The sequence below is a fragment of the Megascapheus bottae genome, chromosome 4 (genome assembly GCF_031878675.1).
Source record: "Megascapheus bottae isolate mThoBot1 chromosome 4, mThoBot2.hap1, whole genome shotgun sequence".
In the NCBI taxonomy this organism is placed as follows: domain Eukaryota; kingdom Metazoa; phylum Chordata; class Mammalia; order Rodentia; family Geomyidae; genus Megascapheus; species Megascapheus bottae.
This window is the reverse complement of record NC_143512.1, coordinates 76,019,530-76,091,618: the sequence shown is the minus strand read 5'-3', so window position 1 is coordinate 76,091,618 and position 72,089 is coordinate 76,019,530. Positions and strand designations below refer to the sequence as shown.

At 42.2% G+C, this 72,089-nt stretch overlaps 1 protein-coding gene across 1 annotated transcript; it reads left to right on the top strand.

Annotated features, from left to right (window-relative positions):
* The first annotated feature begins 21,603 nt into the window (after window positions 1–21,603).
* On the top strand, window positions 21,604–70,015 carry Basp1 (brain abundant membrane attached signal protein 1). Its single transcript, XM_090332104.1, has 2 exons — window positions 21,604–21,806; window positions 68,260–70,015. Exon 2 carries the CDS (start codon window positions 68,269–68,271, stop codon window positions 68,974–68,976), a length of 708 nt encoding a protein of 235 aa, XP_090188230.1. The 5' UTR covers window positions 21,604–21,806; window positions 68,260–68,268; the 3' UTR covers window positions 68,977–70,015.
* Window positions 70,016–72,089: the final 2,074 nt, after the last annotated feature.

The window sequence follows — 72,089 nt, the reverse complement described above, 5'->3', positions numbered from 1 at the left end:
TTCATAATGGGAGGTTTCAAGTGACCCTGAGAGCAAATGACATGGCAGGATCTGGAGCTAAAATTAGACTGGTGCTCGCTGTTTCTGCTTTGTTTTTTGTTTTTTTGGTTGCTTTCACCTGCTAACAGAAAACAAGGCTTGTGCAAAGAAGTGTTAATAAATAATATAAATGGACTTGAGGGAGGGAGAGAGAAAAAAAGAGGAGGAGGAGGATCATTTGAGAAGTTCATAATAATATTCTGTCTCTAACCAAGAATAAGTGGCCTGTTCTGAATACTGGAGTGTGGTCTTCACTGGGTCATCCTAAAATGATCTCTTCTGGGGACTTTCTCTACAAGCAATCAGTGATGTAAAATTCTATTCCTTGGCTGGAGTTTTCCAAAATCAATGTTTTTTTTGTACCTTGCTACGCTCTGCCCCCATCATTCCCACTAACACCAGAATTGCCTTAGCTGGGAACATTTTAAGCTTCTTACCGGAATTTGCTACATGAGGTTAAAACCCCAAGGAGAAAAATGTGAGCTTGGCACAAGCCATCAGTTTTGTTGTTGTAGAGACAAGGTCAAAACTATAAGTTGCCGTAAGATAGACTCCTTTTTAATGAGGAGTCTAAAATCTTCATGGAAATTTAGAACCTAGGAAAATTTTTGCTGAGCCAAATGTAGGTAATTTGTATTGAACTTTTATTGTGGTTGACAGGTAAGATGACAAATGAAGGGAGTGCTAGACTGTCTTTTAATTTCTCTCCCTTTCTATTTTCCTTCCTCCTCTTCTTCTCTTCCTTTCCTTCTTTCCTCTTTCCTTCTCTCTCTCCCTTCCACGTCTCCTTCCTTTATTTCCTCTCTTCCCTTCCCTGCTTTCCTCTCCCTCTCTCCCTCAGTCTCTTCTCATCTACTCTCCCTCCCTTTTTTCTTCCTTCACTTTCTGCTCCCCTCTCTCCCTCTCTTTCCATCAAGTACTATGTAGTCTCCATAATGGGTTGGTTATTGCCGGTTGAATGTGAGCCATGGGGACAGAGTGTCTTTGTGCTTTCTTCCATCCTGCTGTGGAGACAAGTTTGAGACTTTCCATAATAAGAAGAAAATGGAAACAGCAGCCAATGATCAGGACCCTGGCTGCGAGACTGTTCTCAGCTTCCAGGAGCCACCGTGGAGACCCACACAGAGGCAGGAATGACATCACATTCAAGATCAATTTTGTAGAATTAAAAAAAAATGTTTTCCTAGAATCTTGAAAACACCCTGGCAAATGGTGTTAACATTATCCAGCCCTGCAGGAGCCGGAGAATTCAGGAGTACAGACAGCTGAACAAGTTTATGACATACAGTTAGTGGCCGGTTGCAACAGTTCTTAAAATAGAAAACTGACCAAGTAGATCATCAGAAGATTAGAAAATTAGACCCAAAGCAGTGTGACCTTAAGATTTACTTACCAGGCCACCTCAGATTTCCTACTTTACCTAGGGGGGCCATGAATATAGTTTGGGGTTTTTAAACATCGTAATTACTCCAAGCAGCCTTGCTCTTGGGGAAAACTCCTGATCAGGCAGAGAAAAAGCCATGCAGCGAGCAAATTGCTCTCCATTTTAGATTTTCCAGGGAAGAGAGGAATGTCCGTTAGGCAGATTACTTCCTGAGACAGATTATTACCTCGTGGTACCAGGAGCAGTCTCTGAGACCGCCTAATTCTCTTATGAAGACTGGCAGCTCCCAATCCTCAGTAGTGGGGGTCGGGGGCATACTCCTTCCTCCTCCTCCCTTTCTTCCTCCTCCCTCCTCCACCCCATTCATGCATGGCTTGCAAGTTGGCCACAGGCTGAGAATCCCAGTACCCTGGAAGCCCAGGAGACCAGGAAATAAGGTTGCTCTATCCCCCACGACACCTGGTGAGTCCCATCTTACCCTCTTCAAGGGTCTCCCAAACTCTGGTAATTTCTACTGCACCTGCTCTGTGGGTCTTCCCAGGGAGTCCTGACACTCTTGATTTTGTGCCATTCATTCTTCGTGGCTGCTGGGGGTCCTTGTTCCTTGGTGGATAATCGCTTCTCTAGCCTCACCTCATGGAACTCTGTCCACTCGGAATCTTCCCAGTTCTCCCATTTCAAATTGTGTCCATTGGGTTTGGGGCCTAGGCATTTGACGGTGAGTTCATGATCACTGGGCCTGTGTATTACTCTTGCTTCTTTGGGGACCCTGTCTCTGCTCTGTTGAGTTCCTGAGCATTTTCGTTTGTCCTCCTTGTGGTCCTGAATGTGATATTTTGATGACTCTGTCGCACTCTCCAATTAAGATCTCTGGCTCTGTCTGTCTTGTTCAGTAATCCTAGCCCTGGCCCCTGCCCCACATGTATGCACACAGCGTTAAGTATTCTTCATGCCATCTTGGTAAGTTGGAGTCTAATCCGGCTTTGTGCTCACTAGTTGGTGGAACTTTGATGTTACTTGAAATGTGCTCAATAGTCTTCCATAGCATAAAGCACATTTCGGGCCTGAGGGTGTCAAAGTTAACTATCATCCCATTTGGACTGCTTGCCTTTCTTCTCCTTACTCACTATTCTCTGGGGAAACTTCCATAATATTTAGATACTTGGCAGCCCATTTCTGGGGTGAGTAAGTTCCTAACGTCTGATCTTCTGGGACATGTTCCTCACCTCTGGCCTATCCCACTTTCTAACAACCACTTCCTGATCCTGCTTCCCGCCCAACTTCCTTCCCATGTAGCAAGTTCTTTCTGTAGCTTCATCCAGGCACCGCTACATTGGCCAGGTGGTTAGCTTTCCCTGGGATCAACAGAGTCTGAGTCATTTTGTGGGAGGGTCATGTCTGTTCTGTGGTTATATTTGCCATAATTCTTTCATTCTAAGGGGCTGGATGAGGCTAAACCACTCCCTACCACTCTAGTGATGAGGTTGGAGTATTATGCTCCACCACCACTCATGTCTGTGGCCAGAGATCAATAATGCTCTTGATCTCAGGGGGTGACTTGTCTGTGATGGGGTGGGGAAGGGAAGATGAGGAGACAATGGCAATGACTCAATGGCTGAGGAACCAGAAGCCGGAAGTGGGTCTCCAGTGCAGGAGCTGAGTGTTGAACTTGGATGAGTCAGGGCAGAGGATCTGTGAGTTGTTGGACAGTCAGCAGTTCCATACTTTGAATTACTTTCTTCGGTTTCCTTTTAATTTTATTTAGGACGTTTAGAAATTCTGATCAGTTTGAAGCTTAGCAAGGAACAGGGTTCTGTTATCAAGGAGGTCATTGTTAAGGGTGTTTCCTGGCTTTGGTTCAATCTCTAAGATGACCTTTGTCTTTTAAAATTCTTCTGTTTTACACTTTGAAAAGTATTTGAGGCCTGGGATGTACCTCAGTGACAAAGTGCTTGCCTAGAAAGAGCAACATCCTGGGTTCGATCCCCAGTACCAAAAAGAAAAGATAAAAAAAAAAATACAGTTTTAAAAAAAGGACTAGAAGGCTCAGTGGCTCATTCTTGTAATTCTAGCTTCTCAGGAGGCTGAGATCTGAGGGTTACGGTTCAAAGCCAGCTGGGGCACAAAAGGACTTGAGACTCTTATCTCCATTTATCTCCAATTAACCTCTAGAAAATGGGAAGTGGGGCTTGGATCAAGGGTAGGGCAGTAGCCTTGAGCTGAAGAGCTCAGGGACAGTGTCCAGCCCCAGAGTTCAAGCCCCATAACCTCCCCTCACCCCCACACAAAGTATTTGAGCCCATACCGGGGTCGTGGTGCTATCTCATAGCGGTTTCTGTATAAAGCTGACAGACACCCTGCCATTTGAGCCATTCTTCCACCTCTGACTTTTTGGTAATCAAATGGAGTTAAAAGTCTCACAAATTTTTTTCTGTCCAGGCTGGTTTTGAACTGGGATCCTCAGATTCCAGTCTCCTGAGTAGGTAGGATGACAGGTGTGGACCCCAGGATCTGGCTGGCCTTGTCTTTGAGAGACAAGTGGCAGCATGTTCCAACTGAAGGAGTTCTGAATGACCAAGTACACGGATGCCCCAGCAAGGAGCTCATGACCTTCCTGTCTCATAGATATGTAGAGCCAGGAAATGGGGAGAGAAGATTTAGCTCGACTAGTACTTGATGTTTCTTTTAATCCTGCAAGGTAGAGGCATTCTTTTGCAGAATGAAGTGGAAGAAAGGAGAAATGCCTGTAGGTACTGTAAAAATCAGAATGTAACAGTGTAACTGCATTATTTTGTTGGAGGTTTTATGAACATCAAACTGATTTCCATCAGAATGCATATCTGGGTACATTCTGGGAAATGCCTGGTTAGGTACATGAATTTGTCCTTGGTGAACACTGAAGAGTCACTTCGATCCAGCAGGATGATAAAGCATTTTCTGACTACAGTGGTAGTTGCAATTCAATGATATTTGTTTGTATCCACATTGCAACACACACACACACACACACACACACACACACAAACACACACACACACACACACACACACACAAGGTATAGTAAAAATACCAGGCAATGGAAATTTTTTTTCAGTTCCAGTGTAATATTATTGGAATACCATTAGGCATGTCACCTACCTGTGACCAAAATGCTTTTAGGAAGTAATGTGCTTGGTCCCCCAAGAAAACCACCCATCGGCCATGGCTTTGGATGATTTGTTCATTCTTCCTTTATAGGCAGGTAATCAAATAGAGCATATACTCATGTGACACTTAAATGATTATGTAAAGAATTTAATTAACAATTTGTGTCCCAAGCTTTTCTCACTCACTGAAGGGCTGAATGTCTTTATATTCCCCGAGATATTAATAATTTCCTTTCTTAACTTTCCTCCAAGCTATCATAAAGAGTCTGGGAATCTTTACCTGGAATACTGTGAGAGGCCTCTGTGATGCTGTTGGATGGTGATATTTTTAGCTATTTGAAGGGACCTCAAAATGCTCTGGAAAAAGCAATATGATATGTCTCCATATCATGTTGCTCATCATATGTCATTCCAAGAGTTGTACATTTAGAAAGAAATCTAAAAAACCCAATGAATTATCTTAAAAGCAGAAACGCTGAGGATGACTAGAAAGGCAAAAAGTAGAAGGGTACAAGAAAGAAAATAGAGAAAGAAAGTCTAAATCATTGATACCTTGTCATTTAAGTTTCTCATTTCTTGCCAGTCCTGCAATTCTTTTACTTTTTCTTAATTGAGCTGCAAATTTTCTCAGACTGTAGTGAAGTACCACAGATGGGGGTTTGTTTTCTTACCATTTCAGAGGCTGAGAATAAGAAATTAAGAGGTGAGCAGGTTTGGTTCTTTCTGGAAGCTTCTAGAGGGTATGGGGGGGGGTGTCCATGCTTCTCTCCTATTCTCCAGTGTCTGTCACCTGTCCTTGATGTCCCTTGGCTTGTAGATGCATCAACCCAATCTCCACCCCCGGCTTTCTATGGGCTTCTCTCTGCATCTTTCTCTCTCCTTCCAGACGACTCACACATGACGCCCTCTGACAAAATCTCTCCTCCCCAGTGAGGAAGGCTGGTGGTGAAGATTTCAGCGTGTGTAGGAGTGTTGAGTCAATCTTCAGTACTGGTTGAGTGGAAAGAAATGTGATTGGCCCAAAGCCCCAGGCTCTGGCAAGTTCTCCTGTTGGTAGGGTCTCTATGGCTGCTTCAGTGGGATGGTCTCTGAAAATGAGGGGCACCATAATTCTGGTTAGGCTGGGGCCTCTTGCACACATCCCACAGGCCGTTTCCAAGTCCCTGTGTGTTCATCAGCACACAGTCTAAGACATTTACAATTAATTGAATAGAAAAAAATCAAATACATTAAAAAGTGACGAGTTTAATGGGATAGAGGAGGAACTACTTCTCAGCTGATCAGAACATGTCTCTGACCTTTTTTCCCCCTTGGTCATGGGGCTTGAACTCAGGGCCTGGGAGCTGTCCCTGAGCTTGAGCCCAGGACTGGCAAAAAAAAAAAAGGAGTTGTCTGAATTCCTTCTATGGGAACCTGAGCAGGGGTGTGGGCTGAGAAAAACTGGGGAAGGAGACGAATGTGTTATGTGTTCAGCCCAGCCACTGCTGACATTTAGGATCCCTTGTGTTGTCTTGCACTGATGTCTTGTTCACGTTCTTGTGGTGGCCAGCTTTCCTGTGCACATGCTTATTGACCTTAGTTTGGGGTCAATGCTCAATGCTTCAGGCAGCAACTTTTAGTCACTGCTGCCAGAAAATGTTTTTTTAAAGCAAAAAGTGCCTGTGCATGTTTTTGCTGCATCAGATCTGAGAAATAATAGCGCTCCATTTTGAAGAAACACTTTTGGCAATATATATATATAATGTCCTGAGTTTACACAAATTGATGAAGGGTTTTGAGGCCATTCTGGAGTGCTTGGACCACAGTGTCCCCTAGTGGCGATGTAATGATATACCACATCCCATCAATTACTTTTCACAGAAATGGTTATTATTTGTTAGACCACATTCCAACAAACTTAAATGTTTTTCTCTAGTGAATCCTTAACTTATTGTACTTTTTTTCCATTTAAGGTTTAGCTTAACATAGAACAAAATGGTGTAAATTCTCTAGTTGTTTACAGGCAACTTTCTAGATATTTTCTCTACCTCAACTCAGGAGAGAAGAGATTGAAATGAAAGGAGTTGTGATAAGATGAACACATGAGGAAATCACCTTAAGGATATTTGATAGAGATTAACATGATATATCTAAATTTATATCACACTTATGTTTATATGCTTATACTCTATCAACTCCATCATCTATGTTAATGTATATCTAAGTATATATTATTTAGATATTATATCTATTACATATACATTTATTTGTATATTTGTGTGCTTATCTCCAGGAACAAAATGGGGAAACTATAATTCTAAACTATAAAACTAAGACTATTATAATTAATAAAAGTAAGAGCACGTAAGGACATGAATTAATTTGAGTTTGACATCTATTTTGACAAGTAGCTTGACCAGGAGCAATAGGTGGCCTGGTGAAAGCCATTTATTTCCTTATTGCTTGGCATAAAGCAGCTCTGCCTCTGACTTCAGCCCTGCTGGGCTGGCTAAAAGCAGGGTCTCTCTCTACTTGTCCAGTGTGAACTCTCCTTCTGGTCCACCACTGAGCTAGAGGTGAAGGTCAAGGCCATCGCTGTGCCCTGTAGTTTTCAGGTCAGCATAGGCAACAGAGTCTAGGGATGTGAGGAAGAGTGTCTTGTGTGGAAAACAGTTTTGGAAGGCTCCCCAAGCTTCTGGAACATCATTGTAACGGTATTACAGAACTTAGGCATGGCAATTCACCAACAAGGCAAACAGCCGGGAATGTTTTAATGAAATAACCATCACTGACCTGTCCCAAGCCTTGATATAGAAGCAAATGAATGAATGATTAAAGCACCACCACCATCGATCACTGTTAGTTTCTAAAATGAAGAACAACTTGATTTATAAAAGGTAGGATCTAATTGTGGAGAAGGGTTGTTTCTTCTCAGGGAGAACATGTTTTGTACATATGTCACATATATGAAGGTAGAAATGTACAGTACATATGCACATGCATTCTATTCATCACGTTTCTTTCCTTTGCCACGGAATAAGGGAGCATTCGTCACGCTGTCTGTGGAGGTACATTAGGATGGTGGTGAGAACTGAGTCCCCCAAATGTCACGTGCTATGGGTTGATGTGGGAACACCTCCATAAGGAACTCCTTTGAAAGCAGAACTGCGGGGGCTCTGTCATGGGAGGGAGAGAGACCTCCCTGCGTGAGCTTGCTGAGGAGGGTGAGGGAGTACAGGCCCCCGGGTCAACACTGAATTTCTGTGAGTCAATCTGGACAGAAGGAAATATGTCTCCACTCCAGACCTCAGAAAAGATTCTGCAGCCTCTCACTAAGGAACCCTCCAGATCCTTAGAAACGTGATGGAGGTGTGGTTCAAGCGGTAGAGCGCCAACCTTGGGTGCCCTCTTAGAACCAGTGGTTTATAACTGGAAAAGACTTAACGCCACTTGGACAGATTTTCTCATGGTCCAGAGTTGCCAACTAATCTCCAATAGGCAAAGGAGGCAGAGGAAAGCATGGTCAGCACTGCATATGAGCCACACACGCTGCACCTGAACCAGGACATACGCCTCAGAGAGTGAGTGTGCCTGGCTGCCAGTCCTGGTTCTTGTCACACCTAACCCACTCTCTGAGCTACAAGTAACACACAGACATCACTCCCGCTCCCTCCCCCAGTGGAGTTATATTAGTACCCTTGACCTAAAACAAAAGACAGCATTTCTTTTCTTAAGAGCCTCTGCCGGATTTAGAGTAACTATTTTATTTTCTGAGCTTTTCTTTACTCTCAACTCTACCTTTTATTTGAAGGTACATTTTTTGCCATTCCTGGGGCTTGAACTTCAAGCCTGGGCACTGTCCTTGAACACTTTTTGCTCAAGGCTAGTGCTGTGCTACTTGAGCCATACTGCCATTTCTGTGTGTATGTGGTATTGAGGACTTGAACCCAGGGCTTCGTGCATGCTAGGCAAGTATTCTACCACTAGGCCATACTCCTAGTCTAGGCCATAATATTCTAATGCCCAAAAGACACCTTGACAGACGAATCTGACTCTTATCTCCAATAAGCCAGCAAGAAACCAGAAGTAGAAACGTGGCTCAAGTAGTATAACATCAGCCTTGAGTGCTAAAGCTAGTCCAGGTCCTGTGTTCAAACCTCAATACTGGTCCAACCACCCTCCCCAAAACCTCAAAACACTAGTTATTACAATTTAAGAACAACATGTTTATTTGATTTTTTCATATATTTTTATTGTCATTAATAGAGGGGTTACATTATGTTCACCAGATAGAAGGTGCATTACCTCACAAACATTGATACCCTTTCTCATGTCTTGGTCCCCATTTCCCTCCACCAACCCCTACCCCTCAGAATGTTTTCTCCCCTTCCCTGTCCGATTTCAAATAACCAAATAAGCATATATAAAATATATCAGATAACAAGGTAAAATACTGTAACAATATTAGATAACCAAGGGACAGCAAAAGAGATGAGAGATAACAGTACATTGAGGACAACAATCACTCATTATATGGCTTTTGTTCTATATCCTGGAGGTCCTTTCATTTAGCATCATCCTATATGGCCTTATGTATCCAGGTTTTGCTCTATTGTAAATCTCTGCTAGGAGAGCCCAAGGTTTCTACTGATTATGACAAATGAGGGAAACCATTGAGCCTAAGTTCCTTTGAGTCTGGCTTACTTCACTTAATATAATTTTTTCTAAGTCTACATTTCCTTACAAATGGGGAGACATCATTCTTTCTGACAGCAGCATAGAATTCCATCAACATGTTTATTTGTAAAGGCAGAGAAACACAACTCTAGTTGGAAGTCTTAATCAGGCAAATCTTCTGTCATTTCTTTAAAAAAAGAGAAAAGAAAAAAACATTTCATATGTATGGTATTGTTATAATTAGGAAAGAAAAATTAAAAAATGACAATACAAAGATTTGTTTTCAAAAAGTGCAATTCCTTTCCTCTTCCTTCTTTCTCTTTCTCTTTCTTCTCCTCAGTAATTTTATTTCAGATCCTTTTCAAATTCTTATAAATTCTTAGTAATTACAATTCAAGCCTTTTTGTTGTTATTTTAGTGGGAACAAACCTGGATCCTGGCATACAATAGATTTAGATTTTACCACAAATTTCCTAGGTTATAATCTTTTTAAAAATATAAATGAAATTCAGTTAAAACAATCTGAATTTCAGGGAACTTAGGTTGTTTCAGAAAGACTGCGGTTTGCTCTGGCGAATCTCTAGTGGTTTATGCTAGTCTTGTGACTTTGAAATTTGTCATATAGAAGCCATAGCTGAGCTTAAGCAGTAAGCATTGTTCGCTTAAAAATATTATTTTTAAGTACTTGTACAAAGGAGTTGTAGTGTATGAATGCATTGTGTCTTGATCGATGAAAGCATTGTTCTTTTAAGGGGAGAAAATGTTCACATCATCAGAAGTTTAGTTCTTGTGTTCCTACTCTTTTTTTTAATGTTATTTTTTGTTTGTGGTTTCCTAGTTTTATCTGTCATGAGACAAACAAGGGCATGCACATCCTAATATGATGATTTGCTTTCTAATTTATTAGTATGGTCATAGAAAAGACAATCCTCTTCTAGCAATTATACCAGGAATATTAACCAAATAAACGACCTGCTGATATTTTGAGTGAGTCTGCCATCTTGTGGTTATTTGGAAAATCAAAATGGAAAAACTGAAATGCTTGCCTTCAATAGATGCTTATGCCCCTCCTAGCGTATGCCAGACCTGCTGTAGGCACTGAGCTTACAACAGTGTTTGAAACAGAGAAGAATTTGTAGATATAAGTTGATGCTGGCAATGGGGTGCACTTTTCCTTCTGTAAGGTGCCTCTGTGCCTGGGTGCCTTAAGGGCTCTTGAGGTGGTTAATTGAAGACAAGGGTCTCACTGACTTTGCCAGGGATGGCTTCAAATCTGAGGCCTCAGATCTCAACCTCCTGAGAAGGTAGCATTACAGACAAGAGGCACTGGTTCCCAGCTAGGTTTGTTTTGCTTTGTTTTGTTGTTAATGAAGGTTCACGGGGCATGGGTGTTTGTTAAGAAGGACATGCAAAGCAGAGAGAGCGGGTGGGATAGAGAAAGAAGCAAGGATTACAGTGAAGCCCTGGAAAAGGTCAGAGAATAGGAAAGGGGAGGCTGGTCTTCTAGAAACCGTTGCCTCCTCCCACATAGACACGAAGAATGGGGGTCCTCAAGAGCCCCATGTGTGGGCAGGCATACACACACACACACACACACACACACACACACACACACACACGACACCACCAACAAAAGTAAAACCAGAAAGTTGGAGCAGGAGCAGTGACTCAAGAACCACTTGAGAAGACCTAGTTTCAATGCCTGGGACTGAAAAAAAAAAGCAAATCAAAAACCTTCCTTCATCTCAACATGTCTAATAATGTTTCATATTTCTGCTTCTTGCTGCAGGGCAAAACTTTTCAAAGTTTTGTCTGTATTCACTGTCCACAGTCCTCCTGCCTCCACTGCACTGGAATCTTTGCAAAATGTCCCTCTCTGTCCATGTCTCAAGCTGCTGGTCAGCGCGGGGTTGGACTGACCTCACTGCGCCTGACCCTCTGGGCTGGGCGGGGACAGAATGCTTATTCCCTGCCTGAAAAGCACCTGCCACTCAACTCTCAGGGGCCTTTTCCCCCAAAGCTCTTGGGACTATTTGCCCGAGCCATCCGCTCCTCAGACAGCACTTACTGTCTGAAAATGGCCTCACCCCTCACAGAGCCTCACCGACCTGTCAGTTGCTGGCTCCCCCAACCTCTAGAAGTTACTGGCCCAGCCTGTCCTGATGGAGGGGGAATTCCGTCCACAGAAAACAGGAGCAGAAAGGGCACTGAATGGACGGCACTATCCCACTCACTCGCAGGCTGATTCTTGAACCATGGTGTACTTTGATTCCCAGTTTGTAAAATGAAGGAGTTGGGCTATTCTAGAGAGGACAATGACCTCTATGCTTCAGGGATCCATTGAAGTAGCAGTGGCCTTTGGAATATAATGTTCTAATTAGTTGCTTTAGCCACAGAAAGAACAAGGTGATTGGTCGGCATTAAATAATTCTCATTATCAAACGAGGTGGACCATCAACCCAGATATCTTGGTGTTCAGTGTTGAACAGTGAGTTTTTTCATTATTGGTAAGGTGCTGATATATTTTTTATTAAAGAATTTATTAGCTGATTCTTACACCATATTTCAAATGACATATTTAACAAACAAGTATTCAAGAAGGGACTCTCTATATACAATCACTGGCACTTATTAGAACATAATTAAAATTAAGCTGAGGGTTTGTATGTCATAGATACATATTAATCTATTTAATAAAAACATTATGTGTCTAGAGTCATAGATTTTTATGTCTATGGAATTGTGTTTATATTTCCATTACCATGTCCATAGCATTGGGTATGCAAATATTGAGTCCTCGCTCTTGTACTGTTTGGATCTAATAGCCACATAGTAAGGATACCATGAACCTTTTGTTCCTTTGGTCTTGACTTGTCTCCTTCAACATGATTGGCTGTAGATTCATCCACTTCCCTACAAATGCCATTATTTTATCTTGTCTGCTGGCTATGTAGAATTCCATTGTGTGTGTATATATATGTATATCTATATATATGTATATATATTTTTTTTCTGTATCCATTCATCTGTAGTAGTGCATCTGGATTACTTCCATCGCCTGGCTATTGTGAATAGTGCAGAGATGAACATAGCTGAGCAGGTGTCCTTATCATGTCCTGGTTATGATGTTCAGGATAGATGCCCAGGAGTGGTATGGCGGGATCGAAGGGAAGGTCCATTTTCAGTTCTTTAAGACACCTCCACACTGCTTTCCAGAGTGGCTGAACTAGCTTACAATCCCACCAGCAGTGCAGTAGGATTCCTTTCATTCCATAATGAACAGTGACTTTTAAAAGCCCGTCACTTGTTGTTTCAACTGAATGTTAAGCCTGAATGTTCCAGGGGTTCTCAACATTTATTGGACAGTAAGATTTAATCCCAGACACAAAAATCATATACTGCCATCAGGAATTAATTGAAGGCAAAGGGGAATGAGGTGACATCTCTTTATTTAGCCAGGATTCACTTGATGTCCTTATCATGAGGGGAGAGCATTTGAATATGTAATATTTTAAAATGTTTCTTTCAGACCAATTTCCTGTGCCAAGTCTGGTATTGGTTATACTCACTTTCTCTTAAACTGTGTTATAGTTCTGTCTCATTTGGTTGGGGGATTTGACTTTTCTTTCTTTCTTTCCTTTTCTTTCATTCTTTCCTTTTCTTTCTCTCTCTCTCTCTCTCTCCCTTCCTTTCTTTCTTTCTTTCTTTCTTTCTTTCTTTCTTTCTTTCTTTCTTTCTTTCTTTCTTTCTTTCTTTCTTTCTTTCTTTCTTTCTACTATATTGCTTCTCCACAAGGAGATAATTCCAGACTAGACTGGCTGATAGTCCCAATTACAATTTGATTCCTGGGAGAAGGTGAAATTTATGAGATTGAAATAAAAGGAGCTTTGAAAGGGGATGGACATTTCCTGTAATGGAAATTGGGACTAAATTAAATTTTTTTTATTACATTCCATGTCAGGAAGTCATAAATGCTTTTAATGGGTGAAAAACACACCTGAAAGAATTTGACTCAGTAAAGTAATGTGTATAGCTTAGCTTAGTAAAAAGAAGGTAATACTTAGAGCATATAGGAATGGTCACATAAAGTTCTCTATGTAGCATGTTAAAAAGATTAGGAAGCTCCCCACTTTCTGATGACCTTCATATAATTTCCTGAGGTAAATAAAATAATGCCTGTCAAAGAAATTTGAGGGTCTGGATATGGTGGCACATACCTGTAGTCTCAGCCACTTGGTTGGTAGAGGTAGGAGAAACAATACTGTATGTAAAAAATAAAGCGATAGAAAAACACTGGGTCAGGGTCTAAATAGTAGAGCCCTTGATTAGGCAGTAGAAGGCCCTGAGTTCAAACTCAAGTAGAGTCTAGAAAATGGAGTTTCAAATTGATTTTAATTGTATTTAAGAGGTGATTTTTTTTTAATCGAGAAGAAATTACTATGTAGATAAAAAATGGGCGAGCTTAACCCTATATCAAAGCTGACCCTACAGTGCTTTTGTAAACAATGTTATACTGGAAAAACAAAAGGCCATATTTATTTATCTTTCTGTCATAATGGAAGGGCTGGCTGGTTAATAGAAACAGAAATCTCACAGTCTCCAGTGACTAAAAAACTCACAGCTTGACCGTCTGAGAAAACTTTTGTTCTCTGTTGCTCCTGATGATAATAAGTTCCTCCATTCTATGCTTAACCTTAGTTTTTTATTGTTCTTGAAAAAAAAATACCAGTACTTTTGAGTTCTCTGTTAACATTAAGAAATACAATGCCCAACAAGGGTGTGTGTGGTGTGTGTGTGTGTGTGTGTGTGTGTGTGTGTGTGTGTGTGTGTGTGTGTCTGTGTGTGTGCGTGCGCGTGCGCTCGCATGCCCTACATAGTACTGTAACCGCTTCTATCAGTTGTTACATGTGTCTTTTAGGTCTACCGTGCTGTTTTCAACCCTTGGAGACACTGGGTTCTCCGGTGACCTGTTGGTGGGGGTCCTCAGCATGTCCCACCTGGAAGGGAGCCCCATCCTCTCCTCCTAATCCCCTCTCAAAGTTCTGGGGACCTATCAGGTCACTGGCAGTCAGTCCATCGTGCTGGTGAATAGATCGCCATGGCCCTGGAAGTTCCTTCTGGCCCAGGTTGCCTCTTCTGTTTTTGGTGTTTCTGGCATCTGGGGAATCCACTCAGCAATTTTTGGGCACTTGAAGCGAATTTAAACAGACACGGTGAAGAAGTGGGCCAGCCAGTAGTGGTGTCACCCACCTGTCATCCTAGCTACTTCGACCTGAGGATCGAAGCTCAATTCCAATCTGGGCAGGAAGGCCTGTGAGATTCTTATCTCCACAATAACCATCAAAAAACTGGAAGGGGGCTGTGGTTCAAGTGGTAGAGCACTAGGCCTTGAGCACCAAAGAGCTCAAGGACAGAGCTCACACCCTGAATTCAAGCCCTAGGATGGCACAAAAAGGGGGGGGGGTTGTAAGACTCATAGTACATTTCCAGGCAGTAATAGGTGAATCTTTCTCCACAGGACTGGAATATAAACCATGATATCAAATTAAGATGGAGAAGGGGAAGAAGGAGGAGGAAAGAAGGAGGAGGAGGAGGAAGAAGGAAAGAGGAGGAGGAAGAAAAGTGAAGAATGGCAGCCTTTGAAATACAATTTAACATTATTATGATCATTATTGGCTAGTCTAGTGCAGCACATTTAAAAAAGGTGAAAGATTTATATAATCTGAAGAGAAACCAGAGTATGTGCAGCATATTTCGAAGTGAATTTTAAAATTCACATATTAGTTGGGTGTAGTGGCCCACACCTGTAATCTTAGCTACTCAGGAGGCTGAGATCTGAGGATCACAGTTCAAAGTCATCTGGGGCACTGAAGTTCATGAGACTTTTATCTCCAATTAACCACCAGAAAACCAAAAGTGGCCCTGTGGCTCAAGGGGTGGGGTGGTAGCCTTGAGCTGAAGAGCTCAGGGATAATGCCCAGACCCAGAGTTCAAGTCCCACAGCTAACAAAAAAGAAAATCACATATTATCTTTTTTCTCCTCCCCAGTCTGGGGGCTTGAATTCAGGGCCTGAGCACTTTCCTCAAGGTTAGTGCACTACCACTTGAGCCACAGCACCTCTTCCAGCTTTTTCTGTGTATGTGGTACCGAGGAATCAAACCCAGAGCTCCGTGCATGCTAGACAGGCATTCTACCACTAGACCATGCTCCTGGCCTCACATATTAACTTTAAAGAGTTGTAGGAAGGCTTTGGGTTTCAAGTCAACATTGCAGATTTTGAGTATTACTCATCTTGATCAGCCAATGTTTGATCTGCAGTACTTGTTTAGGTTCACAGAAGTGTCTAGCATTTACTAAGGGGATCCTGGTGAGTGCTGGGGAGGTAACTCAGTGTGGAGCTCTTGACATGCTTAAGGCCTTGGGTTTGATCCCCCAGAGAAAAAGGGATTTTTAGAAGAGGGGTGTGAAGAACTCCCTAATCTCTGTCTGTAATCCATCTGGGATGTGGGGTGCCCACTTTGAAATGCTCTGCTTAGATGTAGGCAGCACAGCGGGCACCATATTTAGAGACTTGATTTCCCCTTGGAAGTTACCTTACGTGGTACACAGAGAGCATCCTGCCTCTCCCCTTCACCTCCGTCCATTGTGGACGCCTGCATAGCCTTGCCTGTTTGGGTAGCATCATCTTCCCTTTTATAGAAAAATAGTTTAGTAGAATTCCAAACTAACTGCTTTGTGCATTTTGATGATTGATAATAGAATATTTCTGTATCTCCAGTAAAACATTTTATGAAAAAATTATCTTTTAAGAAACTCATTATCCCTTTCTTAGAGGGGATGTATTAGTGAAGCCCATGCAGAGTTAACTGCTAGGGAGATTTTTCCTTCTTGACACAATGATGACATTTTTCTTTATTAGATAATAGAAGCTAAATAGGCTGGAATATTCTTTTTCTTGGTGTCCAGGAAGCTCAGTGTGACATTCCTGCATGATCCTTGCATGTCACTTGAAGTCTTTAGTTGTAGCTATGTGCCCTTTGCTCTGATTATTTTTTTTCCCCTCAGCTTCAGCTCAGGACCTGGGGGCTCGGTGCCTGTGCTGTTTTGCTCTTACCACTTGAGCCACAGCTCTACGTCTGTCTAATTTTAAAATGCTTTAAAAGTTATCACTATAAAGATGATGTACAGAGCAATGACAGTTGTATGTCAGGGTGGATTTCTTTTTAGACAATGTCACCTCTTCCTGGGCAGACTCCCAGTCTTTCCCTTGCATCAGCACATACAAATTGTATGGTTCATTTTCAACATAGTCAAGGGTGTTCCACAAAGGTGTTTACCCTTTGTCCTGCCATTTCTGTGCCTCCCCTTATAACTCCTAAAGACATCTTTTTTAAAAAAAAAAAAAAACAGGGCAATAAGAAAACAAAAACGTCGTTTCTTGGAGTTCATTTAGATAAATGCTTAATGTGATCAGATGCGAGAGGCACTGTGCTTGTCTGTTCCTCTTCTAAGAGTACCCCATTTTGGTCTCACTGTGTGATTGCCTAGAGTTTTGTATAATTTATTATGGGCTAGGATATTTTAGATGTGGCCTCCTTCTGGCTTGTTGAAAATTAATTGGTGATAAGAATCTCAGAGTTTCCTACCCAGGCTGGCTTCAGACTGCCAGCCTCAGATTTTAGCCTCCTGAGTAGCTAGCGTTATAGGTATGAGTCATTGGGGATCGAGGTTAAGAGGGCAGAAAAGTCCGTGAGACTCTTACATCCAATTAACCACCAAAAATGCTGGTGGGCTCTAGTGGCAAAGTGCCAGCCTTGAGTAAACAGCTCAGGGATAATGCTCAGGCCATTCTGGTTCAAGCCCCAGGACTGGCACCCAAATCAATCTCTCACTTACTCAATCTACCAAGCCAAGGTAGGCAGATGTTGAGCTTAGACAGTAGTTACATGGGACGGTGTAATGGTCGGCAGAGCAATACTCCTAGTTTATTTGTGATAACAACTAGGATCCTTTGCATCATTCTGCTTGGTACTTTGATTGTGAACTTGCCAATTTATTTTGGGTACCATTCCTTGTGTTGGAGTTGAAATGACACTATTTTAGTGATGACAACCTGGGGGCCTACCTGAGAGTAAAAGCAGATGGTACCCAGGCATGAGAGCTGTATTTAGTGCTCATACTATTGAACACCGAAACCTCTACGATCTCGTTTATTCCAAAGTAGAGGACCACTCTCATCCCTTGTCACAACCAAATGTGCTTCCATGAAAAACTGTCCTGGAATATAATTTTGTACCATTGTAAAGTAACTTGTTCTTTGAAGGACTTAAGCGGGGGGAGGGGTCTAGGTATCGGATGTAACCAAAGATTCAGAGATTGTATCCTAATCCCTTGGGGCCCCAATCCTCCTCCCTGCTTTTCTGTGTCTTTTTCCAGGGGAGCACTGTGGAGCTGGCAAAGGCCTCTGTGGCTACACAGATAGGTGGGAACGGGGTGCTTGATATACTCATTGCCATCAGACCTCTCAATCTCACCATGACCAGCATTGCTGGTGTTTTGGGTCAGCTCATTGTTGGTTGTGGGCCTGTGTAGGTTGTTGAGCATTGTTCTCTGGTCTCTGCCCTGTAGCTAGCATCTTTCTTCTTCACCCCTCCTGCTCCCACAGTGACAACCGAAATGTCTCCTGGGATTGCTAGATGGCCTCTAGTCATACCTCTGCCCTTCCCTAGAAGGGAACCATGACTAAACAAAGCAAGTCCTTTTGCTTGGCTTAGTGAAGGGTGAGGTTGTACTAATGAGAAAGATAAAGCAATGGTTTATCAGTATTCTCCTGTGACGAGAAACTGCTGTGTCTAATGAGAAAAAGGTGGCAATATTTTCATGGCAACAGGAACTGGCCTTTCTCTTGCATTTGGAGGCAAGATTTGGAAAACAAATTACAGTGAAATGATCCTCCAACCCAAAACTTACCAGCAGAACTGAACACACTGTCAAAAATACTGGTTGGTGGGCTGGGCGTTTGGCCTAGTGGTAGAGTGCTTGCCTAGCATGCATGAAGACCCAGGTTCAATTCCTCGGTACCACATACGTAGAAAAAAGCCGGAAATGGTGCTGAGGCTCAAGTGGTAGAGCTCTTGCCTTGAAAAAGTCCAAGGACAGTGCTCAGGCCCTGAGTTCAAGCCCAGGACTGGCAAAAAAAACAAAAACAAAAAAACCCCAAACCAAACAAAACAAAACAAAACACTGGTTGGGTCTCTGAAGAGTGGAGTTAATTCAGTGACAGAAGTAGAATAAAGTCAAAAGGTGTTAAGGAGCTGGAGGGCCACTGTCCCCAAGCTTTGCTTTCTGCATATCCTTCTGTCTTTTGAGATCTCAGTGATCATTTTACTAGGTAGGGGGGAAAGTATGGGAGACCAGGCAGATGTTAGGTCTCTGTGATATGGGAGGGCGGGGGGGGGGGGGGGGGGGGGGATAGGCAGGGAAAGGAAGCACAGGTGAGGCTGATGAGTGGAATGAGGTCTATAGAAACATCCCACTGCAGGTAGGTGCCTTAGACAACACCACAGACACCATATGAAGAGGTGAAAATGAAGTGACAAGGAGTTCCTTATGTTGCCAGCCATTCTGTGGGAAAGCCATTCACTAAAAATCATCACTCAGGGAATAAGTTATCTTTCAGATAGATAAACTTGCCATGCAGGATCAGATTCACTGCAGCAAGTTATGAAAGTAATAAAAACTGCAGTTTCTAAGCAGGTCCAGGCTTTGTTTATTGAAAATATAGTCAATTCTACTTGGAATGTAGTCTCCTTCCATGAATGTAACCAGAGAAGCTGATTAAAATGACCAGAATTTGTATGTAAATACATACTTGCAAGCTCCTTCGTCTATAGGCAGTTTAATGGCATGTATAAGAGGTAAGGCTCATTTCTTAAAAAAAAAATCTAGAGCTACAAATGTTTATTCTCTAGTTCTCTTAGGATATACTTTACAGGAATTTTCAAGAGCTCATACTCTATAGATAAGATATTAAAGGAACTACTGAAAACAAGACTAAAAACAGCATGAAGAGGAGACCCGTGGTTCTCTTCGGCCCCAGTTGCCATGGTAACCCTGGGATCTATATTCCAATCACACCTCTGAAAAGCTTGTTTGCTCTTCATGAAAATTTACCCAGAAGCACTGAAGGAATCACTCATTACTCTTTACCTTGTTTGGATTTTTTTGATTTGGAAAAGAAAACTATAGAAGAAAACACCACAGGCTTATTGTGCGAACACAATAACATGGGAACATGAATTAACTAATTTTAAGGTGATCACTGGGATTAAAAAAAAAATCTGAGGGGCCGGGAGTTTTGCCTAGTGGTAGAGTGCTTGTCTAGCATGCACGAAGACCCGGGTTCGATTCCTCAAGTACCCCACATACATAGCAAAAAGCTGGAAGTGGTGCTGAGGCTCAAGTGGTAGAGTGCTAGCCTTGAGAAAGTCCAAGGACAGTGCTCAGGCCCTGAGCTCAAGCCCAGGACTGGCAAAAAAAAAAAAAAAAAGATAAAAAAAAATCTGATTGGTAAATGAATAACTCCTAACAAAGTCAGTAAATATTTTGAACACAGAATTACAAATATTCATCTCTAAAAGTTACATAAAGTTAAATATTTTACAATCTAAATTTTCATGCTGGAGTGGAGTGGCTCCGGAGGGCCGAGGAGGCATTGCTAACTGTCACAACTCATGTTAGGGCGTCAACTACCCAGTCTCAAATAGGCTTCGAAACCTCCATAGTGTCCTAGGCTTCATTTTGTCATAAAGGAGATAGACATTCAAACAAGTAAAATTCTCTAGAGGCAATCGCAACTCATAATTTGCTTTCCTGTTTTTGTATTGTAATCATTTCTCGTTTCATTTCATTCAGATGGTTAGACATGACAGAATGAGAGGAAAGGGAAGGAGCAAGGAAGGCAGAGAGCCAGAGATCCAGATCGAGACAGAAGAAACCAAACCAACTCATTTTCCCCCTTTACCATCCTTTGATTAACATGTGAACCTTTCTGGCAGTTTCCACACACATCCCATTGGGAAGTCGATTTCTGCTGCAGCGTGGTCCGGGGAGCACGGGGTTGTCATGGTGGTTTGGATTGATCTCAAGTTCAAGGAAATTGATTTCCTGTCTAAGGCAGCTTACCTCCCCCCCCCCCACCGTGGACGACAGGAGCGCGTGCTCTGGCGTCGTCCTTGCGAGCACCCCCTCCTCGTCCCCCGATCCTGGAGGCCGAGCCGATCCACGTCAGGAGAGCAGGGTCTCTCCGCGGGGTCGCGGGAGGCCGTGAAATCAGCCCACTCGCCGCCAGAGAGCGCCCGCGCGCCACGAACGCGGGTTCCCGGGGTCCCCGCGGGGGCCCGGGGCGGCAGAGGGGCTTTTGTCTGGAGGAGCAGCTGCGGTGGCACACGCAGTCACCCAGTCCTTGTTTCTGTTTTATTTGTGCATTTTCCTCTGGCCGGCCGGTGGGCGCGGAGAACCCAGCTCCCAGCTCCGGTGCCAGCCCGCCCGGGAGCCCGGGGCCGCGGGCCCGGAGATGGGCGCAGCCGCCAGAGCCCGCCGCCCCTCCCGGGTGCTCTCCTTCCCGAGGGGCCCTCCCGCTCCTCGGGCGTCCTCCGCGGGCCGCAGCCGTCGCGCTGCCCCGCTGCCGAGCCCCGCGGCGCGGACGCGGGTGGAGGGCGGGTGCGGGCGCCGCCCCAGGTTGCGCGTCCCGTCCGCCCAGGCGCCGTTCCAGACGCGCCAGACCTCGGAGTCACCCTAAACCCGTCGACGTGGGCTCCACCGGGGCACCCCAACCTCTGCTCGCCCCAGGGTAGCGGAATCTCACCCCGACGCCCAGGACTCGGCGGACTGGGGCGCCGAGAAGGGCGGCCTGGGCGGGGACCCCCCCCTCTCCAGTCCTTCGAGAGTGGAGGGAGCCCCCGCAGTTCTCACTCTAGCCTTCCAAATAATGGAGCGAGACAGAGAGAGGGAGGGGGGAGGGACTGGCGGAAAAGAGGGGGGCGAGAGAAGAGAGAAGAGGGGGAGGGAGCCGGGGGAGAGGGAAAGGGGCGCGCGCTCCGAGTCCGCGGGCTGCCCCGGCGGGCGGGGTAGTGGAGGGGAGGGGGCCGTGCGAGACCCCGAGGGGAGGCTGGGTGCCCGGCTGGAGGGGTGAGGGGGGCGGGGAGGCCGCGCCGGAGGATGGGGGCTCGGGGCAGCGGGAGTGGGGGCCGGGGACGCGGCGGCGGCGCGCGGGGCGGGGTCTGCGCGGGGCGGGGCGGGGCGGGGCGGGGCGGGCGGGCGGCAGGGGGAGGGCGCTGGCAGGAAGGGGAGGGGGGCGGGAGCCCGAGAAATGCAGAGGCTGCAGCGGCGGCGGCGGCGGCAGTAGCGGCAGCGGCGACGGCGGCGGCGGCAGCGCTCCTGATCCTCCTCGCTCCGGGCTCCGCCGTCGAGCCGGGAGAGCGCCTCCGCCTGCGGCCAGGCACCGGGCCGAAGCAGCCAGCGATCCGGACCCCTCGGCGGCTCCGAGCGCACCCAGGGGCGGCACCGGCACCCAGAGCCGGTAAGGACGCGCGCCTGGCAGTCCCGAGGCCCCCGAAGCCTCCACCCCACACCCCCGGAGCTCCGGAGAGCCAGGGTCCCGGAGCCATCGCCCCATCCCCGGAACCCCTGGGAGCCGGGTCCCCGAAACCTCGCTTCCACTCTCGAAGCCTTTCCCCGAGCCCGGGTCTCCGAAGCCTCCGCCCCACCTCCGAAGCCCCGGGAGGAGCTGGGGTCCCCGAGCTCCCGCCCCACCCCTGGAGCCCCCGCGTTCTTCCCTGGGATTAGACGGCGCCCACCGGGGGCCCCCAGCGCGGGCTCGGCGGCGCTGTGGGAGTCGGGTGGTGGAGGCACACCGAGATGGGCGGCTTCGGTCACCCGTGGGGTGGGGCGGCGGGGGCCAGGGCTGGGGATCGGTGTTGGGCGGGAGGGGTCTCGAAGAAAGGTTGGGACTGAGGAGGGGCGGAACGCGAACCCCTGGAACCGCCCTGAGCCCCAGGGGCGCGGGTGCCGTGGGCCGAGCCGCGCGTCTCTGTCAGTGGAGCGATTTCCACCGGGAAGAAGGCGCTCGGTGAGAGTCGGGACGCAGCGTTCAAAGATGGAGGGTGGGGGCGGGGTGGGCGGGGGTGAGGCGAGGAGGGGCCCGGGGAAGCGAGTCCCATCCGAAGGGCGAGGGTGGACTTTGGGGTTGGCAGCTGGATTTCCTTGACCCGTGGGGTTCGGCGGTCCTGGTGTGGGGGAGCCTTGGAACTCGGGGTTCCCAGGGCAGCGTCTCCCCGGAGGGGCGGCTTTCCGTCTAGCCTGTGGTCCCCCTCCCTGCGTCTCGGATTTGGGGCCCAGCCTGGGGAGGGATGGGAGGGGTGGAGAGGAGCGGGGAGGGGGCCGGAGGCCGGAGGTGAGCGCGGATCTGACAGCGCGCGCCCGGGCCGGGGCGCAGCCCAGCGTGGGGACCCCGGGGGCTGGGGGCTCGGCAGCCTTTGCCAGGGACGCTGAAAATTGACTCCTTCCACACCCGAAAAAATAAAAATGTCGAGATCCCGGGATCCGATGGCGCGCACAATGCGTGGCCACCGCCGAGGCGAGCGCAGTCTTTTCATGAATATTCATCGAACGCCTGGCTGGGTTCCCGATCTCCCCCCACCCCAGACATTTCCGCCTTGAACCGAACTCGGGGCGCAGCCCGGACCGGGGTGGTGGTCCCCGGGATGAAATGGGCACAGCGCACATGGATGCGTCTCGGAGCGCCCAGCGCAGCCTTGGCACACCTCTGCCTCCGCCCAGGCCCCCGCCTAGCACTAGCGTGGCATGTGCTCCATCAAACCCTAGCATCGAGGTGGGCTTCTGCCATTAAGGGTGTGGATACTGCCCCCCCCCCATACAGCCCGGGCTAACAGACCTCGGTACTGCGGGCAAAATGAATGAATCGGGACTGTAATTACCTATTCCTTTGTCTTGGCCTCGCGCATGCGCCAGGGAACAGGGTGTGGAGGGCCGGGCAGTCCCATCTGATCTCCGCATCTCCTGCCCACCCGCCGAACAAAGGCGTTTGCCCTTCGTGCTTCCTTTAAATGCTTGGACACAGATGACAGCCGCCCTTCTACCCTCCCACTTCACCACCTGTATACCTTTCTTCTTTTCCAGGCTGTCACTCATGCAGCACCGTCTGCATCCTTCTGATTTTTGACTAAGAATCCTCCCTCACCTTCCTCCCCCCCCCAAAAAAAAACCCCACACCTTTTTGGCCAGGGAAAATTGTGGGTTAAATATTTTAACGTGCCCTGCTTTCATTGCCCCCCCCCCACTCCTCCAAGTGGTCCATTGTTCTTTCTCCCTGAACATTGCTCTGCAGTGATGGTGGGTTTGCTTTCCTCATTTGCGTCCTGTAATCGTTCGCCTGACAGGTTCTTTGTTGCGGGTCATTTGACCGAGGGGACATTGGTTTCAAACCAGTGATGGGTGTTGGCACCACCTGGGATAAATGAAGACATCTTGGCATGTATGGGAACAAGATGGCCTACAGGAGCCAGCTAGAGAAAATGGTTACCCGGTCAGCATTCTAATCCTTTCCGGGGTTCTCTTGATTATTCTTACCTTATTGTTCTAATAAGGGTCCCAAACCCCAGATCCACGGAGACCGGAAGGAGGCAGCTAGGGTTTTTGGTGTTAAGTTTTAAACTCTTATTTATCCACCCCCTCTTTTTTTTTTTCCATATCAAGCGGAAGCCATGATATTCCCTTGAGGGCTGATTTTAATCAAACGATGTGATTTTCAGATTTGCTTTTTTGATGTCTTTGGGGACTAGATTGTTTCTACCATCCAAAAAGGGGCTTAATGTCAAGTCGGAGCTAAATGCTGCGTTTCCTTTGTAAATGGCAGGTTATATTTAAAAGGATTCTCAGTAGTCTGAGGGAATAACACGTGGCAGCAAGTGGAAGCCATCTCTTTTGTCCTGATTAATAAAAACTTGATCTTGACCATGTTGCATATATGGGAGCCTATAATTGTTAGGATGCCTTCTTGGTGATAAGGATTTCCTTTTTTATGTGCCTTAGAATTTTGTGGTGACTTAGAGGGTTATCTATACTTACAAGGATAGGTTAGTCTTGGGATATGTTGAAATACAGACCAAACTTAATAGTATACACATATAAAATGTATTACTTATATATCACATTGCTCTGAATTCAGTGTGTTTTAGGTTTTTAAACAGAAGACTTTGAAGTTCAATTGAAAAATTATTGTCTCTTACCTTATTCCTTTAGCCAGGGTTCTTGCCAAGCCCTAGCAGGTGGAAAAAGAGCACTGTCTGAATCTGCATAAAACCATCAAGACTGACTGTGCAGATCCTAACATTCCTGTTCTCTTTCTGGTGCTCAGCCTTTCATTGCGGCACTTGCTAGAGAAACTTCTCTCTTCTCCCCATCTCCTGAACTTTAGCGCTCAGTAGGAGTGCCCTAGCATTTAGGCTTCATGTTGGAGGGATGGATGTTTGTAATCTTACTGGACTTGACACGTTTAAGATTAAATGTTGGTCTCTAGCTTTATTTTTATTTTAAAATTTTGCATTGAGAACAGTTTCTAGCCATTTTCCTTTCTGGGTAAATTAAATGGGGTGTATACCAGAGAAAAATCTTCTGGGAAGATGTCATCTTATAAAATGGATGTCCGTGTTTTTCATGGTAGTTTGGTTTAAAGAAAAGAGCAATATCTAGAACTATTTTAAAAAGCAACTTAGGAGACAGGTATGTGTGTACTATATATATATATATATATGTGTGTGTGTGTGTACTGTATATATATGTGTGTGTATATATATATACATCTAGAGCACATATACACATATATACACATGTATACATGCATAGATATATACGTGTGTTTATATATCTATATTGTAAAATCTTGATGATATGGTACTAAACTCATTGGTACAGAATATTAGCTTATGGTAGTTTCATATTTGTCTTTGGGAAATGGTCAGTGTGCCTGAAAGGGAAGGCCTAGCTAGTCTCCTGGCATGCTCATTCCAGTTTTTCCCAGGATAATCCAGAAATAAAGCTGGCATCCAAATCTTGTAGGCTAAGAGGTTCATTTACAGTTTTCAAAAGATCACAATAATCATATCTAAACTGTAAAGGCTGGAAGAGACAATGTTTGCTAAATACATATTTATAAAAGAGCTCTTGTAAAAATCTTTTTTTCAAAAATGTCCAAAAGAACTTGTGAAATGTTAAGAAGTAACAAAAAGAAATTCATGCAGGCCTTTCTCTTTCTCAAGGTAATTTTTTCCTACTTACTTCATGCCTTCTTTACCTTCCTAATGACATCTCAGCTGGTGAAGCAGAAGTCAGATGACGGCCGAGGCAAAATCTGGGTATACGGTCAGCTCGGATAGTCTCCAGGTCTGATGTATGTAGTGAAGACTGCCATCATTTTATCAAGTTTTTTCAACCTTTCACCTTCTTTCCAATTCAGTCTAACTCTGAAAATGGTAGACAATCCAGAGAACATGGCTTTACTTCTTGGAAAAGCTATGAGGGTGAAGATATGTTTGAGAGAGTCATATATTTGAGAGAGGTGTATTTTGCGGAGGTCTTCATGGGAAGACACTTAGTGTGAGGAGTCTCCAGACCCTGGGCACATACCATCAGACCTTTCCTCAGAAGTTACAGGTTTTAGGGTATTCAGGGCACATAAGTCTGAATGAGTAAGCATAATTGTTGGTAATTCAGGGCTCCATTCAATGTAACTGATATCACTAACTAATATACTTCTGTTGCAGGCTGAACACTGAAGATCTGAGGAATTCAGGAATATTCAGTCAGAAATAGGGTATCTCAATCTGAATGATGCCCAAATATCATACTTCCTAACCTGTATCCATCCATCAATTCACCCATCCACCTATGCACCCATCCATCTGTCTTTGGATATCTCAACCTGAAAAATGCCCAGATATCATACTTCCTAACTTCTATATCCATCCATCCATCCATCCATCCATCCATCCATGTATCCCCAAGTTATCCTGTCTGCCTATCTGTCATCCATCCATCCATCCATCCATCCATCCATCCATCCATCCATCTATCTGAATTTCTGTAAAGCATTGTGTGGAATCTTTCCCAGAAGCAGACTCCCTGCTTTCGGGCTGGCTACCCTCCACGAATTTCCCATGGCAGCTTATGTAACTCAGGAGATTGCTTCAAGTTCTTTTGAGAAAATGTAGGGTTAGTCTTCAAACCACAGCAGCCAATCTTCCAGAGGAGGCTTTCATGGCATGCCATTCCCTCCATAGCTGGAAAGACAGGCATCTAGGTAACTGTCATGTGAAAGAATTAACTGGTGAGCCTCCTCAAGAGTAAAGACAACCACCTAGTCAAATTTCTCACTGGGACATAGTTCAAATTTAATTTGGAGGAGCTACCAGTCTAGAAAACAGTCTGATAAAAACAACCTGATTCTCTTTTTCCCCTTTGGAAGTTAGAACTGTGATGAAATGGAAGACAGAGGGTATATTTTCCTCCTTTTGTGCTCTGAGGATTTAAATGTGAACCTAGGGAAACAGAAAAAGCATCTTTTTTTTTTTTTTTTTTTTTGCCTAGCGTAGGCCAGTGGGAGTGAGTGAAATCTAGGAACAGATTCCTGAAAGCTTTGGAGATTTAGAGATGGAAACCATCTGTAAGCCCAACAGGGGTCCGGGGCATAAGGAAACATTTCAGGGTAATCTAGGGAAATGGCATTTGGGAGGAATGCCAGACCTATGCACAGCATTTTCTTTCTCCTTATCACTTTAAGATATATATTTCTTAATAAACTGTTACTTTTTGTGTGTGTTTGTGTTGGTCCTCGAGCTTGAACTCTGGGTCTGGATGTTGTCTCTGAGCTTTTTGGCTCAAGGCTAGCACTCTATAATTTGAGCCACAGTTCTACTTTCCACATTTTTGGTGGTTAATTGGAGATAAGAATTTCAGGAATTTTCTTGTCCAGTGTGGCTTTGAATCACAAACCTCAGATTCCAGCCTCCCAAATAACTAGATTACAGGTGTGAGGCTCCAGCATCTGACTGAACTTTTACTTTTACAGTTTTATTTTTTTCTGAGTAAGAGAGGAAGAACTGAGTTTTATTTGCTTGTTTTATAAAAACAGGCAAAAATAACACATTTACACCTTCAGTATTCATTTTGAGAGAGTAACACTGAGTTCTTCTTTGCAACTTTATTGTAAGATACCCAGTGCACAATGTAAGTATTCAAGCAATACATGGAGTGTGTGTGTGTGTGTGTGTGTGTGTGTAATTGTGCTTCATGAAGGAATATGATACCTTGAAAGCATCATTTGTAGGGCTAAGTGTGAGTGAGGTTGGACTTTGAAGCTGGGTTAGTGTGTTGCCTTAGTCATTTCCTGGCTATTTGAACTGTAGGATATCATTTACTTTCTCTGTGCCACACTGCTGTCTTTCAAGTGGGGATTGCAAAGGGTGAGTGTAGGATTTAAGTGAAATTGTCAAGCATTTAAGACAATGCCTGTTATAAACCCAGTCATCTTTTTAACTCACATTCCCTACGAAGTGGTGCAAGATTTCCCCAGTTCTTTATTTCATTTTCTCTTGTAGTTTTTCACATGCTTGTTTCGAAGAGGTCCTGCTGTAGCCATGATACCTTAAGCATATTGGGCACTTGCATTGTTTTGGAATTCCATTGGGTAGGAGGTAAATCCAGTCCCATCTTCGATAGTCAATTAGTAATGTTTGAAATGAAAATAATAATAACAATAGTAATAAAGACTAATCAGAAAGTCCTTGGGACTGTCACAGGAAAGATTTTCTGGTTTGGTAAGATGAGAACCAGTCAGCTTGATTAGTTGTATGACATGGGGTACAGACATAATTCAGACTTCCAAAATACTTAGCTTTATTGGTCTAAAATCATAATGCACTAAGTAGCATTTGAAGAAATCTCTCTATCATTAGTATGAAGGTTGATAAACCAATAAACACAATTAAAATTCAATGTGTGTTATGTAGTAAGAATCTAGCTTAGACACTCAACACACACACACACACACACACACACACACACACACACACACACACAGAGTAGTGTTACCATTTCACCTCCTCGTATGTCACCACCTCTATACCTGAAGTAAATAGAAGATTGCATTGTGCAGGAGTGTAAAGGCTTTGTCACCTTTTGAGAATTCAGTGGTGGCCATATTCCCTTGGAGATACTAGGCTCAAGGCTTCCAAAAAAATGAAAATGAAGTCCTTTGGAACTTCAGACATTTGAGGTAGCTCACTTCCGGAACTGGTCTTAGCACTCAGGCATTCAGTTCAGGAACATCTCCAAATGACCTCTTGTTGTCTGTGAGGACCCTTGTACCTTTGCTTTTGCTGTTGAGCAAAGGTGTAATCATTAGAAGTTTAATTTTTGAAAAATTATTTTTAAAGCAGGCTTTTGAATCTTTGGGTTCAGGAAGGAAATCTTATTTTATCTGCCATGTTCAATGCAAAGAAGAAGGCTTTAGATGTCATTGTTTATGAAAGCTTCTGATTTTTTTTTGCCAGTCCTGGGCTTGAGCTCAGGGCCTGAGCACCATCCTTGGACTTTTCTCAAGGCTAGTGCTTTACCACTTGAGCCTTAGCACCACTTCTGGCTTTTTTCTATGTAGGTGGTACCGAGGAATCAAACCCAGATCTTCGTGCATTCTAGGCAAGCACTCTACCAGTAGGCCAAACTCCTGGCCCCTTATTTTTTTTTTTCTTTTTTTAATTGGCAAGGGGTGGGCTGGGAGGCATAGGTGAGAATGCTGAAAGGGTTGACATGGATCAAGATGCACTATACTTATAAATTGCTTTGTTGAATGGTAACTCTTTCATATAACTATTTAAAGACAGTAAAAATATTAAAAATTTGGTAAAGTTAAGGTATAGAATTGGACATTTGTTGAGTAGTATGGAATGGCATGCTCTACTTAAAATTTAATCCTCTCAAAATGGCGAGTTCTATTTTTCTTGTAAATAAGTAGAAAATAAAGACCGAAAGGTACCTAAGTTAATAGAAAATAGGACTTACAGCTTGTCATTCTGTTAGTCTTAGCATACACAACATGGAATCATGAAGATATGATAATAACACATTTACACCTTCAGTATTCATTTTGAGAGAGTGACACTGAGTTCTTCATTGCAACATTATTGTTAAGAGTCACCCAGTGCAGAATGTAATACTCATTTGACACATACAGTAAACTTTACAGATTAGGGGTGCTTTTGGTCATAGTGGACATGGACTAATTGTCCTTATGTCACACCTTCTCTAGGGTGGTGGAGGTTTTGGTGATGATGATTGATGATGGTGGTTGTGGTGATGGTGGATACTGTTACTAAGGTGTGTCAATCACTTTGATTGGCTCCTTCTCTTCCCTTCCACTCATACTTCATAGGTAGAAGTAATATCCTAAACAACTTTCCTGTAATTTTGTTCTGGATATAGGAATCACATACTATTATGTCTATTTCCAGAAGGGCAATTAGGATTGCCCGATGAGCAATAAGCCAAGTCTTAAATTTGTTAAATCATTTTCTTCGTTCATGTAGGATTCATTTACAGAGAGCCAGGGCTTCTTTTAACCCCTTGTAAATTCTACATCATCAGAACATCAGAAAGTTTGAAGACTCAGGGCTAAAACACTTAGTTTGTAACTCAGACATTCCATAGAGAAATTACTGGCTTGCATAGGGTCTCATGAGCTGATTAGTTAGTGACTGAGGGGACACCAGGTTAATTCCTAATAAAATATCATTAATTCCTAAAAGCATTATTTCTGCCATCTGTCATGCTGAGAGGGGTGGGGGAGGGAAGGAGAAAAAGAGGGAGGGGAAAGGAGGGAGGAGGTAAGTTCAAATGTCAGAGTCAAACTTGTGTTCACTTTCTGCAACTTAAAAATAATTTCTACTATTCTTTTGTTACATTTTTTAAATCTGTTCCTCTTGATTTTATATCTCTCATTATCTCCCTAATAGGCAATCTTCTTCTTCCTCTTTTGTGTGTGTGTGTGTGTGTGTGTGTGTGTGTGTGTGTGTGTGTGTGTGTGTGATAAGGCTTGAATTCTGCCAGGGTGCTGTCCCTGAGCTCTTCAGCTCAAGACTACCACCTTACCCTTGAAACAAGCCCCACTTCCCATCTTCTAGAGGTTAATTGGAGATACGAATCTCAGGTCCTTTTGTGCCTGGACAGTCTTTGAACCTTGATCCTCAGATCGTAGCCTCCTGAGTAGCTAGGATTACAGGTATGAGCCACTGCATCCAGCTTCTACTTCATTTTTTAAATTGTTTCATACTTGTCCCCATGGACAACTTTCCTGTTACTTCCTGCCATGGCCTTATCCCTTTACCATCTCTCCCTTAGTTCACCTAATTCTACTTCTTACATTATTTGTGTGTGATTTTCTTCTTACTCCAGAGAGAGTGACATGAATAACTTCCTTCATAAAACTATATTTTGGTATAGACCTTTGTTTCCTCCGGAGATGAATAATGGTGCATGGTGGAAGGTACACACTTGAAATGAGAACCAGTTGATCTTGTACTGCTTCGGTGTTGTAGAGTGAGTGAAGCTGTCACCCATCCTGCTTGAGAAGTGCTCAAGAACCTTCTGGAAAACCCAGTGTGTGCACAACTGTGGACAGGTGATACATGGAAAGAGATTTATGCCTGTTTTAAAGCTAGTGTGATCTGGATTAATGGTTTGGGAACTACATAAAGAGGAGATTTAACCTTTTTCTTTATAGAATTATCGGTTACCATATATTGATAATTGTACTTATATATTATACACAAGTACTTTTTATTGATCTTAATTTCCTAAAAAATATTGAGCTTCAAATAGGAATGTTTCAAATAGAAGCAAGATAAAACTGTGGATGCCTTCAGACAGGTAGTTTAGTTTTAGTTGAGACTATCTTTGCATGTTAAACTATTTAAAAGTTTAAATAAGTAGAACTTGGAGGAATTTACATTCTTTTGAGAAACTTGAAACAAGTATTTTTACAGTTTACATAAAGATTTTAATCATTACTTACTCAGATTCTGAATTGGATATATTTCTAAGATAGACCCCAATGACTTCTCAAGTTGGTAAGGAAATGGATGTAGAAGAAAAGCTTCTGGTTGAAATTGATGAAGTACCAGTCACCCAGATTTCTTGGCAGAGCAACTTTGAAAAGACCCACATTCCTTTTCCCTTGATAGTCTATTCAAAAATATCATTACCACACAGATTAACCTAAGAGTCAAGTTAAGTAGTAACAAGATCTATTGGGGAAAGAGTTATATCACAAAGGAAAACCATAGCAGCCAGTTCTGTAGGGTGCAATTGTTCTGATTTCTTCAGTGTACAGAGAGCAAAGCACTCTTGAATTGTTGGGTTTTGGCAGACTGCTAGCTGAGGCTTCTCCGAACTTACCTTGGAAACTGTAGGGGCCATAGAAATCTTTGAAATCTTCGACCTTTACATGTGTTTGCAACTTTTTTCAGCAGGGAAAATAGCCTTTGTCTTCTATATTTGTTTTGGACTTATTAAAGAGGATTACAAAAAAGAGAAATAGAAATAAGTGATTTACATATGGATAAGACTGAGTTGGCTTCCATTACCCCTGCTCTACAATTCATGGAAAAGTAAGTTAAGGTTGGGTAACCATTTGGATATTTACTAAGGACATGAGTGTGGTTAATTAAGGTATCTTGGAGTCTTGTCTGAATGTCATGTTTTGGTCATGATGGAGCAACCTCAGGTAAATGGGGTGAATGGCATGCTATTGACAGGAGGTTTACCATGGCAGTGGGGTTTCTTCTGGAGCCCTGGTGCTCTTTTGTTGGACCTCAAGCTCTGATTTCCAAGGGTTTACTCAACTGGACTTTAGAAATTTTGGTGTTTGATTTTTGTACACATAGTTACAAATGTTTGTAGCAGTGTTCACACAGAAGTAATCGTTTCCCAGATTTGTGTTCCTTCTTCTGATTCCCAACTGAATGTTAACTGTTTCTCTTCAAGCCAGCACAATGGTGTGTGCATGAAGAGTCTCCTGGAAGGGTTAGCTGAAAACACAAAAGCAGAAAAAACAAAGTAGCAATAGCTCAGTCCACTCACCACTGCCTTTCTGTTCAAACTGGTCTTAGTTCTACCATTCAGAGAGCATTGCTTTGATTTTTTCAGCTTGAAAGTCTTCATTGAGTGGGGGTGGGGATTAAAATACAGACAAGTAACTATACCTTGGAAAGCTAGCAAATAATTTCACTAAGGTAAGAATCTTTTAGGTTCAATGGGATGGATTCTTATGGGAAAAGGCATTCTGTCAATTTGTCAACAATAGGTTTAACTTCATATATATCTATCTCTCTCTCTCTATATATATATATTTATATATCTATATATATCCCTGAAAGCAGAGAACTTATAAAAGATAATTCAGTGAAGAACTGGATGCCAAGAGAACATGTTTTCCACCTCCCCAGGTCACCCCAAACCCATGTTAATTATTTAGTCTTTACTTTAAAAAGATAATTTTTTTCAGACTTCATTTAAGAAATGCCACTCTTGTTATGCCTGAAACTTCAGTACTGTTAACATGTGCCTTAACCATATCTTGGAACATGGTTAGTACAGCGACACAGGCAGCCAGGTTAAGGGGAGAAGGAGGAACTAGATGGAGGTGGCAGTTGACAGTCTGAGCCTTCTCTAGGTCAGCAGCTGCAGTTGGTGGATTACAATCCTGCCTTGCCCCCACTTGGTTAGCCACACTGCCAAAAGAGGATCTTTTGACATTTCTGTATGATCTCAGCTTGTCCAGAATCTCAGACAAAGGGAAAAGCATGTCCAGGCTGATGCACCATGATGAAAAATGCCAACTTTTCTTTCTAAAGGGAGTGAACGGATCTGAAGTCAGTGTGCACTTGGGTGGGGTTCCTGTTAGCAAAAGATGAGAAGGGGGTAGGGTATATCTTAAAAGAGTACCCTTAGAGTTTTTAAGACAGCTGTTAATATTAGCAGCACATTTACATGGCAAACCAACAAGCCCTGATGTGTGAGAGCTGTTTGTATGCTCTACCTGGCAGAGGAAATGCGCAACAGATAGCACAAGTGTGTTCGATACTCATGTCCAGCTAATTGCACAGTCTGGTCATTTGAGAACAGCAGCATTTCTCACGAAAGAGCAATGTTGGCATAAAATCTTTCCCCAAAGGAGGGAATGGCTGTAGATGAGGGCAGTTTGAGCAGGGTAGTTTTGCAGTCATTGTCCTGATGGGAAGAAGGAAGGTTGTTCCTTTTCTTGGTAGTCGGTAATGGGGATCCCCCTCCTGTGGTCAGGATTTTGGGTTAGTACAACATGGAAGCAAAACTGTCTGTTTTCAGTCAGCAGTCGGGGACCTCAGGTTTCCCAGCCCCACCATCCACCCCTCCCATAGTGTCTGGAGGGGGAAGAGATGAACAGTAGGAGGAGGGGGCGAGAGAATGATTGTGAGTACGCTAGCAGATACGACGAGTACACCAGTGTGGTATTCTTGGCTTACTGTGCTTGGATTTCCATAGTAAAATGACATAGACTGGGGGCCTTCAAAAACAGAAGTTTATTTTCTCATGGTTTTCTCCTGAGTCCTCACTCCTGGTCCTGAGATAACCATCTTCTCATTGTGTCCTCCTGTGGATTTGTGAGTATACATGTTCTCTGTGTCCCAATGTCCCCTAAGGGTGTCAGCCAGATGGAATTAGTGTTTATTTTAACAACTGTAGTATTATTCAATCATGTCTTCAGAGGACCGGAGTTTATATACAGTCACAGTGGGCTAGAGTTTCAACACATGAATTTTAATAGGATGTGATAATTCAGCCTATAATAATTCCTGTATCGTTAGGAAGGAGGATTGGTAGTAAAGAGCATTTGGAGGGAGTAGAGGAAGAATCGGCAACCTCTGAGCCTTGATTGAATCCTCAGAAACCAACATGAAGCAATCTCTAGGGTTCCTGTTTCCTATAGACTGATGTCACTGGAGAAAGTAGAGACTGGTGTGGGATTCAGGGTTAAGTTTCTGTGGCTCCATTATACCAAGAAGGGCAAAGTGTGTGTGTGTGTGTGTGTGTGTGTGTGTGTGTGTGTGTGTGTGTGTGTGTCCCATTCTCTGTGCTCAGCTCATCAGGGTCCTGGGAGTGAGGGAAAAGTATCCCCCTCAACCCAGAGCCTGTGCAGCTGCACGCAGAACTAGGCATCAACTGATGGCAGAACCTGTTTTTCCTTCTGACACTGTGTTTTACCTCTGCCTGAAGACCTTCCCAAATAGTATAAGTGGCTGAATGGAAGGAGAGAGGAGGCAGTCTTAAGCTACGAAAGTGTTAAGTTTTCTAAATTAGAAGGAAATTTTTCTGGGGAAACACCTTTCAAGTTCTTCAACCCATAGTAGCCATGGGCCCTTGTCACACTAGGTAGAAGTGTTAATTAATCAGATAAAATGTTATCCTAGTCATTATATTTACTGACCGGGCTTCATCAGACAGACTCTTTGGCAGGTACACATTTTATGGTTTGATAATGGGCCCTTGATGATGGTCAGTAGAAGACATTGGAATCTATAGCAAAGCAGCCGTAGAGAGAGTGGCTGGGATTTTTGATGGAAGGTTTAGGATACACAGGACACTAAAATGGGGAAGTGTCACCAGTCACATCATCCCTTTCACTACACAAACCAAGGCAAATCAGTTTTGGGGATGTTCTCAATGGCAAAACAAGTAGTAATATGGGAAGAATTCTTTTGAGGGAATTTCTTGACAAATGTGGATGTGCACATGCCTATTTTTAACACTTGCTCTTTTCTCCCCCCCCCCCTTTTTTAAAAGCAGTTTACAACTTTGGGGATTTTTTTGTCAAGTAATTCAATCCTTGATTTCTTGTTTCCATGATAATGTATCAACTAGAGCAATTCAAATATGCCTCATTCATCTACAGAGAAGTTGCACATAGCAATTTATTTTTACTATGCCAGATAAACAATTGCTCCAAAACAATTGGAAGTTGATATTTGTTAGTATCTTTTATAAAGATGTCTACGAGTGAGTTATCTTCTCTCTAAGCTGTGTGATGTGAATGAATTTTAACTCCTTATGCAACATCTATTTTCAACCATCATTCGGTCCTCCTTTAAGCATGTATTTTGGTGTGTAACCTTTTTCATCCAGGCCAGAGAGGGGGTATGTCTGTGATATGCCCTTTCAGCCCTATCCCAAGTACTGTCATTGTTCACATTCATCTATTTCCTTCCACTCGGAGGCATAATAAGTCCAGTTTGAAGGATTCTTCTATGTCACTTCCCTAATAATATTCCGAATCCCAGCATGGCACTCACCCTGCTTCTGACTCTCTACCACAACGGTCTGTTGTACCTGGAATGAAACTCAACCCCCTCTGCTCATCTACAAGGCTTTGCATGTTAATATGTTTTCCTCTTTGGCCTACTTTTCATACTCATTCTCACTCACCCTCAGTGGTCTTCATACACTAGCTGTTCAAGGTCTTTTCAAGGTCAAAACTCTCCTCTACTGTTTCTACTGTAGGGACTTTCTTTTTACTACCTGTCAAAGCTGTTTTCCTCATGAAGGGCTCAGGTTAAATAATACTTTCTCAAGGAATTCCCTGTACCTCATATCACTGAGTGTTTTTCTCCTGGAACTCAGCAAAACAAATGTGACTATTTGGTGTCTCTATTCCATTATATAAAAGCAATAAAGAGCCATCTCCTAACAATCCTGATACATTCTCAAGAACCTTGTGTCTGTTCTGTGCACTTTATGCTCATGGAGGGCATAGGCCTTCTTCAGGTTGCCTTTCAGCTGAGAGGACATCCACTTTTGGACACTGAATTTCGCCTTATCAGCTGTGCTTATTATGAAGATGAATAGCTGATGAATGCCAATTAGTATAATTGTTCTGTTTCTAGGCAGTAACCTCACTAGTAATTGTCTTAAAGCCCTGAAACAGTGTAAGTAATCAGTGCTGATAGCTCACACAGTTGAACTTTCTCCCAGAGTCTCAAAGAACAGAAAAGTAATCTAACTATATTTCCTTCCTTCCTTCCTTCCTTCCTTCCTTCCTTCCTTCCTTCCTTCCTTCCTTCCTTCCTTTTCTTTCTGTCTCTGTCTCTCTTTCTTTTTTTGGGGGGGGTGTCAGTCATGGGGCTTGAACTCAGGGCCTGGCACTGTCCCTGAGCTCTTTTTGCCCACCACTTTTGAGCCACAGCTTCACTTCCAGTTTTCTAGTTGTGAACTGGAGATGAGGGTGTCAAGGACTTTCCTGCCCAGGCTGGCTTTGAAACATGATCCTCAGTTCTCAGCCTCCTGAGTAGCTAGGATTACAGGTGTGAGACACCATAATGAATGAAAGCTGGAAGAGATTTTAGTAGACAATCCTTGTCTGTTCTAAGTCTTGATCTACTTTGGGCTAGTCATTACTGAACAACTTCACACGTTTTATCAACACCCTTCCTGCAGGTTCTAGAAGCAGTAGGTCCTGAGCTGAGGTCATGATTTGAAATTGTCACACACAACGTACGAGGAAGAATGTTATCCTGGGCTGTGCCCAAGAGCCAGCTTGTAAGGACCTTTAACAGGAAGCAACATTTGAACTACATTCCCCTTTCTCTTGGTTTTGATGCACTTGCTAATAATGTTCGTTTTTCAGCATCTTATTTACAGTTATCATTGACCTTAATTTTTATTCTGAGGATTCTTATGAAGTCAGTGTTCAGTTTTATTAATGTAATTGCTGTTGTCTTATTAATAAGACAGTTTTTTTTATTAAATAAAAACATTTGTAGGTTTTTTCTTTTGTGATATTAGGGTTCAAACTCATGGCCCTATGCAGACAGCTACTCTGCTGCTTGAGCCATCTCCCTGCACCTTTTACTGTGGCTGTTTTCAAAATAGAACCCCACCCTCCCTCTCACTCTTTCTGAAGTGGCCTGGACTGAAATCCTCCCATGTGTGGTTTTTATTGTAGCTGAGATCACAGGTATGTGCCACTGAGCCTTACATTTTGTGTTGATGAGGTTTTGTGAACATTTTTTTGTTCACCCTGGCTAGGAACTGTGATCTGCCCAATATAGACTATGAGAGGTGTTCAGTTGTTGGCTGAGGTGAGGTCTCTTGAACTGTTTTTCTGGGTGGCCTGAAACTGGGATCCTCTCAATTTCTGCCCTCCCTCATATAGATTGGAGTACAGTCCTAAGTCACTGGTGCCTGTACATACATTGTGTTATGATGTTGGCTTCTGTGGTTAAGAAATAACAAGGTATGGTTGCAACAGTCCATTCCTTCTGAAACATTTGTAGACTTTGATGCTCTATTCGCAACATTTTCATTTTGGTAGCATTCTCTTTCACATCTTGAAATAGTAGTTGTAGTGGAGGTTATTGTAGTTAGTTTTTATTGTCTATGTAGGTGAACTGAATAGAGTATAAAGCATCCTTGTTCCATTACATTACCTTCTATATTACTAAACCATTAAATCAACACTTTGCCTTGTAACAGTCATTTTCAGTGAGTTCTGATCATGAATTAGCTGGCGGCTTCTTTTTTAGGATTCCTTCCTCACCTCATCCTACTCAATGATTGTGCCTCAGCATCCCTAGGCACTTTCCACTGAATTGGGGGGAGCAGCCTTAGGAAACCTGAGGTCACTGGTCATCTGATCCACAGGGTCACATTGAAATGGAAATGCAAATTGAGTAATAAAGTAGAAAGGCTCACACCTGTTGTCCTAGCTACTCAGGAGGCTAAGATCTGGGGGTTCAGGTTCAAAGTTAGTCCTGGCAGGAAAGTCTGTGAAACTCGTATTTCCAAAAAAAAACCAGAAGTAGCTCAAAGTGGGAGCCACTTGGACAAAAGAGCCCAGGGATAGCACACAAGCTCCAAGTTCAAGCCCCATGGCTGACAAACAAACAAATGGTAACAAATAGCTCTTCACAATTATTATTATTATTATTATTATTATTATTATTATTTTAATTTTTTTTTTTGCCAGTCCTGGGCTTGAGCTCAGGGCCTGAGCCCTGTCCTTGGACTTTCTCAAGGCTAGAGTTCTACTACTTGAGTCTTAGCACCACTTCTGGCTTTTTTCTTTTATATATATTATATATTATATATATATCAATTAATAGAAGGGTTACATTATATTCACCAGATAGAAGGTGCATTGCTTCACATACATTGATACCCTTTCTCATGCCTTGGTCCCCATTTCCCTCCCCCCGACCCCCGCCTCTCATCTTGTTTTCCTCCATTCCCTATCTGACTTCAAATAACCAAATGCAAATATATACAATATATCAGATAACCAGGTGAATACTGTAACAATATGAGATAGCAAAGGACAGCAAAAGAGATGAGAGATAACAGTATATTAAGGACAACAGTCACTCATTATATGGCTTTTGTTTCTATATCCTGGAGATCCTTTCATTTAGCGTCATCCTATATGGCCTTATGTATCTAGGTTTTGTTCTATTGCAAATCTCTGCTAGTAGAGCCCAAGGTTTCTACTGATTATGACAAATGAGGGAAACCATTGAGCCTAAGTTCCTTTGAGTCTGGCTTACTTCACTTAATATGATTTTTTTCTAAGTCTTTCCATTTCCTTACAAATGGGGCAATGTCATTCTTTCTGACAGCAGCATAGAATTCCATTGTGTATAGATACCACATCTTGTTGATCCACTCATCAACTGAGGGTCATCTGGGTTGGTTCCATATCTTTGCTATGGTAAATAGTGCTGCAATGAACATCATTGTGCTAGTGGATTTAGTATGCCCTTGTTTCTGGACGATTGGGTAAATGCCAAATAGTGGAATTGCTGGGTCACAGGGGAGCTCTATGCTTAGTCTTTTGAGGAACTGTTCTGGCTTTTTTCTATGTATGTGGTACTGAGGAATTGAACCGGTCTTCGTGCATACTAGAAAAGCACTCTACTTTTTTAATTCGTGCACTGTGTGGGGTCCTTAACTTGCCATATTTCCTCCTGATCTCTCACATACTGAACTCCATGTATTGACCTGAAGCCTTGTTGCTTGTATATATGTAATTACCCGAAATGACATATGGTAATGACTGAGCAGGTATTTGTGACTCTACTGAGTCTCCAGGTGACTTGATAGTGATGGCGATGATACTACTTTGGTTTTAAGACTTAGAAAAATCACCAGGGTTTAAAGGAAGCCCAAGGTGTAATTGTTGTGTTAATATTGAGATTGTACTCTTTCACTTCCAGGGAACGCTCTAGAAAGGCTTTTAGCTTCTACTGTTTTTAGTCATATATTTTATGTGTGAAGATTCTTTATATTTTTGCTTTTCAATTTAATGTATTATAGTGGGTTGTGTGAATGTGATATGAAGGCAAGCGTTTGAAACCATAAATTGAAAAAAAATCATTTTATCTAGTTAAAACCTTTGGTGATGAATACATTTTTAATGGAAAGATCAGAAGTGTTTGTAAACATATTTGTAAGTCTTAGCTTTTCAAAAGAGAATCATATGGCTCTGAAGTTCACTAAGGAAAAGTTGAAAGCTTGGTTTTGGGCATACGAATGAGCTAAGATTTTTCTCTTGTATTAGGCGTACCTTGGAAAAAAACAAGCCACATTGACATAATACAGAATTACTATTTGTTGGTGGATCTGACCATCTTGCAGTCACTGAACCCTATCACATAAAATAGTAATTACAGTGAGATAAGTCTAAGTAGTGGTGGTAGATATGTGGGACAAAGTAACTTGCAGATTGTCATTAAGTTACCTTTGTCATATCCTTTTTCTACAATCTATAGATATTTTTCACTGAGTAAGCCATGTAAGATACCCCAAGTCCAATCATAGCTTTAAGTTAGAGATTGGAGAATCTATTATAATTCGTTCACTGTTTTGTTTTTTTTTTTTTTTTTTTTTGCCAGTCCTGGGCTTAAGGCCTGAGCCCTGTCCTTGGATTTTTCTCAAGGCTAGAACTCTACCACTTGAGCCTCAGCACCACTTCTGGCTTTTTCTAAGTATGTGGTACCAAGGAATCGAACCCGGGTCTTTGTGCATGCTAGGCAAGCACTCTACCACTAGGCCAAACTCCCGGCCCATCGTTCACTGGTTTTAATCACTAGCTAGGAGAGACATTTGAATGCCTTAAGTTCCCATCAAAACACTAATTCTTGGGGATTAGAAATGGAAGAAAAAGCCCTCCAAGCACAGTAAGAACATGATTTTACCTGGACAGTCTTGTCCTGTAGCCCTCCATCTTGACCAGTGGTGACCCTGGGTGGTACTTGCATGTGACTGCTGGGCTTGGCTAACTGGAGGTTCTAACTGGGGCTTCTATCTTAAAAATTCTAAGGAAAGCTTGCAGTCCTTTGCAGGCTCCTGCATAATCTTATAGAAGGGAAGTGGCTCTTGAGCCCTGGAAGTAAATGGTGTTGGTTCTAGAGGAAGATAGAAGCTTTAGGAAGACAAATTGGGAACTCTTGAGAGTAACTCTGAAAGTGCCTGGGGGTGAACAGTGAAGGAAGGTGTCCTTCATGTCTTGTAATCGTGACTCCTGGAGCTGCATGGCAGGTTTGCCATGCTAACACTGACATCAGATCAGTTTCCCCTTAATGTTTTCCACATATCAACGCAGGTGTGGAATGTCAGTCACTTTTGCCCTTTGCTCCTCAACTGCAAATAGCATAGAAGAGGCTGGAGTATTACATCTCTCTTTTGATATCCCAACAAACTTGGAATGAAATTAGTAACCCATCTTTCATCATTGTTCTAGTTCTTTTCCTCTTCTACTCTTGATTTGCATTACAGGTTTTCTTAACTTCACAGGGAAACTTGGAGTGTCTGAAATCCTCTCTCCATACTTTTTGTTTTTCTAGAACATCATGTGGTGCTTTCCCCAGAGTAATTACTTAATGTGAACCACTGCATTAAACTTTGAGACTATTTTACCTCATCAGAAGAAAAGCCAAAGTGATACATTATTGCATGTATTTAAATCTGTGTTTCTTTCACCTTTGGGGGGGATCTTGCTTAATCATTCATAGTTGTTTGATTATAAATGAGAATTTTAAGCACTCTGTTAAGTGCTTAAAATGTTATGTCCAGAAAGAAAATCCTGGAACATTCATTTTCATGACGTTGTTGAAAAAAAAGCAAATATTTTCCTAATAGGAATGATATATATCAAGATCCTGACATTTGACAAATAGCTCAAGTATGGTAACACCTTTTTAAAATTAGAGTGATAGCTTAAGAAAATTCTGAATTTTTTTACGATATGGAGGTTTGAATTCACTGTCCTATATTTTATTTGCCAGGCAGATGCTTTACTACCTGAAATATAACCCAGGTCCCTTTCCCTTTAGTTATTTTGACAGTCTTGCATTTACTCTGGCCAGCCTAGACTGTAATCTTCTCCCTCTCCCCCTCCCCCTCTCTCACTTTCTTTCTTTTTTTTTAATAGGTTTTGACGGGGTTTTTAACATCCTTTACTGATCTCCACTTCCCAAGGCTTACAAGCATGAGTCACCCTGCCCAACCATATCTTAAAAAAAATTCTTAATAGGCCATCTTGATGTAAATAAATCTCAGTTCTGCATACCAGAAAAGTCTACGTCTGTGACTGCCTAATGCCCCTGGAATTCTCAGAAGCTGGGATGTTTCTGTATAATGGAATCTTCCACCCCACAATACAGTAAACAACCAAGAATTCTTCATGGTGGTGTAGTAAAGAAAAGTGATAAGCCTGTCCATTTAGGACCCTAAAGAGTTCTCCTTGCTCCTCTGGAGTGTTTTTCTGAATTAAAACAGCAAGTCTGTTACTTCGGTGGTTTTTCACTTGAAAAAAGAGACCTGCATAAGCCTCTGGCTGAGCTTGCTGGTGTTCCAGCTGTAGGCCCTGGAAAGAGTCCTTCAGTGTCCATAGCCTGGCACTTTTTTTTTTTAATCAGTTTTTTTTGTTTTTGCCAGTCCTGGGCTTAAGCTCAGGGCCTGAGGACTGTCCTTGGATTTTTCTCAAAGCACAGCAGCACTTCTGGCTTTTTCTAAGTATGTGGTACCAAGGAATCGAACCCGGGTCTTCTTCCATGCTAGGCAAGCACTCAACCACTAGACCAAACTCCTGGCCCTATAGCCTGGCACTTTTGACGGGACTTTTCCCATACCTGGCACTGTAAAGACAGTGCTTACAGGTCTGTGCCACAAAGCTCATAGGAGACACAGTGGTGTGTGTGTGGGGGTACTCTTGTTCTTCTCTTTTGTTGGTCACATTCTTAATGTGGAAGCATATAATCAGTTGATCTATGTCTGTGCTTCTTTCTGATGTGTGACATTCATGTCAGAAACATCCCCTGTGCCTTGTGACTTGGACACAATCTTTGTTAGTGACACCAATTCTCTATCCAGTGCCTCTCCCGCTCCTCCCCCCCCCCAATTGTTTTTTTATCTGCTCTCCTTTTTTCAGAACAGCACTGGGCTTTCTCCACAAACTCTGTCAAGCTTGGAATGGTTTTTGCTCAGGTATCTTCCGTGGGCGAGTGTGGTCACTGTTTTCAACCAACTCCATCTACATAGCTGGCTGTTTGAGTTTTTATTTGACCAAAATAAAGCTTCAGAGAAGCTTGGGCCTCCCTTGCAATCAACACCTACCAGTGTTTATCTTGGAAATAATTTGATGTTGCTGTGATGCAGCATGTAGTTACATGCTAGCAGTGCCTCCTATCATGCTCTATGACCACATGGATAAACCTTTAATGTTCTGTTGTGGGTATTTGGTTCAAGTGCTCTGGGCCCTTATGAGAACCAGGAGAAAGCACTTGCCTAGTTCTATATTGTCTCATCCTGAACCATTCCTCTCCATTTTCCCTTCTTCTCCTGCCATCTTTTCTGTTTCATTTGTTATTCTCTTAGTAAAATCTGATAACTATTTAATGAGAGACCTAAGTTATATAACTTTTAAAAGCACAGCTTACTGTGAGTTATATTTAAATAGGTTTTCCTAAATTTTCTAAAACTATGCACATTTCTTTTTTGAGGGTCAAATGTTCAATATTTGTCTTTCTGTTCAATTTTGGTTGTTTTCAGTCAACCTGCAGTATCTCTCCTGTCCAAGGAAGACTGCTCAGCTTGCTGATAAGTGAGTAGGAAAAAATTCATTTTCAGTCTTCATGAAATTGTTCATTGTAGCCACATAAGAAGTCACTTTAGCTTGGTTCACATAAGCTAATGTGCAAGTGAGCTGTAGAAGGAAGTCATACAGCTCTTGTTTACCTGAATAATCGACCTACACTTGACTGGATATCATTGCCTTTTTTTCTGAAAGCCCGATGGTATATGTGAAGAGTCACTAAATTCAGGTCTCAATAAAATAGATCAGAGTTAATGCACCTATGTCAATATACATTTGTCAATCCACATAACAGAAGACCATGTAGCTATAATAACCACTGACCACACCCCCACCCTGGGGTCTGGGTGACAGTGCCCTGAAGGGAATGCGCTTATAGTCGAGGCCAGCATTCTCATAATCAGACTCGGAGCTTTGAGACACGAGGCTGATTGTGCTTAGGATTCAGTGAGGAATTCTGGTGTGGATGACATAGTTGCCTGTAATAAAGTCCTTTCATAGTTGAAAACTTGAGCTTAAATTAGTGAAGTAGAACACTTCTAGTTTGGGATCCCCCCATCCCCCACAAATATGTGATTCATGGATAACTCTTTTAGTCGAAATGTTTTTCTAGTCATGTAAGGGAATTTGGGCTTTCTTTTTCTCTTCATTATTTAATAGTCCTGTCATAGAAACTGTTCAGATGTTTGATTTTAAAATGACCATCTTGGATACCTTGAAGGTATATTTGTGTTCCTCCAGAACTTACATTTTAGAACTAATTGCCCAACATGGCAGTGTTGAGGAGAAGCTCTTTATAGAAAATACCCAAGCCCTGAACCAGGAGTTTTTCATTAATCACCTTGAATTCTTAAGCAAATAACCTGGAGCATCCTACTTTCCTTCTGTCTCTGTTCTTAGCCTTTCAAGCTTCTTAAGAAATGAATTATTTACAAACAATTCAATCTAAGGTATTTTGTTATAGCAGCAGCCATGTACTAAGGCATCCTGTTAAGGCAGTATGTTAGATGGATTCTGAATTGATAATGGAAAACCACTATAACAGGGAAGGTGAAACTAGACCAAGATTTATTTTTTAAAAACAGCCCCAAAGCATCTGCAATCTCATCTAATTATAATTTTATTACAAAATAAAATCTTGGAGTCTGTTGAATAGTGCCTTGCCTGGTACTTAGTATATGCCAAGTAGGCAGCATTCCAAGCTTTACAGAGATCAACATTTCAAGTACACCAACCAGATGAGGTCAGCATGATAGTTATTCCACTGCGCGCGCGTGTGCGCGCGCACACACACACACACACACACACACACACACACACAATAGGCAGTAATTGGTATGATGACCCATGACATCTTCATTCATATTTGTGTCAATGGAAATATTATAGTCAATGCAAAACAAAATGTAAGGTATGTGTTTTTTCTTATACGTAGAAGTTAGAAATAAACTATAAACATGTGCAGACATGGAGGGTCATACATGCACTTAACTGAAGTAAGGTACATGCAGGGGAGGATTTTAATATGACTCCTTCCAACAACGAACTTACAGTGTAATACAATGAATACCAGGAAGCTGGAACCTGTGTTGCTGGGAGGGCAGGAGGCCAAGGGTAAGGGAGAGGAATGGAGAGCGGAAGGGTGGGCAAATGCACTCATAATATCCAATGTACATATGTGGAAATGATAACAGGGTAACTGGAAGGGATGGCCATGGCTGGGGAGGGGTGGGGGAGAAGGGGTGACCCTGATAAGGTGTGACCCTTGTACTCATAGGCTGACATATTGAATTGAAAACCTCTTTGGTACAATGACTTAGAGATAGTGAGAGATCGAAAATAGATGCCTCACTCCTCCCCCCTGCAAAAAAATCTCTAATTTCTACTGTCAGTGACTTTTCTTCATCTCCTCTAATTAGCTAGGGCTGGGGATGACAGAGACCCGGATGTTCCTATAAAGCTGTGAGCGTGTGGAGGTGGAGCCTGGCTCCACTACAAGGTACCCAGGATCTCCTCTCTCCCAGTCCTTCGGCTGTGCTCAGCCCAGTGAGGCCTATGAGACAAGCCAAAGAAGTACAGTGATGCTCCCACCAAGGGTTGGAGAGTTTGAAGACAGCTTTGAGAGTGGTACGAGAGCAAGTGGGAAAACTCAGGTTTTATATATTAAACCATATATATATATATATAAAAGGTCATAAGGGACTTTCACTGTGATTGTAGCAAGAGACATGGTTTGCTACAAAATATAGAGCATGCCATATTTTAAGGGTAAGAGGATATCGCTGAAAGAAAGCACCTCTGTCCATTTCATTCTTGATTAAACAAGAAAGGAATAATAATATTTCCTTATGCCTTAGAATAAATAAGAAGGCATTTCTTGACAAACCATTAATACTTTTAACAATTACCATGAACTACAAATCATGTGTAGCTCCTTTTAGTCTGCTAAGTTTCATCAAACTTAGAAGATTGACATCACCCTGTCCTATGGTTGGGAATTTCCTATAAAAGATTTTAAATGAATTGTGTAACTAGCATAGGCAAATTAAAAATATAAATAACTACAGTGTGGCTCCCTCTCAGCCTCTGCCGATCTGGGTTGTTTGTGACTGTTGAGAGATGGCCAGTCTTTCATCTGTCATCCTGTATGTCCTTATGAAAGTAGCTTGCCCTTCTCAAGGTGGGATTGTTATAAATGTTCTGAACCTATGAAGTAGCAGTCTCTGAATGTGACTTTGGCTCCAGGTGCTGAAGATTCGGTGAGTTCACACAGAACCTGACTTCCTTGCACGTCAACAACCCGTCACAATCCCAGTGCTGTTGTTTTAGTTGCCTGTGGAGGCAGAATCTACACATTACTGTGTCTTCATACCACTCAGAAGACATCGGTGAATTCGTTACTGCTGGATGGATGTTTTCTGTGTTCTCTGAGTCCTTGGGGTTGATCCAGAGTAGTAACTCTCATCGATAGTGCTTCTTCAAAACATGGCAGTGATTGGGAAACCACTTTGAAGTGGCCCAGAAGATTCTGGGGTCAGCACCCAAGCCAGCCAGCCTTTGGTAGTTTAGCTCCTTAGTTTGATTGATGCAACTGTGTAGAACAGCGGGAAGAAGGGAAGCCAGGCCATCAGCTCTGGCCCCTCATGTCTCAGTTCAAATCTCCTTTTAGCTTAAGATTCACTGGCTCTCACAAGTGTGAGTTGGGATTAACTGATTGCAGAAGATGTGGGAAATAACATTTCTGTGGTCCTTTGGCAGTGCTCCCTGGAAGCGAGCATCAGAACAGCTGTGGATCTGTTTCCAGCTGACCACGAAGTTGTGAGGCATAGATTAGCCAGGGCCTTGGGGTCAGCAGCTTCCTCTGGCCTGCTTTCAGGTGTGGTTGATTATTTTAGTTCAGACACTTGAATTTTCCAGAGCTGAGTGAGCGGACAGGTGGCTCCATGCTAGTCCACATTGTGGTGGGTCTGTTCTAGATGTCTCACTGTCAAATCTCACTTCAGCTATGGATGTGGCAGTCCCTTTGCTCATACTTAAGTGTAAGCACAATCCACACCAATGTCCAGGAGCATAAGCAGTATCTGTCTCCAGCTTGATCTTTCCATATGTGAAAACAATAATGCCATATTGTTTTTCTTTTGGTAGAAGTGGGGTTGAACTCAGGCTCTTGAGCTTGTATGGTAGGCATTCTACCACTTGAATCACACCCCCCCCCAGCCTCTTTTTGCTATTTGCTGTTTTTAAAATATTACTTTTCCCCAGGCTTAACTATTTATACTTCTTCCAAATTGCTATGTAGCTGAGGGGGTAGTTTTCTATTACCATACTCATCTTTTCATTGATTAAGATTGAGTCTCAGGTACTTTTGGCAGAGTCTGACTTTGAACTTTGATCCTCCCCATCTCAGCCTACTGAATAGTGCCTAGCTGTGATGTCAAAGTTGGTTTTTTTTTGGTATTTGTTCTCCAGGATATGCTCATACCATGTTTGCTGGTAAAACAGTTTTTTGTAATTAATATTAATTTTCCTAGAATGTCAGAACATGCATAGCATTAGTTCTGTAATGAACTATAATTTTAGAATTCTGTTTTGTGTCATAAACAATCACAGACTAAGTTTCAGCTTGAGTGTAGACACCACATGTTTATGATGTTTAATCATCCTCACTGTAAGGAGATTCAGTTTCTTTTCTTTTTTGTCTATTTATTATTTTAAAACATTTTATTGTAAAGGGGATGTATAGAGGAAGGGTTACAGTTTCATAAGTTAGGGAATGAGTACATTTCTTTCTGAATAGTGTCACCCCCTCTTGTCATTCCCTCCCAGTTTTCCCCTCTTGGCTCCCTTTCTACCAATCAGTTTCTTTCCTGTGATTGAATATTTTTTGTCACATGAACTTAAGTGTTAATAAAACCAACTTCAGCCCCCACAGTTTTGTTTTTTTTTTTTGCCAGTCCTGGGCTTCAGCTCAGGGCCTGAGCACTGTCTTTGGACTTTCTCAAGGTTAGAGCTCTACCACTTGAGCCTCAGCACCACTTCCAGCTTTTTTTTTTTTCTATGTATGTGGTACAGAGGAATCAAACCCGGTCTTCGTGCATGCTAGGCAAGCACTTTAACCACTAGGCCAAACTCCTGGCCCCCCACAGTTTCTTTCAAAGCTCAGAAGGAAAGGGCCATTGTGTCCCTCTATAGAACCAGAATGACCTCAAGCTCCTGGTAAAGGACCGTGATCAGAACAAGCATTGTGTGCCTCTGTTAAAGATGGTAGGGATGATTATTGGCGCAAGAATTTGCCAGTATGCCTTTTTATTTTGCTTTCTTTTTCATTTTAATTTTTTCATTCTTGTAGGTCAGCTGTGGGCTTGAACTCAGGGCCTGGGAACTCCTGAGTTTTTCTACTTAAGGCTAGCACTCTTATCATTGTGAGCCACAGTGCCACTTCTAGTTTTCTTTAGTTAGAGATAAAGCTATGTGCATATGGCCATATAGGAAGAGGCTAAGCAAAATGAACTCCAGAATAGGGAAACAAGAGATTTATCCTTGTGCTTGCTGTTTTTAATGTTCTATGAGAAGACATTTCTTAAATCTTTTTTTCATTTTGTTTCTTTCTGTCCCTTATGGTTTATCTTCTATTGTTGCTGTGTCTGACTTTGGTATCTGGTGTATTGTTTATTCATTTATTTGTGTATTTGAATCAGGGAAGGGAAGATGATGATGAGTCAAAGGACTAAGGATGAACCAGTGTTACAGCGATATTCACAAGACAATATGTTGGAAATGAACTCTACAACTTGAAAGGGGCTGGGGAAAGGGGGAGGGGAGGGATAGTGGGAGAAAAACATGGGAAGGGTTAACAATGTTCAAGAAGTAATGTACCCCCTACCTTACAAATGTAACTGCAATCCCTCTATACATCACTATGACAATAATATAGAAATAATTAATAATAATAGAGTTTCATGGACTTTCCTGCCTAGGCTGGCTTTGAACCATGATTCTCAAATTTCAGCCTCCTGAGTAGGTACGATTACAAGCATTGGCCATTGTGCTAGGGCTTAACTAGCTACATTTTTATATAACTAATTTTTATGTGACTTATTAATGTAATGGCTCTGGAAGAACCAAGAGAAAGTATGAAATTAAAGTCTTTCTTTTCTCCCATATTTTATTTTCTCCTGAAAATTCTGAGTAATCTGTTTTTTTTTTTCCAATCTCTCTAAGCAATCTGAATAATTCAACACCTTTCATTAAGTTCTTGACTCTCTTGATTACCAAACTGATAATTTCAAGTTGTTTTATTATAGTCTGTATGTATCCCAACACTTGTGTGGTTCCAGGCTGGAATCTGTGGTCACGGTTAAGTCTGGATAGTCAGATTACTAGCAGATTTATATACATTTCCTTTATTAGTAGTAATAAAGACCATTAATATATTGTAGTAATAAGACCATTAATATATCGTGGAGGTTTCATGACCCTTTGTCATTAATGACTATATCTGATGGTTTTGTTTGTATTATGGAAAAGATGTGTATGGATATTTAAGAAAACCATTATAAAAAGAACTTGTATTTTGTTAGTTAAACAATGTGTTCTGTTTAATTATAAATCTTCAGAAGTTCTCTACTTGAGAATTACTTATTTTAATCTGAATTAGCCTGGATTTTTGTGGAAATTTATTTTTCTTATGAAAGAGAATAAACTAGGTCAGTTTCTAGCATTTTGTCTGCATGTAAGTATGGATTAAAATGATTATAATGAACTTTTTAAAGAATTAAAAGCAGGTTCTTTATTCTTATTCATAGCAGCTTTTCACATGTATTTGTAATTGGAGAAGTAAACCGTTGAGAAGGGAATTATAATGGATCCTTTCGATGTATTCCTTCTCAGCTAGGAGGCTGGTGGGCTGCTTGTGTTTTAGGAACGGGGGCATCTAGCAAATAAGTTCCCACCTACCGTTGAGCACAATGTGTGTGTTCGACCAATGACTTCTTCCTTAAACCGTAAGGCACCCCCTGTGTTGTATGTTTTTATTTCAGTAGCTATCTCCTATTAATCTTTATCCTTGTAGATGTTCCCTTTATATGGATGATTTTAGATAACTTTCGTATATTCTCTGACTGCCTATACAGAACTGAAGGTAGAGCTTTGATTTCTTTCTTTTTTATTTTTATTTTTTGTGGATCATGGGGCTTGAACTCTGGGCCCGGGCACTGTCCCTGAGCTCTTCAGCTCAAGGCTACTGCCCTACCCCCAGAGCCCCAGACCCACTTCCCATTTTTTAGTGAATGATTGGAGATTAGAGTCTCATGGTCTTTAATGCTCAGGCTGTTTTTGAACCATGATCCTGAGATCTCAGCCTCCTGAGTAGCTAGGATTACAGGTGTGAGCCACCTCTCCCAGCTTAGATCTTTGATTTCTTTGATTATTCTTAATGTGACAGTTCATTCTGATTGGCAGCATTTAATTTATGTTTTGGACCCATTGTTTCCCCAGAATGTAAACTGTTTTGGGCTTCAAGAATTTTCTCTATTGGTATTTGCTATATGATACATGAAATTTGGATACATGAAATTTTAGAGATGAAAGAGCTTAGTTACTTTATTTTACGGAGGAACAGAAACTGAAGAGACAGGTTGCATGATCAGGAGAGACAGAGGATGCATTCTAGAAGATTCTTCCTCCCTTTGGTTCAGTCTAGTCTATTTTAGGTTCCCCTGTTTCATGGTAATGATACAGTAAAATAATCTACCCACTTAATACTATAATAAGTTCACTAAGATTTTCCTCATTAAGACAGACTTGTGAGTCATAGCGTACTATTACTTCCAAGTTTGTATTTTAGATTCTCTTGAACATCTAAGAGTCATGTGGGGAGTAGGCATCTGGGCCAGTCTGAGGCTGCTGCGTGGTTTAAAATTTCCTGCCCCATTTTGGATGTCCAGTCAGTCAGGAAATATAGTTTCTTTACTTTGTGTATGAGCATATGACAGTCCAGGCCGGGAGTTTGGCCTAGTGGTTAAAATGCTTGCCTAGCATGCATGAAGACCCGGGTTTGATTCCTCGGTACCCCACATACATAGCAAAAAGCCAGAAGTGGTGCTGAGGCTCAAGTGGTAGAGCTCTAGCCTTGAGAAAGTCCAAGGACAGTGCTCAAGCCCTGAGCTCAAGCCCAGGACTGGCAAAAAAAAAAAAAAAAAGAAAGAAAATAGTCCAATAGAAAAGATAGCTCAGTTTAAAATATCTCTTACCGAACCTCAAATAGATGAACTGGGCAAAAGATAATATGATATCTGGTCACATGTTCTTTGCCATCACCTTTAAATCTAACATAAAGGAAGTCATAGTAAGTACAGTTCGAAGAGGAATGTCTCCTGTAGATTAAAATGGAATTGTTCTTGAGCTGTAAAATACTTTAAAGTGTATTTTTTTCAATTTGTTTCTTTTTCTACTTGTTTATTTTTGTATTTAAGTAGTTTCACAAAGCAGTTTTAATTTGACGTATCAATATTTGAGTACAATGCATCCCTTAAAATTGCTATTTATTTTGTAAATCTATAAAAATAAATACCTTTTGGGGACCAAGACATGAGAAGGAGTATCAATGTATGTGAAGTAATGCACCTTGTATCTGTTGAATATAATGAAACCCTTCTATTAATGACAACAAAAAATATATGAAAAAAATACCTTTGTACCTTTACATAGTTGGACAAAGGAGGTGCTATATGAATATGATGCCTCTTAATCAGTGTCATCCCTTCAACAATTTCGCCCCTCTTTCGACTCACCCCTTCCCTTACTTTTCTTAGCTTTGTGGTATAGGCAATGAATTTTTGACTGTATTCTTCCCCCTCCCCATTCTTTACTCCTCTTCTCCTCTCCTTTTGCCTCCCCCCTCCTTTGGATGTACCGATTTCCCCATCTTGATTTTGTTAGGCTTTGACCTGGTCTTTCTACTTATAGATTATACTACTGGAGCTCTCCCCAGAGTCTGTTATACTTTAGTTAATTCATTTGCAGCCACTTGCATACAACCCAGTGTGTTTACCTGCATCCCTGCTACCGCAGTGGAAGAAACCATATAATCTTTGTTTCTCTGAGTCTGGCTTACTTCACTTTACATATTTTTTTCCAAGTCTTTCCATTTCCTTACAAATAGTACAGTCTCATTCTAATAGATGAGTAAAAGTCCATTGAATATACATTCCACATTTTCTTGATCCCTTCATCCATTGAGGGGCATCTAGGCTGATTCCATATCTTGGTTATGGTGAATAGAGTTGCAGTGAACATGGTTGTGCTGAGGGCTTTACTGTTTTTGTTTGTACTCTATTGGGTAAATGCCCAGGAATGGAATTACTAGGTGATAGATAGCTATAAGTTTAATTTTTTGAGGAACCTCCATACTGCTCTTTGGAGTGGTTAAACAAGCTTGTACAATGATTCTTGATCAAGTCTTCCTTTTATTGTCCCCTGAAAATGTTTTCCTTTATCTACTGGACTCAGTCATTTGGCATTCCATCTGTGATGATATTACCAACAAGAACCATCTGTTCTTCTCCTCGAAGAATTTATTAACATGTACTCAATCTCAGAGTCATACATATAGCAGGTCATGGATATAGCAAACTCTAACCTGAGATATTAATGGTAAAAAGAAAGCAATTATTGTAATTAATATAATTGAGTCAGTCCCCTTTCTTTGATGGCTGGGAATGCAGCTATTTGTGTAAATATTTTGGTTTCGATTTTCAAAGTTTACTTTCTGTAATGTATGAACAGAGTCCAGTCATGAGTTTTAGATCTAGCATAAAGACCCACTGAAGACCTACTGGTGTGTTGTGAGCTGATCTGTATGTCCTTTGTTACAAATATTCCAGTGAATTCAGGTAATAACTTACTGTCCTCCCCCCCCCACCCATTTGTTCTGCTGTACAGATGAGGTTGGTTTTGCTGAGCTGACTTCACTGTTCAGGCCACACAACTGAATGTGGTCTGCTGACCCCATACCCCCTTTATGTTCCCTCAAAGAGTATATTGGATCATGACTCCAAATTTCCTGGCAAGCCATCAAAGTTTCATTGGAAGTGAAAGAGAAAAACCTGTTTTCTGAAACGTGAACCCTAATTATGTAAAGTGACTGCTTCTGAAAACAGGGTTGTCTCATAGCCTAGGCTATAAACCTTGAACAGTATTGAAACCTCATGTTATATAAGTGGAGAGCTGACAGAGCCAGACAGTTCCTGTCCAGTGACTCTCCCAGCAGAGACAGAAGTTGCTGGGGTGATGGGAGAGATTGCCCAAGGCCCAGTGTAGACAGAGAGTGCTCGGATGGAGCTGATACCAGTCAGGAGCCACACTCTTGCTCTTCCACACTCGCTGCTCTGTTGTGTCTCCTCTATGGCTGAATCTGATGCTAACTAGAAGGGTTTTCAAGAGAGTGGCAGGGAAGAGTTTGGGAAGGGGTGGAGAATGGGCTGCTGGAGAATTCCTGGTAGGAAATTAGGCTGTGATCACTGCAAGTAATTCAAATTTCTTTGTGGCTCTAGCAGCAGAGATGTTCTAATAGTGGATGAGTCTTTCTTTCTCTTCATGTTCTTTCTATTCATCCACTCTATGTCTAGGTTAGACTAGGTGAGGTTGTCAGCACAGTGTCATTTCTCCCCATTTTCCCAACCCCACCCAGTTCCTCAAGTTACCTAGTTTCATTTTCACATGTGCATTTTGATTATTATGACCACAGTCGCCCACTCTTCCTCTCTCCACACGCCTGTTTCCCTCCCTTGACTTGCTTTGCTTTGAGCCTGTAGGGATCACACTGAGCTTTGAGACTTTCATGCATTAACCTGTCTGGTTTGACATGGCACAGAGGCAGTAGCTGATTCAGTCTTTACACACTGCATTTGTCTGTTTTTCTCGACATGGAACTTTATTATTTATCTGGAAACTTAGTTTCAAAAAACAAAAAAAAAGAAAGAAAGGAAAGATTCCCAGTCTAGGGCCTCCAGCAAATCTCTGGAACATGAACTGCCTGCCATTGCCCTTTTGGAGGGCAGTATTGGTGTATGGCACTCATGCTTATTAGTCTGGTGTAATAGTGGGCCTTGCTCTTACTAGGTTGATGTAATACTGCTGAGCCATAGCTACAGTCCTGGTTCTTGATTTTTTTTTTTTAGATAGAGCCTCAGTGCTTTCTGCCTGGCCTGGGCATGTGCCTGAGCTGTGATATACCTACTTTAGTTTTCTGCCATTATTGGGATCATAGACAATGGCCATAGCTTTTATTGGTGGAGACAGTCTTATGAAAGCTTTTACGTAGGTTGGCCTGGGACCCCTCCGCCTCCCCCTTTGTTGTTTGGGATGATAGGTGTGTGCCATTAAACCTGGCTGTGCCCAAGAGAGGGCTCTTGTGAACTTTCCTTTCCAGGCTGGCCTCACACTGGGCATGATTTACCCATTCTGGGCTCTATTTGTGTCCCGAATACCATTATCCTTGTTCATTTATTGATAAACATTTGTTGAGTTCTTACACATTTGAAAATGAATGTCAGAATCTTCTCAAGAACATTCATGTTTTGAACTTTCACAGTTACACTCTGGAGCTCAAATATGGAACATTCTCCATTACTTCTTATCCACTAGGTAGACTGGAGACTCAGATTGGAAGAAGGCAAAAGTGTACAAGAGAATGAGCATGGACAAGTGAGGTAGAGATTTGATTGAGGAATGTGGGGAGAGGTATTTGAATTGTCTGTCAGGAGTGATGACCAGTGCATGGATGTTGCACTGTGGTCTTAGAGTCCCAAAGACAGGCATGCCACATATGTTTGCATTCTTCTGTTAATTCAGTAAACATTCTCTTGAACATCTACTGTGTTAAGTAAAACACTAAAAAAAAAAAGGACAACTGGTTTTGCTTAATAAATTTAGAATATGAATAAAACAATGTTAGAAGATTTTTCACCAAGACTGATTAAAATTGGAAGTAATTTTAAGATGAGAGAATATTCGCTGTTGACGTTAGAGAAGGAGATACATTAAAACATCAATGTAAAGCTGTGGGGTGGCCCAGTGGTCAAGCGCTTATTTACCTAGCATGTACAATGCCTTGGGTTTAATTGTTAACACTCCAGTTTTCTTTTAAAATCAAGAAATGGTCATTTTAGATGATCATAAAAAATGTGAACTGACCCTTCTTGTTTGGAGGTAAACATTGCTAGAAATTGTCATTATAAGCAGGGCATGGTGGCATACTCCTCTAAGCTCATCATTCTTGTTATTGCAGAATTTATGAACTCAGGGTGAATCTGAGACCATATCTCAAAAAACTAAAATAAATAAGCAGGTAAACAGGTGCAGCTGATCCTGCTGTAGTGGATCCCTCCTCTTCTCTCAGCCTCCAGCTTTGAGCAAGACTGTCATGGCTTCAAAGTTCATCATGCTCTTTATGGTCCATTAATAAAGGCAAAAATAGCTGCCGTTAGTATTTACTTCTACTCGATCGTGGCTTCTGCTTTGAGAGTCCTGAATGGCCAGTGTGCAGACATATTAGTTTTCTGGGTCTTTGGAAGAGAAAACTAGTTCAAAAATGATTTCATCAGCTTGCATTTCCTTACTTTATCGACTGAAAGAGCAAGTGATTCAAATGAAGTCCCATGTTAGGATGCTTCAGGCGTTTGAAGGAACCACCAGTTAAGAGCAAATAGTGACATGGATGCCCAGTGGCCTCTAAAAGCATAGGAGACCGTTGATGGAATGAATAATACACGCCTTTGGGGGAGTTTTGTTGCATGTGGCAGGTATATTAAGCGGGAGGGGATGGCTCTACATAATGTCTGCATTCAGTCAACCTCTGCCCATCACCTGGTACATTTATTTATAGCAGCGTCACCATCTGCAGCAGCTCAGGTTTTTAAATGTGTGGAATCAATTATGACACACAGTTTGAAAAGGTGGTCTCTTCAGTAAGTACACAATCATTTCAGAGAAAGACATCTTCCCAGAACGGCCGCAGAGATGATGGAATTCTCCTCATCCAATGGCCATCATCAATGCTGCTCACAGCTTAGTGAGGTTTCACTGAAGGGAGTGGAAATTCCAGCAGCAGCTTAGTGTATTCGTTTGTTTCCTACCTCTAAGTGAAAGCTGAATTTATATCGCTCAAGTTATATAATCATAATTGTGTTGATTCTTTCACAAGTTTATGACTTCAGTGTTGCAGTGAGTTCAGAATGATTTTCAAGGCCTGATTGCACAGTAGCAACCCAAAACAAGCTCTTTGTTCTGGGTCCATCAGATACATTTGGACTCAATACCGAAGAAAAGCTTTAAGTCAATATTCAAGTGACATTAAGTTTATTTTACTATGAAAATTACCAGCACAATGCACCAATATATAAAAGAATTAAACAAGGAGATCCAAATAAATGAGGAAAAGTGGATCTTTTATCTTAAGACCAAGATTCGATTGCATAATAAAAGACAATAAGAATTTTTTAAAAATTAAGTTCCTTTTCTCTACATATGTTTAAAGAATGCATCTTGTTGCTTAAGGGACATTTCTTTAGAAGTTGATTATACTATTGTGATGCAGTGAGTCTATTTTATTCTGCACATGGAATTCTATCACATTGAGATCTTTCCACTATCAGTTCTGTAGCATTTAGTTGATAAAATTTGGTGTGTAACTTGTCTGCCCCCTTTGCTCCCAGATTTAAGAAATCCTGAGTGTTGAAATATTTATGAATATTTATTTAAATGACCAGACAAAAACCTAAACAACTGAATGCTAAATGTCTATTTCTCAAAGACTTAAAATCCAGCTTTTATTTCTCAAGGTTTATATTGACTGTTTCTGATCTGGAACAATTCATTTAAACCAGCGTGATGTTGAGGCAGAGAAGAGTTGGAGTTGGTCTTCTGTCTGAAGAAGAAGTGTCTATTTTCTACAAGCTTCATTTTGACATTTCAGAGCCTTTTAGAACCTTGCCCTGTAGATTTAATTCTCCTTAGTCTTTCCATGGTAATGTCACTCTTTATTAGTCAGCTCATCTCTACATACAGTCCTCAGGAACAAGTAAAATTCAGTACTGCCACTGTGAAGCATTTGTACCTTTGTTTTACCAACATTCTTTCCCATTTGTGCTGCCCTTTGGAACTCTTTGAGCCCTTCCCCAAGGCCAAGTGTCTTCATACCTGAGATTAAATCACTCTAGGTGCAGTAGCTGATACTATGTGACCAAGTCAAGCTGCACAATTTCTTAACCTTTCTACAGTAGTGTATGACTTTCCAGAGCTGCTGCTGGTGTGTTGTGTGTGTTGAGGGCTTGAACTCAGGGTCTCAAGCTCTTGTTTAGCAATTTTCACTCAAGACTGCTGCTCTACTGATTTAGCTTTGAGCTTTCTGCTGGTTTCTCCACTTTGGGCTTTCTGCTGGTTAATTGGAGATAGTCACTTGAACGTGTCTCCTTGTGAATGCCTAGAATCCTGTATAACTTATCATGTCCCCACTGTAGTTTTTTCTTTTTACCATCCCATTCTTTCATCATTCTTTTTACTTGTAGATTCATAGGAATGTTGTAGTTACCATAAATGAGGGAAAACATGCAATTTATATTTCTTTGGGTCTGGCTAACTCTGCTTAATATTATATTTTTCAAGTCTTTCTATTTCCTTGTGAATGGTACAGCTTAACTATGTTCATTACAGCATTATTTGCCATAGCCAAGGTAAGAATTAACCCACATGCCCCTCAGTGGATGAATGGATCAAGAAATTGTGGTACATATACACAGTGGGATTAAATGGAATTAGATGCATCCATCAGAAAGAATTTGTTTTTTCCTTTGAGACTAGGTCTCGCTATGTGGCTCGGGTTGGCATTGAAGACGCTATGGAACTTAGACCAGCTTCACACTTGTGATCCTTCTGTCTCTGCCTCCTGAGTGCTGTGATTACAGATGTCTCCTACCATCCCAGGGCTGGTAAAACTACATTTCAATCACTGGTTGGGAATAGCTGGGTTGTAGAAGCCCAGTTACATATACATATTACACTCTGTATGCTTTTTCTTGGCAATGTTGTCTCTATACTTCTGTTCATGATATTTAAAAGGCTTGCCTTAGAAACTTAGACATGGGTTGACAGTTACTATCATTCTTTCATGCCTTGCCTGGAAATGTTGGTGATGTTACAATGACTGAATGGAGCCAGACACAGGCAAGTCAGGTGAACAGTGGAAATGATCACCAGACATTGAATGGAACCCATAGAAGATCAACTCGTGTTCATCACATGATCCAGCCGCAGTCAAAATACAAATGATCTTCCCGTCTCTGTTGTGCGAGAGCTGGATGTTTAGTTTGCTATGGACTGGAAATGAAGACTTCATGAATCTGTGACCATGCATAAGAACTATCCTCTGCTGGTTCTAGATGGAGTGTAAATCCAAATTTTCCTTTTCCAAATAAAAACTTTGCAGTGAAGAGAAACTTTCTTATTAGAAATGTCTAGATTTTGTTAGCGCAGAGTAAGAAGATAGAAATATCTGTGGAGTAGTGAATACACTAAGTAATGGAGAAATAGAACATCACTTTCTTGTTTTATAAACCAATTACTGTATGCCAGTGATTTTCATTCAGTTCTCTAATAGTGTTGCTTGATGATGTATTAAGAAGTAGAGTTTGCAGTATCATAAAGAGTGCAGCATGATTAAGTGTATTTCCCCAGAAGTCTCTACAATGTCTGTGACTCCCACCATGGTGTGGGGATAATTAGCCTGAAAGAGTCCTGAAGACTTGAGTAACACCAAGTAAGTAATAGAATCAACCAAGCACTCTACTGATCTATAAATTCAACAAGCACAAAGGGTGCATTACAAGCATCTCAAATTTAGCACGAGGATGGCCAGAAACACTATTATATGTTAGTCATTTGCCACCAACACACCGACAGGCTCAGAAGCCATCTTGGTGATGTAAGTCTCATCCGTGATGTCTGCTTGCACACCACTATGAGACCTGCCCTAAAGGACTGAAATCTTAAAGGTGGTAGTGATGAGACTCCCTTTTCTCCTACCCAGTACCCCTTTTGATCTAATATTACCCTTCCTCTCCTTCATCTGTACCCCAGGCAGACGATTTAGTGGTTTTATTTAAAGGACATAGCACAGATCTTAGGATCAGAACAGCTTTCATGGCCTAAAAGCGGACTAGATACTCTGTTGCTATGTAGGGCTAGGTCTTCTCATAGCTGCTGACTACATACTATGTTGCTATGTCTTCTCTTGTCTTAATCTCCCTGTCCTCTTATCCTCAACCAAAGGCTTGTGCAGACACAGGTCTCTGTCACTGCCAGGGCTAGGGGTGTCTTCTGGAAATGACACAGTGACTGTGTGGCTTAAAAAATATTTGTATTATTGTTAAGTAGTTGTACAAAGGAGTTGCCAGTTAACAAAACGATTTATGAATACAATGCATCTTGTTGAGTCAGAGACTTGCCGGGCTTCCGTTGGCTTCCAGCCATGATCTTCACATCTCAATCTCCTGAGTAGTTAAGAGTTACAGCCCACCTGTCCCCTTTCCCCTTATCAGGCCTGACTCCATACTATTTTGGGGATCATTTTGGATTTCTACCAGAAATTCACAAAGGTTTCTATTTTCCTATATCCTTTAAAAACTTCTCATTTGGGGGAGAGTTTTTTTTTTTTAATTCCCTTACTAGTGTATGTAATATGGGCATTTCTCTCTTTTTTTTAATGCCCTTACTAGTGTATGTAATGTGGGCATTTCTCTTTGATTTTGGTTTGACATTTTTCTCATGCCTTCTGACATGAAGAGTCTTTTCATGTGTTAGTCAAATATTTGTCTCTATTTTGTCTTTAATCTTTTGTCCATTTTAAAATCAGACTTTGTTTTGGTTAGTGGGTTGTAGAATTTTGTTTTATATCTTTACACTCTATTCATCTAAAAAATACATCTTTGTCAGTGTCATCCCTTTCAACATTCTCACCATCCCTCCAACCACCCCTTTCCTTACTTGTGACTTTGTTCTTTATTTCCTGAGGGTCAGGTCATATCAATGGTTCCATTTACTATGACGATTGCCATTAGCCAAATTCAGCTGCTAGAGTGGGGCTAGGGTATGCAAGAGATGACCCTAACAGACTTCCAGATATGTAACACATTGTTTTAACTTTGTCTCAAAATGGAGTGAAGATTCAGCTTCTTCATTGAGGGCCACTTTCATTTTGTGCACCTCAGGAGGTGGCCGGCTGGAACCTTGTGGTTTGGGGCTGGGGGTGGGGGAGAGGGAGATAGGTGCTAGACTTCAGTTTCCATACATAAGATTGGGTGAGACAGGTCCCAAGCTTATTAGGGAAATCATGGAAGGTACAGGAATGGATGAACCAATTTAAAACTCGCAACTTTCTGTGTTTAGTCAAAACCCAAAGAAGGAAATATTTCTTTCCAAAGTCCATGCTGAAGTATTGAATTCAAGGTTGGTGTGTTAAACCTGGCTTGAAACAAAAGGCTAGTGGAAGGAAGAAAAGGGAAGGAGTCAAGAGCTGAGCACCTTCAGTTTTATATAAAAAATCTGGCTATTTTTGTGGACCTGTAGTAGCTTGACATTGTTTTCTTAATCTACTGCATAAAATTCAAGGTACTTATTTCTCCCCTGAGAAGCAAATGGAGAGGCAAATGAAGTTGCTTTGCATGTGATAAGTAATTTGAGTGAAGTTGGAGTCTGTGGGTAAAATGACAGAACTTGAGCATGTCTAGAGGAAGAAGTGATTCTAGCCTGCTAATCACCAGACAATGTTGCTTTTCTTCAGCAAGTGGTCTAAAGCAGATGTGTGGAAGACACAAGGTGTCCACATGTGGAAAGCTCTTGGAATTAGTATCCTAAGAAACAGTTCAGCCTTGCCTTAGAAAACAGAGAAGGCCTTCACTTGCCTTTTGTGAGTGTTCCTGAGGAAGATTTACAATCATTAGGAGCAGCTTCAATAATTCTGGAAGAGGCTCTAGACACAAGGATGGTAGGGAAATATTTCCTATATGCACATGAGTTTATTACTAATTGATTGGTTAATTTATGGTACTGGGGTTTAAACTCAGGGCCTTGTGCTTGCTAAGCAGGCACTCTACCACTGAGCCACATCCCCAGTCCTTTTCCTTATGTTTTATCAGGGATTTTATATACGGGAAATAGATTACTCAGTTCATCCTAGATTATTGAAAACTAAATTTAAAAAATGTTAAATGGTCCTCATAAGACAAAGATTAGGGAAGAAGCTGTTTCAATATAACTTCCCTTGTGTATAATTGCTTCATGTTGTTTCTATTTTAAGTTAAAATCACTACTTTTTTTTAAAAAGTGTTGTTCCTTTTTTTTTTCTTTCTAGAAATAAAGGTCTTAGAGTTCTTTTTCACTTCATCTCAGTAATTCTACACAACACAAAACTGAAGGTCAGGCTAAGTTATAAAAAATATGATCAGCCTTTCATTGACTTTATTTGAAATAATAATTTAAAGTGTCTATAGGCTCTGTGGTCCGGATGGGGTAAAAGGGAATGACGGTTGTTTTAGGAAGTGCCCGGGTCATTCTAGCAGGACTGTGGCTAGTTGTTAGATGACACACCGTGAATGTGAAAGGGGAAATAACGGGACCTTATAAATAACCACGGCACTGACAAATAGGTTGGCAGCAGGGAAGCTAATGACGTCTTGTTTCTCTGACAGCTATGACTTCATCTAGGATATGTTCAGTGGAAAGGACTCTCTGGACTCAATGCTTTTAATCTGACACATGAGTCTTAAAACTATTCTTAAATTGCATTCCTAAATGCAATTGAAAGCATTAATTTTTAATTTCCAGTTTTTAAATCTTTTAATGACTTCTTTATTCCTGTTTCTACACGTTTCTCGTATGTTGAAGTCATGTACAAAGAAATTCAATGAGGGTACTAAGTGACGTGGTTGTCAATTAAATCTTTAGGGTTTAGGGTGGTCTCACTTTTTGTAATAATTAGTCGATATTTAGAACACATTACTTCCCCTCATTGGTTAGCCTTCCATTGAAGTATTCTTTTTTTATTTTCCCAGAAAGAGTACGAACTTTAAATAATTTTATATTATTGATAGGGAAAATTGAGCCCCACAAGTATTTGCTCACATTCATAGCAGATCTCTGGCCATGGAGTCTGGCTGCCAGCATCTGAGCCACTTTTAGCAGAATTTACACTAAGTGCCACCCTTGTGGTTTCACCCATCTTAAAAGATTTTAGTTTTCCCAAATGCCATTTTGTTATTGGCTCTTCCACCCCAAAACAGCAAGACTAAAAAATGTAGTTCAGTTAGCTGTACTGATAGGATGGGGTAGTTTAATGTGAGAAAAACATCTCAGGGTGCATCAGGAATATTCTGGTTGAGCTGATTTGTGTCAGCAGGCAAATCATTCTGTAGTTTGTGGTAATTGTGGTTGTTTTGTGGTAGTTGAGCTTGTATAAAGAGGTGATTGGGGCCTAGTGTGTGCTGAGGATTGTGTGTACAGTGTAAACACAACTTAGATGATTTGAATTACTGAGAACACCTTCCGTGTTCTGTCACCAGGAAAGAAAGGAACAAATAATTTGAACACCACTGAGACATGCAGCCCTTGCAAGGCAAGAGGATGGTGATTATAAATAACATTTCAGAATACTTCTTCTCTTTAATCTCCCAGAATGTCATGGCAGTATAAAATAGATATTGATATAGAAATGTCCATATAAATATAAATCTTTAAATTTAATGTAACAAAAATTTTATATTTAACAAAAATTTCTGTATTCAAGCTGTCAGTAGCAAGAACCAATCTTTTGTTATTTTACATTTGCCGGAGTAGCCATTTGTAAGATCACATTTTCTCTTTATTAAGTTGAACATTTAGGTTATAAAAAAGGTTTTGTTTTTTTTTTTTAAATAAGAAAAGATGTACCTGTCAGTTCCTAGATTCAACAGAATTTTCTAAGACTTGTTTGGGATGAAATTAATTTAAACCTTTTTTTTGGCCATTTATAGTTTTCTTGTATTGTTTTTAAGAATGAAAAAAAATTATTGGTCTACCTAGCTAGAACAGTGCCCATTTATGCATCTCCCTGGGGTACATGAAGAAGTTAAGGAAATGTGCTTGTAGAAGTTTCACAAAGTTTTCTAAATTGTGCACCTGTTCTTAGGAAAAGGATGCGACTGCCAGTGTACAAGTGCACCGTTCGCGCTGCGGGCTCTCCTGGGAACTTGATGGTGGGGAGGGAGATAGGTGTGTCTTATGACATGTGGGTGAGCTGCCCAGCACGTGCAGGCAACAAGTCTTGGGCTAGATAAGAGGCTGGGTTTTAGAAGGAGAATGATTAGAATTAGAATATATACATACATAGGTACTTTAAAATGTTAAACGTGTTGATATGCTCAAAATGAAAAATAATCATTCACGGGGAAAAGGGCATGTAACTATCACTTTCTCATCACCATCCTACAGTGGACGGATTAGCTGAGTAAGGTGCAGATTAAATAGCCTTCCACAGGGCAAGTTGGAAGTAGTTGATGAGTTTTAGCTTGTTTTTCCATCCTGGTAGCTAAAGTAGGCTTTTCATTTCCTGGAACGAAAGGATGGGGACTTGTTGAGAAGTGAATGGAGGGAAGGGATGGTCCTGTGAATCCCATTGGGAGTGCAGTGGATGGGAAGGAATGAGAGTGAAAATGTGCCTGTCGTTTGCCTCTGTCCAAAATCAGACTTTTTAGTCTGGTAGGCTGTTTGTATGCTTAAAAAGACTAATCACCTCATGAGAATCTCAAAAGTATTTAACTCTTGGTTACAATACTTCTAATGTAGTGGCTGGTTCTTTGTTGTTTTTCTTTTTCTTTCTTTCTTTTTTTTTTTGCCAGTCCTAGGGCTTGAACTCAGGGCCTGGGCACTGTCCTTGGGCTTTCTCAAGGCTAGAGCTCTACCATTTGAGCCACAGCACCACTTCTGGCTTTTTCTATGTATGTGGTACCAAGGAATGGAACCCAGGTCTTTGTGCATGCTAGGCAAGCACTCTACAACTAGGCCACACTCCCAGCTTAGCTGGTTCTTGAATGTGTGTTCTGATGGCCTGTTGGAGCAGGCAGTGCTCCAATGGGAATGGTCAAATTCAGTGTTGGCAGAAAGAATCAATGCTTATTGCAGGTCTGTGAAATGTCAAACGTTGTACTGATGCCTCACATTAAATAACCATGAAATTGATATTTGTTATTTTACAGAAAAATTGAAGGGCAAAAAAATAACCTGCCTAAGGATTGAAAGCAGAGTCATTCATGACCACATTGTGGTGGGTTTTTTTTAAATTTTTTTAATTTTTTTATGGGTCATCGGGCTTGAACTCTGGCCTAGGCGCTGTCTCTGAGCTCTTCAGCTCAAGGCTACTACCCTACCCCTTGAGCCACATCACTACTTCCCCTGGCTTCATGATCATATCTTTTACATCTTTTTTTGTGCGTGGGGGGTATGGACTTGAACTCAGGCTCTTGGGCACTGTCTGAGCTTTTACGCTCAAGGCTAGTGCTCTACCACTTTGAGTCTTGGCTCCACTTCCAGTTGTCTGGTGGTTAACTGGAGATAAGAGTCTCATAGACTTTCCTGCCCTGGCTGACTTCAAGCTGTGATTCTCAGCTTTCAGCCTCCTGAGTAGCTAGGATTACAGGTGTAAGCCACTGGCACATGGCCTCACGACATCTTGAGTCAACCATGATGTCGTGTCCGAAGTCTCCTTGAAGTAATTACTATCCACCCTCAATATCGTTCCTCTCTCTGCTGTTCTTCATTATGTTTTATGTGACTTCCAATAGCTGTGGCTCTTGGGGATGAAGAATATTTTTGTACCTTTCAAATTTGCTTTCCTTTGAAATGTCACAAGTGAGAGTGTTGTGCCCAGCTCCTCTACAGTGAGTGGCCTTCTTAAATGTGATCAAATACTCAGCCCTTCTTGTGTCACTTTGGTCTTGGTTTAAGTGACATCTGGGATGGGTTGCTTCTTCACTTGAGATCAGTGTCTGTTGAACCTTAAAAACTCCAGCCTTCAACAGCAAATGATTTGATTTAAATAGAAGTAATAGAAAGGAAAGAAACTGCTAAACTCTTTGTCTCCTCTTTTCTCTTATTTGTGAAGGATTGTGTAGAAAGCCCTTTTGGCAAATGAGAATATGAAAAATTGAGGGGCAGAGAGGGAGAGAAAGGGGGGGGGGATGAGTGAGCTTGAAATACTAAATTCTTCCCATGTCTTTTCAACATCATGAGTTCTGAGGTCACATTCTGGGCTGAGAGCTCTGTCTCCTTAGCAGCTTCTTAATGGGGTCCCTTTGATATTAATGGTATATCCTACCACAGAGCTGTTGAGAAGGTGAAATGATTTTATAATATTTTTTGGATTAGGATTGGACCTGGCAATCCTAATATAGAAAACATATTAAGTTTCAATTTAAAATTTTAATTTACCCTTGGGAGTAGGGCAGGTTTCATTCTTCATCTTGGTAACTGATTTAGGCACCTCTGTCTGCCCAGGGTCCCAGGGCATTCTATAACTCTTCCCCTGGTACTTCATGATAGCACACATAGGCAAATTAGCTAAACACAGGAGGTCCTTACTTGGAAAAACAAACAGGATGATGACCCTTTTTTTTTTAAACTTACGATTTAATTATGTAGGCCTACTTCCTATCCAGAAAAGAATCACTGCTTAGCTTAAGCAAAGACTCAAATATGGCCTTCACAGGGTTTCCGAAAACCAATTTTGGTAACCTAGATTTTAGGTTTATAACCCAATGGGACTTCCAACTTCAGGGGATGGCTGTATAGAATTCCATGCTGTGGTGTCAGGACACAGCTCACACTATACTTTACCATATAGCCTACAATTTCTAGGTTATAGAATTGGGAGAGGATTCTAAAGGCAGATCTATCAGGTTTCTTCTTTCTTAATTCAACCTAATGACCTAAAATGTATCATGAAAGAGAAGAACTGAAATTATATTTGATATAAACCACACATGCACACCATTTAATTAGGAATTCAAAGAAAATATTGCATAGTCAAAATACTAATCAAGTTTCTCTTTTTTTTCCTTTGTGTCTCTCTTCTCCCCTCACCTTCCCTCTCCTCCCCTCCCCTCCTCCTCCCCCTCCCCTCCCCTCCCTTCTTTTGTCCTGGGAGATTGAACCCAGAGCCTTGAGCTTTCTAGGTTGGTGCTCCAGCACTCATAGCCTTTTTATTCCAGTTCTATTTCACATCAGGTCTTGCATGTATGTCTTGCTGGTCATCACTACTGTCTTTCTGCTTAGCTGCTATAACAGGCATGAACTACCATTCCCAGCATTTTACTGGGAGAACTAAGGTCTTGATGTTTGCTTGGGCTGTCCTCCAGACAAAATCCAAGTAGCTAGGACCACTTTATTTTTCTTTATGGCTGAATTGATTGTTACCTGATGAAAGTGTATCTAATGGCATTTTTGCAATATATGTTTGGTCCTACAAAAATTTAAATAAATTAGAGCCCATTGTCTAAGGCAGATATTCACCATATATAATACTTATGACCCCTTTACTCCTCCCCCCTTCAAATTAAAGAGTAGAGAGACTCTCCCTTGCATAACACAGTACCGACTTGGGGTGTTTTAGTGATATTTCAGGTTGCTTTCCCCTTCTCCAACTATTAAAGTCTGTACAAAGAGGAGGTTAGGGTGGAAAGGAAGGGGTACATGGTGAAAGCAGAGTAGTACTCCCCTCCAGACATGGCTTTTAAGTTAGATAAGTGTGGATTAGATAAGTGTGAATTATTTTACTACATTGAATTCCAAGGTACGTAAGGAATAAACAGCACAGTTTTGTTTGGAATGGATGGCTTAAAAAATATCTGCTAATAGTTGTATACTAGGGTTGTAGTTTTTGATGTGTACATTGATGTGTACAGTGCATCTTGGCCAGTGTCACCCCGGTTGAGAGATTCAGAGTGTCATGGGGTTGGTGGACCCGGACCAGAGCTAGGCGATTTCACCTGGACTCGCTAGCCGTCATGCAGCTCCCCGTCGAGGCGTTCCTTATATGTGGGGGCTGCAACAGCCAGTAAAGTGCTAGTCTTGTAGATTCATCAAGAAAGAACAATGGGCATTCAGTGGGTTCTTACTGATACATAATGCCATTGAAAGGCACCTAAAATGTATTTGCATAGTTAACAATTGATTTGGATTAAATTTATTTATAAATGTATTTAACATTTCAATATCAAGGGAGAAAAAAAAATCAGGATTCAAATACAATCAGTTTTATGTCTCCCAGAATGAAAGTCATGGCCCCGAGACAGTTGGAGGACTAAATTTGGAATGGAAAAAAAAAAAGGAAACAAGAAATCTTGTTAGTGACCATTGACCCTACCTAGAGCACTGGGACTGTACTCGGACAGCTGTGTCAAGGGATTACAGAAAGGTGTTTTAAAGCCAAATATACCTTGGAAAGCAATGAATGCAAGTCCAAGCCCATTTACAAAGTCAGCAGAGATGGACATGCAGAATTTCCAGAGGTGGCTTTGTATTACAGGAGATAGAGTTTTAGGAGATGGGTTTGCTTATGTAAACGTACAGATGGAGAATGGAATTTGAAAAACATTGACCGTTTGAGATCATTTCCCAGAAATTCATGATTTGGGGTAATCAGCTTCTCCTGGAAGTGTCTTTCCCACCATTCAGTCCTTCCTGAGAGAGGAGGGAGACAGGAAGCAAATACTGCACCATTGCAAGTCTCAGGGTCTCCCCTGGCCCTCTCTTTTGCGCTCCCTGTCTTGTACTCTCTCTCAGCTTTTTTTTTTTTTCCTTTCTGCTGGTTAATTGGAGATAAAGGTCTTTCTGCTTGGTTGGCACAGGCCGGCTGTCAGCTTCCATCTTCAGATCTCAGCCCAGCTGCACTTGATTTGCTTTTGCACATTTTTTATTAGCATCTATGAGTCGTGTGTGTGTGTGTGTGTGTGTGTGTGTGTTGGTATTTGAACACGCGCATCTCTGCGACTCCGTCTCAGCCCCTGGGTGGCCACGCTCTCCCCCTTCCTCACCTCCTCACCTCTTCCTTAGAATGTGGAAATGCTGTCTCCATGGCTCTGGACCAAGGGGACCCGGGTCCCGGGTGTGGGCATTGCTGGGGGCCCGGCCTGCGCGCCCCTGCCCCGTCGTCACCGCAGGCCCTAACCTTCTGTCTCTCTTGGACTGTGCTTGGTTACAGATCTCCACGATGGGCGGCAAGCTGAGCAAGAAGAAGAAGGGCTACAATGTGAACGACGAGAAAGCCAAGGACAAGGACAAGAAGGCTGAGGGCGCGGGCACCGAGGAGGAGGGGACCCCGAAGGAGAGCGAGCCCCAGGCGGCCTCCGAACCCGCGGAGGCCAAGGAGACGGCGGCGGAGGAGAAGCCGGCCAAGGGCGCGGCGGACGCCGAGGCCAAGGCGCCCGAAGCGGAGGGCGACGCCGCCAAGGCCAAGGAGGAGGCGCCCAAGGCGGAGCCCGAGAAGACGGAGGGCGCGGCGGAGGCGCAGCCCGAGCCCGCCCCGGCGCCCGAGCAGGAGGCAGCCGGCCCCGGCTCCGGGTCCGGTCCCGGTCCCGCTGCGGGCGGCGAGGCCCCGAAAGCCGGCGGCGGCGGCAGCGGTGGCGAGGCGCCCGCGCCTGGGGAAGGCGCGGGCAAGGAGGAAGGGGAACCCAAAAAGACTGAGGCTCCCGCCGCCCCGGCAGCCCAGGAAACGAAAAGTGACGGGGCCCCCGCTTCAGACTCAAAAGCCGGCAGCGCCGACGCCGCCCCCGCCCCCAAGGAGCCCCCCGCAGCCACCGAAGCGCCCAGTTCCACGGCCAAGGCGCCCGCGCCTGCGCCCCCGGCGCCCGAGGAGCCCAAAGCCGCCGAGGCGCCCGCCGCCAACGCCGCCGAGCAAAGCGTGGCGGTGAAGGAGTGACCGGGACAGCCTGGGGTTCCCCCTTCTCCCCCCCCACCCTCAGCCCCCCTTCTCGCCACCCCCTCTACCCACTCTCCCCTTCGTCCTCCCCTCGATCGCTCCCCTTTCTCTGCCACCTCTCTCTGTTTTCTCTCTCTCTCCCCCCCTCGCTCTCTCTTGCTCTCTCGCTCTCTCTGTACCTACACTAACTTGTTACAAATTGGAAGTTAAGGATGTGTATTGCCCAACGGGGGAGAAACAAACAAACCGAGGATGTGTTCCATCTGGGGAGGGCGGGCGGGGGTGGGGAGAATCCAAATAGTATTTTTGTGGGGAAATATCTACTATACCTTCAGTCAACGTTACGAGTAAGTCCTGGATTCGAAAGATCAGTGTCTCGAAGTACCCGAACTGCTGTCTCACGCGCGCGCTCCACCTCCAGCTCCCAGCCCTCCTCCTGCGCGCAGGCAGGGGTGGGTGGCAGGAGGAGGCGGTCAACTCTGCCCACAGGGCCTATGCCAAGGCAATCAGATCTTTATGAAAGCAGTATTTTCTGTGTTTTCTTTCTTTTCTTTTCCTTTTTTAAGTTCCAGCCTTTCTTATTTTGATATTTTTTTAATGTTGGGGGATGAATGCCAATTTTCAGGTGGAGGCCACTTAGCGTGTCCACGTGTAACTCGATGCCAACCCTCCATTCTTCCTCTCCAGATATTTTTGGGAGTAACAAACATTCTCTCATCGTACTTAGCCTACCTAGATTTCTCATGACGAGTTAATGCATGTCTGTGGTTGGGTGCACCTGTAGTTCTGTTTATTGGTCAGTGGAAATGAAAAAAAATAAAAATAAAAATAAAAAAAAAAGTCTGCGTTCGTTGCAGTTCCAGTTCCTCTTCCATTCTGTGTCACCGACAACAGCACACCACTCATTGGAAAATGGAAAAAAAATAAAAATTAAAAAAAACAAAAAATGTACAATGGATGCATTGAAATTATATGTAATTGTATAAATGGTGCAACAGTAATAAAGTAAAACAATTAAAAAGAAGTAATAAAGACTGTTTGCTTTCTTTTGCCTTTTCCTCCCCATCTTCCAGAGAGAAGAGGAGAGAATAGAACACCAATTGAGAGAATTTGTTTTCAGTACATGGACTTGAGCTCAGGGCCTGAGAATTGCCCTTTACCTTTTCCTCTCAAGGCTACTGTTCTATCATTTGAGCCACAACCCACTTGTTTTTTTTCTGGTTAATTGCAGATGACAATTTACAGAATTTCCTGCCCAAGCTGGCTTCAAACTGCTGGTCTCAGATCTCAGCTTCCTGTAGCCGGTTTGAATATAATTTCATGGAAGTATAAAGGCAGGACTTCAAAATTGGTGGACATTTTTTAAATTAATAGATCAACTTATTGTTTAAGATCTCATCTCATAAAGAGGCTAACCTGGAAAGTTAATTTACCAAAAAAGAACAAGTACTTCAAGTAAAACATAATACCGGGCAATAGATTTAATCTTGAAGACATGGACTGAAGTTTACTTAGAAACATGTATCTATGAAGTCACTGATAAGCATCCCATTTCCCCATTTATTTTTTATTGTATTCATGACAGTGAGGAGTGAGAATCCAAGTTGTGTGAGGTAGGCAATGAGACAGAACCTAAAGAAAGTCCAGAAGCTGGCTGTACAGGTGGTGATTCGACTTCTGGTTTCTACCAATATTTCCAGTATGTCCACCTACAATAGAGCTTAACCTTTGTGATTCTGAGGACATGACTTCTGGAACACTAGTGGTTAGTGGAAATGCCAGATCGCAATGTGTGCCAAGGGTGGATTCTTCCCTGTATTATTGACTTCTCTGGTGTAAGAAAAAAGGCCATACATGGGCTCTGGTGACAACGGAGAATTTTCTAGAGAGACCTGAGGTGTCTATTTTTGAATGTAAGAAAAGAAAAACAGCTGTCGGTTGGATCTCTTTATAGTAAGTGGGGTATTTTCATTTGATGGTAGCATCTCAATATTGAATCTCAAAAATAAATCATTTGTTAAAAAGAGACCTAGCCACTACAAAGATGTCTCATGCATGAGTCAGAAATGATAGGTGTTGGGAGAAAGTGGATGTTTCCATCTTTGTTTATTGATACATATTGCTGTTGAGTAGGATACAGGAAAATTAAACTATGACTTTTTTTTTAACTCTTAGGTGTTAGAGCAATTAAAGGGTCCATAAAAGATGGTCTCCAAGATACTTAAATTGCAATATATATATATATATATATATATATATATTTGCTTTTGCTGATACTGAAGCTTGTACTGAAGGCCTCAAATTCACTTGGCTTGTTCTGCTGGCAATCTCCCACTTGAGCCATGCCTCTGACTATTTTTTTGGGGGGGGAGATTGTTGTTTGCTTTTTAATTAGCAATGGAGTCCTGAGACATGGGTCAGGGTATCATTTGCTATTCTTAGAGTATCTTCTTCCTATTCTTTGGTCCAGTTTCTTTATAAAGCTGTTAATGGAAATGCCAATGGTTCATGTCTGTAACCCTAGCTACTTAGAAGACTGAGATTTAAGGATCTAGGTTTGAAGTTAATTCCTGGCAGGAAAGTTGGTGAGACTCTTATCTCCAATAAACTATCAAAAAAAAAGAAAAAAGATAAAAGCTGGAATTAGCGCTGTGGCTCAAGTGGTTGAGGGCTAGCCATTAGCAGAAGCAGCTCAGGAACAGTGCCCAGACCCTGAAATCAAGCTCTAGGTCTGGCAAAAAGAAAACAAAGTATACATACAGAAGTAAGGCAGACTATATTTTTCTAAAGACATGCATGTATACTTTATGTATTTATATTAATGCTATTTAATACTGAACTGTATTGGGTTGTCTTTCGCAGACAGTTTTGGTGGTCAAGAGCCTTGAACTCAGGGTCTAGGTGGTGACCCTGAGCTCTTGGGCTCAAGGATATTGTTCTACCACTGGGAGCCAAGCCCCTTTGTTTTCTGACTTTTGAAGGACAAAATTTTTACTAGTATATAAAATGTCAAAATGTCTATATTTCCCAAGTTTTTCCTCAACCTGTTTTTCTTAAATCCATTTTTATTCTAGAGCCATATGTTCCTATCCACATACATAGTAGAGGAAAGT

Bases quoted from the DNA above. Each gene is read 5' to 3' on its own strand.
- Basp1 (XM_090332104.1), top strand. From the start codon at position 68,269: ATGGGCGGCAAGCTGAGCAAGAAGAAGAAGGGCTACAATGTGAACGAC.